Consider the following 70,973-nt stretch of genomic DNA (forward strand, 5'->3'; position numbering starts at 1 on the left):
TGTCAGTCAACTTAAATCCTAACCAGCACTTCCATACTGGTCGTTCCCAGTGTCACCTTTGGCACAGTAAACTGATTACATCGTTTTGATTAACCCAACAGAGTGCCAAAAAGTAGAAAAGAAAAAGAAATCGAGGCTGGAATATCTGGATTAATGAAGTTTTTGGGCTCATTAGTGATCACAAATATGCTTTCAAGTTGCAAAGCCTTTCCACGGCTGCCGTAATCCTCCTGTGAGAAGGAGCTCCCAAGGAGCACAGTCCATGTTGCTCCAGAGGTCAAAATGTCACTTTGGGTTGTAGGGTGAGGTAAATAGAGGCAGAATGAGCCTCCTGTCTTAGATTTAACGGCATATCTCCTTAGAATAAAAGTCCCTCTAGACAATATCTTGAGGCTGGAAAAAAAGGTCAGGATTTTATCACCTCAAACGGAGATTAAAGCCTATTTGGTGGAGGGTTGAGATGGTGGGTATAAGACCTTACTTACCATCCAACAATCCCTTTGTAGAGGGTACGTGGGCAATCAGTACATCCCCATCAACACATGTAATGCATTCCTCCAGACCACGGAGACAAACACAAGCAGAGGAATTCCTGGCCCCGGGCGATGAATAATCATAAATTCATTAGTGAATGCGGCCAGGGCTGATTTGGAAGAATAAGCGCTGCTATTGCGGCGATAAACCAGCTGACCCTGTCAACTTGGCAGCTGTCATGACCTCAACCTGTGACGGTTTTAGATGTGGGAGGGCAAGGAGGACAATATTTTTTTAAGCTGATAGCTCGGGGTTGGAGAGGCTGCACTTGTGTATGTGCATGTTTGTTTAAAGGTGCCTTTGGGGACGTGCGTACAGCTCCAGTGATTATCGATGCCAAAAGCCTACAAAATAAGCACCTGTAATGCGATTTTAAGGGAGCGAGTGTGTGGCCCAGAATGCAGCTCTGCTTTAATGGCCTGCAGCTCCAGCTCGGCGTCGTTAACATTCCAGCTGTGGAGATTTTGGCATGCACTGGAAAGCATGACAAGACAGCTACGCTCCTCTCTGCTCTCTGCACACGCTGTCAGGTTCCACCAAGAAGTATTAAACGAAAAAAACTCTGTGACAGATCATTTCTCTTCTTCACCTGTCAGTCATACACCATAACACTGATTTGTTTTCATAATTTGTCTTTATAGAGATATGTTCTCTTGCTCTTCGAGGTTATTCTCACTCCTACGCGGTGTTCCAGGTAAAAAAAAAAACGTACACTGATCCCTCCCTAACGTGCTATTTGCCCTGCAGGTAAACAAATCTCATTGCGCTTACTGGCAGGTCCTAATAGACACATTTAGAGCAATTATCTGGCTGATGTTTTAACAGGGACATGTGATGTGTTGTGATGGAGGCTCTGCAGAAACATTACTTGAAATCTTGCTGTTGGTAGGTGTTGGCACAGACAGACAGACATTCAGGCGGGCAAGCCTTGTGCTGTTGCATAAAGTGTTGACACATTGTAGCAACTGCAGACCTACGCTGGGAAATAGAAACATTGTGATGCAGAGGGAAACAGGTCTGATGTAACAGCCTGCATGAGTATGTGCACAAGTATCCTAAACTAAAACAACACGCCGTGCAGACAGATGAAAAACAAGCACGGCAACAGACTCTGCAGCCAAGGAGGAATCGGGCAGGTATTTGAAGGTTTGTGCGCTGGCACTCGCTGTGGATGCCACTGAAGCTGTTAATCATGCTTGTAATTACTGGTCTACAGCTCCAGCTTATGAGAGACACTTGATCCTGGCAGGCGACAGCAGAGAAATGTTTTATGTTTGAACCAGTGGAGACAAAGATTGAAATGTGCTCATGTTTTTCTTGCAACTTCAGCCTCACCCTTTTGTTTAGGTGGATATCAGCCTAAAGCACAGAAAAGACTAAAGTACAAACCCAACACTTTCACCCAGGGGTGGAGCCAGAGGGGGCCACCCGTTACCAACAACAGTGAAGTCAGTTACGGGGCCACACACACACACGCACACACACACACACACATCATAGAACTGTTACATCTAGAGTGTTTTTAGCGAAACATTTAGGTGAAGAGGTTTTTCTACAGGAAGAGTTTTTTCTTTTATTACTTTGAATTTTCAGAATAAAGTTGGAATGTGGAGGAAAAAAAAACATCTGGTCCATCAAATCAAAATTACTATTTTGACTCTATTCTCATCATTTCAACTTTTTTTCTTGACATTTTGACTTTATTTTTGAATTTTACCTTATGACTGGTCCCAATGCTCCTTAGCAGATTTAACAGCAACAACAAGAACAACAACAGCAACAATAGTAGTAGTAGTAATAATAATAATAATAATAATAATAATAATAATAATAAAATATATTATGAATGTTGTCATTAGGCAAAAACAGTCACACTTAAAACATGATGCAGAAAGGAAGTTAAAGTTACAAAATATTTAAGAAAACATTTTATTTTACATAAACTGTACAGATGACATTTACTGGACTAAATGTTTCTTAGACAGGAACTAAAATAGCTTTTCTTATTAAATAGAAAACTGGAACAAAAAATAGAATTAAAGATGAAAAATGAAATGTTGCTCATTGTACAAAACAGAGAATGAAAATAGAGCTAAGACAGGAGAATCAAATGTCGTACCCTGATGCGGTGGTAGGCCTTTTACAAATGATCACAAACGGTATTTTACACAGTGACTCGGCTGCCTTGCCGTCCGAGCACTACAGCTAAAATCGTGGCCTCTTTGGTTCCATTAATTAGTTAAAATACATCTGAAACAAAATTCAAATTTACTTCTATAAAAATAACTTTTCAATGGCAGTTTTTGTTTCGCTAAATCCGCAACTTTTCAGTGCAAACGTCACAACAATCATTCGCTTTGGAAAGGAAGCGAAAGATTACATTTCAAGTATTGATAAAGAGTTGAGGACTGAACAGAGAAAGAAGAAGAAGAGAAAGAGAGGGGGAGAGGATTCAGTCTAATAGCATGTTGAGTATGGGTATAGGTTACTATACATTGCATAGCTCATGTGGCACTTATTCAGCGATAGGACAGGACACTCAGTACCCCTTGGAAGGCATTTATTTATACAAGTGCTATTCAGGGTGTGCATTTCAGTTTCTGCAAGTGCTGCACTGCACTGTGGTGACCCACTGGGCCAAAACGAGAGTCTCCAAGTCTGCAGACTGGCTTCTGCTGAGCCTCAGGGGGAAGGAGAAAGCAGTTCTCTCTCTGTCAACACAAGAGTGACGGCCACAATAACGCCAGCAGTGGCGGCTGCAGAGGTGGCGGTGGGGGCCCAGTGGAGGACTTTGTTCTGCCGCTGCGCTGCTGTGAAGGCTGTAATCCTGCAAGGCATTAAGCGCTGCCAGTTTAACTCCACCAGAGAGGACAGCCAGACTGAGTCTGTCTGCGTGGCAGGGAAGTGCTGGTGTTCTGAATTGTATAAGCTGATGAACTGTCAGTGCTTTGTAAAAACACAAGTCCGTTATGTGCTCAGAGTACTTCAGAGGGTTGGAGGAGCAGGGCAGGGGGCGTGTGGGCAGTGAAGCCAATCATGTCACTTTCCTTAAGCGCTTGTTTTGTTTTGTTTTAAATCTTCATTTACGAGGAGATGACGGGCCATTATTTTTTAACTAGAAATGGCAAACTAGAGAAAAGTATCATTTGGTGATAAGCGTTCCCTTCTCGTGCCGCCGCTGACCAACGAATGGGCAGAATGCGGGCGGCAAGCGTGTCGCTCACTCTGATAAATACACACGCCTGTGCTGACACGTGCAAACACACGTGGACACAACAGTGATACTTGCTTTTGCTAGATGGTACCAGTGTGTGTTGCTTGCACATACAGTAGGTATAGATATATATGTGTACCGTACAATAACATCCTGTTTGTACAAAAGGCCTTCCTGACAGTCCAGATAATGACGGGCCAGTGTGGACTCAGGCGCAGCCACACTCGTCCACGATCATGTTGGGCACGTCCCTCTTGATGATGTTGTATTCATCGTCAAAGTAGAGCAAAGACATAGTACTGAGCTTGGTGGGGATACAGCAGGAGTTTACTGAGCCCGGGCTCATCCCCCGCATGCGGTACTGATTAACTACCGCAGTGTGGAAGGATGAAGCTGAGCCCGGCACGCCTGCCATGTAGGCCGGACAGCTGCCCTCACAGTAGTTACCGTAATAACCTGCTGGTGCAATGATCCAGTCGTTCCAGCCAATAAGCCGGAAGTCTATGTAGAACTGCTGTCGACAACACAAGCCCCCGCTGGTGCCATCACAGTCAAGCCCCCGCTTTCTAATGCGGTGCTTTCCATCCAGCTGTCGTGCACGCACCACCAGGAAGGGCCGGTGGGATGGGTCGCCGGGATCCACCAGAACAGGAGCCACTCCAGCTGTCTCACAGTCCTCACAGTGGATCTCCAGGTCCTGTCTCCGGCTGCCCTTCCCAAACACTGCCCGTACCGCCTCAGATAGCGGGAACGTATGCCAGCCACTGCGCTTCAGATCCACCCGCTTCTCCACCAGAACCCAGCGACCTGTTCCCCCTCCGCCGCCTCCACCTCCTGGGCTTCCTTCCATTCCGCTGAAGGCCGTGGCCTCCTTGTAGTGGATCTTGACCGTCACTTTCCTCCTGATGCCCTTCTGAGGACCACCTGGAAGTATACGGAAATACAGCCACATGTTGGCCTGGGACACGTACAGGTTCTGGTTTCCCTCGTTGGAGATGAGGAAGTACAGGTTGGATTTGGAGGGTGTTTGTTCATCTGTTAGCAAGAGAATAAACAGAAGAATTTATTACACAGAGGTAGAATTTTTAAGAAGGTAGACGACAGTCTCTTTTAGTCAGTTCAGTGTGCAAAAACAAAAATGTCTGACTCAAATCATAGGATCCAAAGCTGAGGACGTTTCAGCAGCATTATATTGTTTTCAGTTTGCTCAGTGCTTATGAAAATGCTTCAGCAGTTATCACACGGCTGTAGTTTGTAATTTCAGTAAGTGATATCACATCTGATCCAAGAGAGATAGGCGGACATGTGACAGCTTAATCATCTTCTCGACAATTGAGCATGGGTTGTTGAAAGCCATGACAGGCTGGGAGGTCTTTGTTGTGCTTAAACCAAGCGCACTTCTGTGGCTCCAGGAGAAAGGTTACTGACCTATAGACTGTTTTCTACGCTCACACAAACACACAAACAGAGAAAGCCCCTGAGAAGGGCACAGCTTTGTTTCCACAGATCTGTTTTCCCCTTGTTTTCTCTGTTAACTCTCAATGACTGCATCAGGTGACCTCTGTGGTAGCTCCTGATAGGCCAGCGGTAACAGGCCAGTTCTGGGATCAGGCCCAGTTGGCTTTAGGTCCATTTTTGTAAGTGACAGGACCAAAAAGAAAAGAGAGCGAAAGAAGGAAAAAGGGAGGAGGAAGATGAAGGGAAGGAGGAAGGATAGAAGTGGAAAAGTTGGGAGGGTGGCGGGCATGGCTAACGCCTGCGGGGGGTTCACTGAGTTCGCTGTTCGTGCCCAACCCGAGCCCCGCCTCCCACCCTATGCTACCCCTTTGCACCTCCTTCCAGCGGGAGCACCCTGAGAGTGACAGCACAAAGCCCTGTGTGAGGCAGTGGGAGAGCGCCGCGCTGCAGCCCGCCATTGAAACGCGTGGCGTTCCAGCAAAAAGCATGATGAGGCAAAAATAAAAGCCATTTACATGACACTGGCCACTTTCTACAGCAGCACAATGAAGAGATCCTGGGTGTCTAAAGGTGGCGCTGGGCTCTCTCTGGCACTACTGTTTTTTTCAGCCCAATGATGTCTTCCAAATTACCCTGAGGTAACTAGAAAGGTTTCTGTTTCAGGAGATTTGCCACAATGTGCTCATGCAGAGCTCTGAAAGCAGCTAAATTACTTTGTTTGCCCACTGATTAGTGTGTGTCAGTGTCAACAGGTGGCCACCAAAGACGGGCCTCCTCTTTAAAGCGCCTGGTGCCTTTTCCTCCATTAAAGTGCAGCTTTACCTCCACACAGGGGCCTGTTCAGACCAGCTCTCCACTCTCTAGTACGTCAGCTGGTTGCTCACACAAACCCACCCACCCCCACGGTAAGCAACTCTCCACACATCAGCCTGTGGCTAAAATATGACGGTGCACAACGAGCACACGCTCAAGTCGACGCAAAGCCAGCACTGTGAAGGAATCAGCTGAACAGCAGCTCATGCAAAGACCCCTCAGGGCTACAAGTAACTAACCTCGCCTCAGTCATCACCGTACGTGCCTTGACAGCTCTGAGCTCAGAGAGAGAGACGGCATCGCACAGTGACGGGCTGCAAAATAAGACGTCTGTTTGATCATGTCCCATTTTGATTCCAGGCCAACCTATTCCCAAAAGAGATGGAATTCAGGTGTAGTTAACCATCCGAGATCAAGTCATTGCTGATATTGAGAAGTAAACCTAAACCATAACCCACCAACATAAAACCTTACACCAACATAACCCTAACACTGTATTCTTATTTTCCTGTCAGACAGTATTAACCTTCCGAAATGCAAGGTAGTAACCCAAACCCCACAGTTTGGAGAAAGGTAAAAATGTGCTTTTTCTTTTTTTTAATTTGGAAAAAACAAAGCATGACTATTCTTCAGTGTGTGTAATTTGGAATTATATTTCAATTATATTTATTTTAAATAAATAAATAATTTGATTGCTGGGGTGAGAATTAGGGTTAGGGTTGGGGTCATCACTGATGATGGGTAACCCTCTGGGGTCTGAGGTCCAAGTCATCATTGGTGATAACCCTAACCCCTATGTTTTACAGAGGAATAATGAGACGTTAGAGAGACTCTTCTGGGGAAAATGTAAATAGTTTTTCGTGTGTTTGAGTTACAATTGTTTTTTTTTTCTCCCTTAACTGACAAAACTTCAGAGAACATTTGAAAATAAAACTTGTGTTTGTTATACAAGTATTGTTACAGTTTTTTTTTGAATAAATAACTTAATTACATAATCAAACCATACGGTAGTATGACTAAAGAACAACTAAACAATGGGAGAGGGAAGAGAAGGGTTATAAAGGTTTGGGACAGAGAAAGAGAAGGGATTAAAGGTTAGGATGTAAACGGGGCTAGGGACAAGTTGGGAAAAGTATGCACAGAGGGGTTTAGGTTTAGGAGTATTCAGAGGTCACATTTGAAATCTTTTGCCAAAACAGTTTGAGGAATTTATACACGCTGGATATCACTGAGCTGCTTTTATGCTGTAGCTGCTCAGGATCTGCAGTAAGGCTGTGACTAAGCTTTAATTTCATTACTCATGAATCTGTCTTTAAATTGGTTTATCAAATTTCCCAGAGTGATATGATCAAATCCCAATCTAAGACATTTTCCCAAGATTCGCCAATAATCTTCAAAACTGAGATAAACATGGTTAAGTACTAAATTATTAACGTTTTTGTGCCAGTTAGTTCGTGTTTAAATTAAATTTTGACGTTCTGCCTCAAATGGAGAAACACTAGGTAATAAAACTGATGCATAAAATCATAAATAAACCGATTTTCTGAGCACAACGGTCCTATTTTTTAACTTCTTAACTAGGGGTGGACAAGAAAATGATAAAAATAATGATAATAATGTTTCCTTAATCACAATCTGAAATATGGTTAAAATAAAATTGATAAAAAAGCAGCTAATCTTTGAGCTACTCTTGCCGTACACAGCAGTATGACAGGAGTGTGAGTGACATGAAAGAGAAAATGACAAACGTTAACAAAAACAGCGTCATCGACGCAGACATCGGGCGTTTTCCACTAGAACATCCGAGGATTTCGGTGGTGTGTGAAGATATGTTGGCCATTTCAAATCTGACAAAGAAGCAGAGCAGCATGCGCCACAAACTGTTCCCACAAAAGCAGGCAACACCATGAATCATTTATACAATCTGAAGCAGTGGCATCAGTCAAAATGCACACACAATCCAAGACTGTATACACACCAGGACTCTTTCTCTGTGTAACATGCTTTTACAGCAAAAGCCAAAGAGTGTGACACAGTGACATCACGAATGCATTACATTGTAAGACATTACGGCAGCAAGCAGAGTGGAAAATGTTGAATTTAAGCAGCGGATCCTTGTTATCTGGCTCCCTGATCATAATCATTTAATATCTATTCATTAATATGTATTAATATCTATTATATTTTATATAATAGCCTCATATCTACCCTTTGGAGTGAACAGAAACCTTTAGGCTTCACAGAAATAGTGATTTGTTTTGTATCATAATATAGATAGATTTTAACTGATATGAAAAATAAATGATCTTGATATGATTTTTTTTCCATATCCAGCCCTACTTTTAACAGCTACCTGGGTTATGGTTATATGAACTTATTTTGATCGAAGTTTCACTCATTTGCATAGTTAGAGGGAAATAAAACTCACAGAAAAACTGCAAAAAACTGCATTTTGACAGAGCTGATCTGAAAGGTCATGTCTTCTAGTTTCTGAAGTAGCTAAAATGCCACCAACCCCTAACCCTGGTTGCCCTGTGACCTTGTGGATGGTAAAAGGTTAAAATCCACAGGAAAAATCTGCAATGTCACGACAACTGGCAGGTTTAATCTGCCACTACAAAGGCATGAATGGACTTCTGCTTGATAGGAAAGGTTTTCAAGTGCTGAAATAAGCCTGAAACCACAGCGTCTAACGTAGCTTCTACCTATAGACAGGTGGCATATGTATGATTCTCTGAGTGGAGCCCTAACAATCATTCCTTCAGCGTCATGGACCATATAGATCCTCGTGTTGTAAGAGCATACATCTGAACACCGCATGACTTATTTCAGCTGAGGTTCTTTAGGAGGAATGAACTGTTCTTTTCATGCTGTGTTACAAGCAGTTCGAGCTGGCCTGGACACGCCTCGCCTGACCCCACAGTGGAAAAACGTTGTTAGTGATTATCAGCAGGCAGGACACCTGGGTGGGCTGTTTCAGCGTGTCTCCACCTGCGCTGCCGAGCCAGGGAAGAGGCTGTGGATGGAGGCAGGCAAGTAGGCAGGTAGATAGAAAGCTTCAGAGCTCATTACTCAAAGATGCTGTCGACAAGACCACACGGCATGGTTCTGACGTGACATGTGGCCGCCACCCCTCAGGCCTCAGCTCTCAAGGAATTCCACACAGACCGAGGAGGTGTGGACGTGAGACTCTGGACTCTTGAACAGAGGTTAAAGCCACAAATGTGCTGGACCTGCTGCTGTTAAAGCTTTACCACAGAGGAATTTTTAATCACTGTGCATAAATCATTTATTGGATCAGGAGCTATACAGTAGCAGCCGATCCCACTGACTGAAACACACCCCGCTGAGTGAATGTGGAAAATGGCTGGAGCAGGTCCAGGAGTGCCATGACTGACAGCTCCTCATGAAAGAGCAGTGTCCTGCAGTAAACCTGCCAACCTGATCCTGTGGAGGAACTACTTAGTGACCTCCCATAATGAAGTCTTAATTCTGAGTTTTGGACCACTTGTCACAAGTTCACTGGGTCCAAGCAGTGGCAGCGAGCAATCGAGAAGCGCCCATCTGAACTTCTCCATCCAGCGCTTTCTCTCTCGCCCTCCCGTCTTCTCTGTCCGTGTTCCCCGCTTCGCTCCTGTGGATACGGGACACCGAATCCCTCAGTGAGGGCCCACGGGAGCATGTCAGGGGAGAAGAGAGATTGGCATCCTCTCCCTCACCTGCCCGAGGCCACTTGGCAGACTCTGTACCACTGTGCTACCGGAGATAAGGCACCGCGGTTAACCCTGCGCTGACGGGACACAAGCTGACCCCACAGAAAAACAAAGCACACAAACACCTATCAGCATCCATTTACTGGCTCTCTGTTGGCTAAACAGATGCCAACTTCACCCCCCATCTCGCCTTGTTCTAAAACAACAATTCAGGCTTCCTCATCTTTGGGGAGGGACAAACTCCCCTGGCTTCAGAGCATTCTGGAGACCTCGCCTCTAAACCGTGCCCTGGCTGGCAGCATCCGATCTGGGGGGCCTCGAGCCAGCTGGCCGGGAGGCAGACGGGGTCTAGGGAGCAGGGACCCGAGCCAGCTCCATGGTACAATGCCACACAAAGGCTCAAAGGTGTGAGGAAGAATAGAGCGAGGAAAAACACAGAAGTAGAAGAAGAAGCAGCAGCAAAGGAGCCCAGCGAACCTTTAAAGCTTTGCAACGCTGCAATATGGGCACACACACAGACACACTAACAGCACCAACAGTCCCATCACCTCATCCAACCCAGCATGGACTCAGATGTCTCATACATTATTCTGAGCAATTTCTTTTGTTTTCGCTGCTGTTTTTCTTCTCCATGTTGACATGATGTGAACACACAGAGCTCTTATAATAATTGCCCGGCCTTTGTTGCCTTGTCATGAGGGCGCTCAGATCATTCCCAATGGAAGGCAGGAGCTCACAGTCCATTCAGGCTAATTGTAGCTACAGAGCCAATGGGAAACCTGTGTGTGTGTGTGTACAAAGCATCTTATTTTTGTGAGTTTAATTTTATGTTTCCTTTCTCTTAAACTAACAGTTTGTGCTGGAGACGTGGTACTCACAGCACCAAGTGATAATTATTCCATTCTGTCGATGATTTTGTTGTGTATATGTGTGTGTGTGTGTTTTTGAGGCTGTGTGTCAGGGTGTGTGCGCGCACAGGAGGGTGTGTGTGTGTCTCTTTAGACTTCTGAGAATTAGTTAGATACACATTCTTAGAGGAAGGGATAAATGGCCAATTGAGGGACTTTGTCCGTATTTAAAAGAGGGCTTTATACATTGGAGTATTGAGTGTGAGCTCAGCTTTGAGATGAAACTGGATTCAGAGGTGCTTTTTTTTTTATCCCCTAGACAACACAGGGGGGTAATTTAAGGACTCTGTCTTTGGTTTCATTTCTTCTTGATTTCCAGAACAGGAGGATTTAAATCAGCAGCCAGTGTGACGTAATAAGATGATGAAAAAATGATGGCTGCACCAGATTCCGTGTTTATGGCTGTTTGTTGTGGCTGCCTCTGCCGCTTAATATATATATATATATATATATATATATATATACACCTGCTAAGGATTGTCAGGTATTAACTCACCTGGTGCCATGCTGCCTGTTAAGACTCAAAGGGTGAAAGAGTTCAGGCAAGGGTCGAATTAGACATGTGCAGTGAATTATTGATTGTACCTGATTCTGCGAAGCTGATGATCTCAGATGTCTCCGCCTGAACCTCGTTGTTGAAGGCAGCCTGCCCGTCGAAGCTGGGGATCTCCACCCGGCCGTCCTCTCGTACTTTGCCGGCGTGCAGTCTCCTCAGCGCCGTCACCATCGCAGCCTTCGGGATGGGATGGGTGATGTTGGGTCTCTCTCTCATCTGTAGCCGGTTCAGTATGTGCCTCTTTACCGCCTCCAGGAAATCTATGTTCATGCGCTCCGACTGATCCGGCCCCCTGAAGCCGCAGGACGCGCACGACTCCTGGGGTGAGCTTTGAGTCTCTGTCCCGGTCACCAAGCTGCAGCGCACGCACAGCACGCACGCAACTAAACAAGACAGTGCCACACTATAAAAGCTCATTTTAAAAGTTTATTCTACAGTCCCAACGCTACGAAAGAAATGGTGAATCTTTTAAAAATGCACACCGAAATTTAAGCGACTTTTCATTTACTAAAGTTCCGGGAGAAATCATCCAGTGAATAAATCCACTGAGCATGTGTTTGTATTCCAGGAGACTAAACGATTCCAGTCATTGTGCTTCCAGCTCGTTATCCAACAACAAAATAAAAGTTCATCTCTGTAACTGAGAGGCGCGCACGACAGTTCTGATTGTTGATGCGCTTCTGTCAAACCACGCTGCGTTCAGACGCGTAATCTGCCAAAACAAAAGAGCACAAGTGTGAATAAAACCCCGTACAGGCGGCTCCTCTCCATTCAAGCAGCCTGCGGAGACTCCTGTCCCGCAGCTTCAAGCAGAACGCGAGCGCTCCGTGAGTCCCGAGTCTTTTTGTGTGCGCGCCGTGCGCGGGTGAGGGTGGCAAGCTCCCGTGCGTCCTGCAAGATTATGCTCAGTGAGACCCTTTCCTCTCTTTGCAATCACAACAACAGGGGCTCCGCACACCCAAAGTTTTTATACAGGAATTCGTACACCACGTGGGGATTTCCACCAACAGCGCGCAAGGGATTATTACTACGTCTAAAGATCCACGACTGTGGGACATGGTTTTATTATGGTAACACGGAGGCCCCGGAGCGGTTGCATAATTCTTTTTTCTCCCTCGGGTCTTGGCAATATTTGACTTACAGCCTTCAGTGTGGGTGATCACCTGATATCCAAATGTAGGAAATTTTATAACGGCCCCTTTAGCGGAGGTACCGCGCACAGTCAGACCCCCGAAATGAGTCATTTAAATTATTACTTTCTAAAGATTTTTAAACGTTTTAGATTTAAAGCATCAAACTTGTGTTTCCACACAGGATTCGAACTTCACACAGATTACAGCCCATACAGAACCCTTTTCAGTATCTTTAATTCGTTCACTTGTGTTTGTGAGCTATAGAAAAAATAATAGTTTTAATCAGATTCATTAGAGACTGAATTTATATTTCACTGCAACCTTTAAAAAAAGGTGGATGGAACCATAAATGAAATCAGGAACTTCGCAGGGCTGGTAACCACACAAATTATCAGACAAACAGCGCCATCTACCGACAGAAAGACCTCATTACACACTGCTGCTATACACAAACAGAAAGAGACGCTCCTAAATTTAGGACTATCTCACAATTCCCAGTAAATGAATGACAAGGAGCTCTCTGGAGAGTTCTGTGATAAAATCCATAGTTGAGTTATCTTCTCCTCGCCTTCCTTTGAGTATTTCTAGGAGAAAAGTGGACTCAGTAAGTATGACATGCCTGCTGCCAGTGTACCAGTGACCAATGAAAGTCAAGTGAGTTTAAGTATTATCGAAATGCCTGTTTGGCCCTACAGCTGTCAATGCATGTATGTAGAATAGTTCTAGTCATCTAGTCATCTGCAGCCTCAATAGCAAACTAGGGTGTCCTCTCGGCCATCATCCAGAATACCTACCCTACCATCCTAAAAGTTTATACTTCCGTTTAAATGAGGGATTCTCTAGAATTTCAATTGCATGTTACTGAGCATCACACTAATCTGTGTGATGCTTCCATATAGTCTATGATCTTTCTGGAGCCTCGGCCTCAAAATATGTGGAATTCTACTCCAACAAAACATGGCGGATACTTTGGAGCATAGAGACTGAAACCAATGAGTGACATCACAGCGGCTGTACAGTCCATGAGCAACACACAAGGAAACACACTGCCATGTCTGATGCAAGAAAAACTATACCCACTGGCAGAACTCCAGGAAAAACACCAGGCACTGCTCTTTGCTTGATACGCCCACTGTTGCAGTGATGCATGGTGGAGGCAGCATCATGCTGTGGAGGCATTCCTCAACTAGTAGATATGGTTGCTAGGGTGATTTCAGCCAAGCATATCCACAGTTTGAAGGTTAGATGTTCAACAGCGATTTCTCCAGGGACAGGAGACTCCCCATCCAGCCCAACCAAGCTTGAGATGATCTTCTAGGAAGACTGGGAAAAACTTCCCAAATCCAAGAGTCTGTACACACTCAACCAAGATGTCCACAATGTAATTGCTGTCAAACAGGCTTTGAAAAAACTAAGAGTCTGAATATCACATCTGAAATTTTAGCTTTTAATGCTGAATGCATTAAAAAAATATGTAAACTGGATTTTTAAAAATGTAATCTGTTTTTTTTTTAAATATAATGATTAAATGTAATAATCCATTTGCAAAGGGATGTTATAATACTTATAACACTTGATATTTTATACTTCACTCTTTTGGTAATAACCTCTCGATTTAACTACATAAGAAGAAAACATCAGTGTTGGATTGCTTTCATTGGGTCTTTAGAACTACAATCCCCAAAGGAAAAGGCACCTGCTGCTCTAAATGAGGGCCAGTATGTTGGACAGCAGTCAGATTAGACTGTGCAGCCTTTAAGTTCCAGTAAGAGTGCCTGTTGTAGTTTTCAGAAGCGTCTGTGTGTCATGTGTGGAGCAGCAATGTAGGTCAATAGGTCAAAAGAAATGAAGAGCAGCAGCAGCGGCGGCGATGGATTAGAGCAGCCTGGTCTGCAGCATAATAGCTGATTAAGTTACTCTCCTTTTTATTTTTTTTATTTTTTTTGCCTGTCCCATTTGGTTCTTTAGCCGTCAGAATTGTTGTCTGAAGACCAACAAGGATACCCAATGGATTTACTTTGCCAAATGGATCATCACGGCCTTGCTGTATTGGTCCATTTGATCGACCTTTGTTGTTATTGTTTATTTTATTTTATTTTCAGTTGTTACAGACGGGACAGACATGACTGAGGGATAGGAAAGGGAGAAAGAAAGAGGAAGGAAAAGAAAAACAGAAGGGGAGAGGGACAGTGAGAAAGGGCACTTAAAAAGAGAAAGAGAAAAAAATCTCCTGGATCACCTGTTGAGAGAAAAAGAAGAGAAAACAAGCAAAAAAAACAGAGCAACATACTAAACACAACACCATCACGTTAATCTAGCTAAGTGTAAACAGCAGTAAATACTAAATATTCAATGTTGTTGTGTAGCAAGCAGGACCGACAGCGCATAATGTGCTTGGAAATAGCAGCCAACAGAGGTGTAGTTTATGTCTACGAACAGTGAACACCTGTGTGCACACCTGTGTGGATCAGCGCGCTTGTATTCAAAAGGTTTCCCCATGTAATGGTCTGCTAGAGGATGTAGAGAGCCATAGCCCCGCCCCCAGGGCATGAAGCAGGCATGGAGGAGATCCAGGCTCCAGACATCCAGAGGCACCAGAGTGTGAGAGCCCAAGGAGGACCACCGGAGGGGCATCCGTGCCACCTTCATGGGAAGAGCTGAGGATCCCCAGACGAGGGGTCACCCAGTAGCCACGGAGCAGAAGCCAGAGGGGGCTGCAGTGGCGTGCCCGCCAGCTGTGCCGGCAGCCAGCTGTGCCAGAGTGAACCAAGCCGCTGGCCCAGAGGCCGGAGGCCCGAGGGCCCCCTTTGCCCCAGGAAGAGGCCTGACCGAGCAACAGGCGCCAGGCCCCGCCAAGTAGTCACCGGGAGTGAGCTGGTACATACCTGAGCGCCCAGGCCCGGACACCAAGAACCACCAACGCACCGACCCCTGAGGGCATCAGTCACTGGCAGGGAGTGTGGTGAGGGGAGATAGGCCTCCACACTTGGAGGGCCTGGGAGTTCCCAGAGAGGTGGAGTGTAAGACCCAACCTGACATATAGACACAGACAAACAGGCACACACAGACACAAACATGCATTCCCACCCTCATGCACACATATACAAATACTCAGCACTCACTCAACGCAGGGATAGACATACATGGACACTGTACACACAATCGCACTCCCCAAACAAACTCTATACCCCAGGTCCAGGTACCCTCACCCCTGGAGGGGGAAACGGCACCTAGACCAGGAGATGTTACCTTTTCCCCCGGGGTGGAGGCAAGCAGACCGCCCCAGGCTCCGCAGCAGCAGGGAGGCCCCGCATCCCAGATCCCAATCGGACGGCCAACACCTCCTCCCAGCCCCCCCGTGCTGATGGCCAGCAGAGAACAGGGGTGTGCGATCTTTTGGTAATAACCTCTCAATTTAACTACATAAGAAGAAAACATCAGTGTTGGATTGCTTTCATCGGGTCTTTAGAACTACAATCCCCAAAGGAAAAGGCCCCTGCTGCTCTATATGAGGGCCAGTATGTTGGACAGCAGTCAGATTAGACTGTGCAGCCTTTAAGTTCCAGTAAGAGTGCCTGTTGTAGTTTTCGGAAGCGTCTGTGTGTCATGTGTGGAGCAGCAATGTAGGTCAATAGGTCAAAAGAAATGAAGAGCAGCAGCAGCGGCGGCGATGGATTAGAGCAGCCTGGTCTGCAGCATAATAGCTGATTAAGTTACTCTCCTACAGGTGTACTCACGCAAAGCCAGAGTAATCCCAGAACAGATGTACTTCAGAGAGAAAATAAAAGTTGGATCAATAAAGGTCCACATAAACTCTATTTAGCATTTTATTAATGCTCAGATTCTAGGCAGACCCAGTGTTCAAATTCACTGAACTTCTCGGTAAAATCAAGTGGAAATCCAAAGTTTCTGAGGTTTACATTCTGACTTCCCTTTTTTTTTTTGGTAAACTCAGCCTGAAGTCCACAGATATTTTTCAAAAATATGTAACTTTTCATTTTTAAAGATTGGGTTTTAGCAAGCCTCAAACATGAGGATTTGTTGCACTTTACAGGGACAATTTACAGAAGTGGATTAAGAAAAATATTTGAAGCCTTGGCATTTCTAACAGGACATTCTGGGGAAAAAGAGGGTCAGCCATGAAACATGTTTAAATTTAGAAAGTCATAAAAGTCATAAAAGTTCAGTGCAATAAAGCGCCAATGGTCATATAGAGATCTTTTTAGACATCCAGTAACTCTGAGGCAGTTACATTAAAGTGTTACACATTACTCAAAAGATAAAGCACAGACAGCATACAGTACAAACTACATCAGTTACAGTGAAGGTACGGGAGCCCCTCAGTGACAATATTTGCATCTAATGGAATAAAAACTTCAGATTTTCATGACCTGCTCAATCCCCTTTAAACAGCAGTGAAATCATGATATAAATGACAGTTCTTTTTAAAAACAGACACAACTCTTTTTTTTTTTTTTTAAAGATGAAATCAAACCCATCTGTGAGTCCAAAGGGATTTTTAGTCAGAAGTGAAAACAGACATAGGTAAACAGTTCATCTCCTGGAGCTCGTTGATGGAGTCTATGGAGATGTGGCGCCCTCTTGTGTAGTGTAGCTGACATTACTGTTAGGTGAAAGCATTCGTTGATTGCACTTCAAAACGATTTAGAAGATTGTCAGGCTGGCCTGTGTTCAAATTTCTGAGCAGGTGAAAACATTTCCAAACGGTCACAGCTGTGTGGTCAGTAAGAGGAGCTGATCAGCGGGCAGGTTCAGTGTTTCGAAGTTTTATCACAATTTCCTTTTTGTTTTTGTTAAGTTTGTGTCCTGGCATAAGGACGCACTCAGCACGCTATTATTTTACAACTCACTAATATTCCTCACCGACCTTTAGATGACATTTCTATGTACTTTTGCGATACTTTTTATTTGAATTTTTTTTTTATCCTTTTAGAGAATTTGGTATGACTTTGACACTCTTCAGATATTTGAGTGATCTATAGATCTTCTGTTTCTGTCAAAACTCTTGCCGATCTTCCACATCTGCAGCCCAGATGTTCAGATTTAGTTTGAAAGTAAAGCATGGAGGTAACAAAGAGCCTGACTGTGAGGTCTCCAGTGCAATATGTTGTTCATCAAAGTATTGCACAGTCGCCATTGTCACGGCCAGGCGGATCAGCTGCACGCTGATCAGCACGCTCTATTTCTCTCTCTCTTACTCTCTCTCCTCTTCTCTCTCGCCGGGGTGGAACTCACTGTGGGTTCACGCCCTCGGCGCACGCCCTTGGGAGATGCGACACCTGGGTCTCATTAAGATGATCAGCATTTAAGCCAGGAGGTGACTGTTCGTCGCTGGATCATTGTCTACCACGCGTTAGTGAAGCCAAGCTACTGCAAGTCGAGTTAAGTGTGTTTCCTTTGTGCGTTGTATTTAACCCCGTCTCCCTGTCTACAGAGCTCCCTGAATTTCCCCCCCGTGTGATTCCCAAGTGGCAAGTGTTGGAGTGAGAGCCAGTGATCGTGTGTGTGGATGATCTGAAGAACGTGTGCTTTTCCCCTGGACTTCCCTGGAGCCCCTTTTCCCTCACGCAGCTGTACATAGCACTCCCCCTGCACCTTCTTCACCTACACCTGGTGAATTGTAAATAAATCTTTCTTGTGTGCACCTGAGCCCGGAGTCCTGCGCTTGAGTCCTCCTCCAAACCGTAACAGCCATGTTAAAATAATATAAGCATACTGTAATTCACTCAAACATACGCTCAGTTTACTTTTTGTACTTTTATTAAAACAAAGAAGTTGTTTTGTAAGAAGTTACAGATGGGAATTGTTTAAATGTCCTTTTCATAGAACAGGTAAGAATTTCTGTCATGAAGCTATATTTCTGTAAAAATATGAGAACATAAATGAAACATTTTGGTCATTTTAAAAAGAGCTGTGGGAGAAGCTCAGCTGACGAGCGAATGCAAGAGAGAGCAGATTTCTCCTGTTTTGGCTTCCCTTCATCGGCTTCCTGTTAAATCCAGAATTGAATTCAAAATCCTGCTCCTCACATACAAGGTCTTAAATAATCAGGCCCCATCTTATCTTAATGACCTTGTAGTACCATATCACCCTATTAGAGCACTTCGCTCTCGCTCTGCAGGCCTACTTGTTGTTCCTAGAGTATTTAAAAGTAGAATGGGAGGCAGAGCCTTCAGTTTTCAGGCCCCTCTTCTGTGGAACCAGCTTCCAGTTTGGATTCAGGAGACAGACACTATCTCTACTTTTAAGATTAGGCTTCAAACTTTCCTTTTTGCTAAAGCATATAGTTAGGGCTGGACCAGGTGACCCTGAATCCTCCCTTAGTTATGCTGCAATAGATGTAGGCTGCCGGGGGATTCCCATGATGCATTGAGTTTTTCCTTTCCAGTCACCTTTCTCACTCACTATGTATTAACAGACCTCTCTGTGTTGAATCATATCTGTTATTAACCTCTGTCTCTCTTCCACAGCATGTCTTTTATCCTGTCTTCCTTCTCTCACCCCAACCGGTCGCAGCAGATGGCCCCGCCCCTCCCTGAGCCTGGTTCTGCCGGAGGTTTCTTCCTGTTAAAAGGGAGTTTTTTCTTCCCACTGTCGCCAAAGTGCTGCTCATAGGGGGTCATATGATTGTTGGGTTTTTCTCTGTATCTATGAAGCGCCTTGAGGTGACTTTTGTTGAGATTTGGTGCTATATAAATAAAATTGAATTGAATTGAATTGAACACAATTTCAAACATTTTTTTACTCAAGTAGAAATATTCTTAACTCACTCAGACACACGTTCACCTTTGTTGGCACCACCTGAAGGGAGTTTGTGTATTTTAAATGAGTATTTCTTAGCAGGTTTGCTCATTACAGTTGATTTTTTTTTTTTTATTGTTTGCAAGTGTTCAGTTTTAGATTAGCTGTTCTGTCTCATGTGATGTGTGGTATTGATCGTGGACAGATTTAAGGAGGTCAGAAGAATAAAATAATTTCTCACAACACAAAGAGCTGACTCACTCTTTAGATGTCCTTGCCTCAGTAAGTACCAATGGTAAATACAGACACTCCAAAGCCTCCTGACACTGCAAATACTTATTTTAATGTTAATTAAATAATGCTTATTTTTCATTTATTTCTGTTTTGCTTTGTTTTTCCCCAGTTCATTAGATACCTGAGTATAGCTGTTGCCTATCTGTATGACCACAGTGTACCCATCTTCTGATGGCTGCTTCCAGCAGGATAACATGCTGTGCCACATATCTGGTATCTGGTATCATGAAGAGGACAATGAGTTCACTGTACAGTCACTGTGTGATGCTGTCATGCCAATGTGGAACAAAATCCCTGAGGAATGTTTGCAGAAACTTGGGTGAATCTGTGCCATGAACAATTAACTAAAGTTGGTCCACCCTGGTGGTAGCATGGTGTACATAATGAAGTGTACAATGGGAGTACAACCAAGAATAAAAATGCACTGATTCTGTCTTTATTAATACAGGAATAAACGACTACAGGACCAAAATAAATAAAACGATGACCTGCTTTGTTTGTCCTCCTTACAGCTCAGTGTGGGAGTCTTTCCTCCAGTTATTTACAGTCATGTTAGTTTCTCCTTTCTCTGCTCTCAGTCTCTGTGATGCACCTCCTCACACACAGGGTGGAGCAGACAGACACAGGAGAAGGCAAATCATATTAATGATGTGCTCTACAGCATGTTACTGTAACCGTAGCGAGAGCTTCCCAAAAAGTGTTAAACCAAGCCTTTTAGTGGAGTCGGTTCAGTTTGCAGCAGTTGCTGGGGAGTAAAAAACGTTTGCAAACATCAAAGAAAACCTGTCAGTGCAGCAGTATCCAACTTCTCCACACTGCTGACGCCTAGTTTATGAAACACAGAACACAGAGCTCAGCCCGATTCAGCTTTTTGAGTCAAATATCAGACTGCCAAATCCCTGTTTTTCTCCGATTTTGTTCCTTTGTGTACACATTTTACAAAAATGTAAAAATCAAAACACTGAAACTGTACAAAAGTATAAAAATATTTCATGTTTTCTTTTTCACAGAAAGCTTGTAACACCTATTAAAACCTGCTTCTCACGCAGAGAACAGAATCGTTTATTCAGTCAATCATCGTCACCTGCCACATGGAGATGGGGCTGGTTCTCGTACAAGGTTTTCCACCGAGCACCAGCAGCAGGTCGGGCAGATGCTGCGTGATGTCTCCATCCTTGCCCTCCAGCGCCTCCTCCTCTGAGCAGCTCCAATGTTTCATGAATGCTTTGTTCTCAAATGTCAGGCAGCTTCCAATACGCTGACCATCTATCTCTATTAAGGCCTCTCTGCTGGTCTCCAGTTCTGAAGAACTTCTGTTGGCTTCTCTGTCTGGAGTGAAAGTCTCCAGCTCTATAGCGTTATCTGGTGCTGGGAAGCACTTGTTCTTAAACGGCTTGAGTTTCCCTCCCAGTAACCTGGGCTGGAGTCCTGAGTCTGAGCAGAAGCTCTTGCTGGTGCTACTGGTTTTGTAGCTGGGACCCAGACCAGTGCAGCAGTGGTGGATCTTGTCTGGGGGGTTGGAGCCCGGGAGTGTGGTGAGCTGCATCCAGGTCTGAGTGATGAAGCTGTATCTCCACAGGCAGTTCTTTGGAGAGTCCTGGGTCTCGCCTCCACCGAAAAGGAGCATTGAATCTTTATAGGTGACAGCTGAGTGTCCTGTGAGTTTAGGAGGGCCGTACCTGAGAAAAAACAACCACAGGTGGTGTTTGCAGGAAAGAGCACACCAAATGATGCCAAATAAGTTTAGCTGTCAGTGCTAAAAACATCAGAGCTAAACTGACCGGTCAGACAGGAAGTGCTGTTTGGACCACAGTTGTGCCTGAATGGGAGAATAGCTGGGAGCACCAGGAGCTGTAGTCGATAAACTGCTGATCCATGTGTGATCGTACTCTCTGCCTTGCACAGCGTGTGTGATAATATTTCTATATGGCGTGTTGTGCCATGTTACTTTATTAAAATTACCCCTGGATATAAAACACATCATTTGCACAGTTAAACCTGGGATGATAAATCTATTTCTGACACAGATGTGTCACTCATCGTATTTAAAGGAGGCCCTGAAGGACGGACATCTCTTTTTGTTGAACACCAGCTGCCTTGATTCTTCTCCTTGTGTCTCTTCCTTGCCTCCTCTACTCTCTGTGGTAGGGAGGGGCTAAGACTAATATGCTAAGAGAGGAACTGAGGACACAAAAGAGGAGGGAGGCAAATGATCTGTGGAAAAACATCTTAAAAAAATAGATGAGTGAGGTGTTGAGTTTAATACTGACTCTTGTGTGTTTTGAGGACACCAAAAAACTGACTGCAGATACATCTGTGTGTCACAGCAGACACTACAAGCTTCCTGTCCCCTTTTTCCTTTCCTTTTGCCAAAGCCCTTTTCACACTTTGGGAATTAAAGCTGATATATCACAGATTAGAAAAAAAGTGAGTCTATTTGTGGTACGTTTGTCACCAAGAATATGCAGACAGTAAAATTTCCCTTTGATCTGGATGCAAACTTGATTTCCAAGTCTCCTTCATCAGTTTCAGAGCTCTAATGCGCAGTGATTTCTGTGACGTGCACCTCTGATAATGTCTTTGAATTAAGTTGGAAATTTCAGGAACCCTGCCATAAAACGCCTCTAAACCAACCAGAGAAAGTTTGGAGGGGAGGTGAGAAACAAACAATTACATCTGCATCTTAAGCTCTCATATTTTTCTCAGACTTTACTTAAATGTAACTGTAACGGTTTACAATCTACAAAGTCAGGTTATCACCATTAGAAATCACAAGACCTTCCAGTAACATTGTGTCATTAGGGTCACACTGTCTGTCTGGTTTTTTTCCATTTGCTGTATGATACCTGTGCCTCAGGGGGCAAAAACAAGTGACGTTAGTCCTGACTATACTGCTGACCAGCTAATCATTAGTCCTTATGGACTGCTGTTCATGTTCATAACGCCAGACGAATCAGTCCACTCTGATGATCTGTTATCCACAAGTCTTTACATGTAACATATTCAGTCATCCAGAACAAAAAAACAAAAAAACAAAAAAAAAAGTCTCCAGATGTAAATCTCAGTGATCTGAAGCTCTTTATATACATAAATTTACGTATTACTAAACTATTAAAGAGACGGTTCCTCAGGACTCTTTCTTTCCTTTTTTTTTCCACAGACACACTACAATCAGTGTTTCCACCTCACATGTCAGCCTGTCAGCACGAGACAGCAGCAGCTGAAAAAACTGGGATCACTTTTCAGCCGCTGCTGAAGGATTCTCTGTCTCATCAACTGGATCAGGTTCTTCTGCCATGTTATGTTATGTGGGAATATTCAGATGGGGAGCTGAAACAGACTGCTTGTCAAGTTTTCTTATGAATATTTTATGCTAAAAACTGCATTTGTTTTACAAGGTTTGACTCATTTCTCACCCTTTACAATTTGCCATGAACACCACGCCTCATTACTCTGCATTACACCACTCTATCTGGAATAAATCCTTTAAATCATCCATCCATTCATTCGCTTCCGCTTATCCTTTTCAGGGTCGCGGGGGGCGCTGGAGCCTATCCCAGCTGTCGTAGGGCGAGAGGCGGGGTACACCCTGGACAGGTCGCCAGTCTGTCGCAGGGCCAACACACAGGGACAGACAACCATTCACACTCACTTTCACTCGCACATTCACACCTAGTGACAATTTGGATTATCCAATTAACCTATCCCCACAAGCTGCATGTCTTTGGACGGTGGGAGGAAGCCGGAGTACCTGGAGGAAACCCACGCAAACACAGGGAGAACATGCAAACTCCACACAGAAAGACCCCGGCCTGATGGTGGAATTGAACTCAGGACCTTCTTGCTGTGCGGCAACAGTGCTAACCACCGTGCTGCCTTCCTTTAAATCATCTGAAGCAAATTAGTTTCTTGATTTGAAACACAAAGTTCTTTAAAAGCAAAACTAAAAAAATAAATAAATTACAACTAAAATATAGTTTCACAAATTATAACACAGGTAAAAAAAATGTGAATAAAGAAACGTTAGGAAGCAAAAAGTACTTTAACTTAAAAATTGAAAAGCAATGTAGCAAGCTTGTAATTTGCTAAACTGCTGGAGCGATTAGGACAATACAGCTATAAACTGGGCCTAAATTGAAAAAGCTAATGAGCAAAGTTGTGTTTTTTAGAGGCTGACCATCTGTAAGCGCCAGTGTGAGCTAATTTAAAATGACTCTGGGTCTGGGTCCATTGCTAACTGGTGCATTTAACTATAGTTTCAACAGGCGGCTTACCTACTGCTTCTAGGTTTTATTGTCAGAGTGTAGACCAAATATAATGACAGTAAAACCTCCCAGAAAGCTTAAGAGTCAGGAGCAGCAAAAACAATAACCACAGCACAGGATTAAAAAAACATAGACTGTGGGAACTTTTTGGCAGCCAGGTTAGTGAAACCCACAGAGATGAATTTATTCAAGGGGCATATGATCCAGTAGTATATTCACAGGAGTGATGTGTTACATATTCACACCTTTATATCATGGCAAAAAAGACTTATGTATACCTGCAACAAGTGTGCCTTGTGAATGGACTTTTTCCAAGGTTAGGAACGTCAGTTAATAATAATAAAAAACATCTGACTCAGCCTAAGAATAGCTGAAAAACCAAAAAGACTCAAAATGTTTTGAATAAAAATCTTTGCATTTGACAAATGTAGACAGTATTGCTTCATTTTTCTCTTATTTTATTCATTTTCCATAAGTGTAATTAGCTATATTCAGTCACAAAGAGAATAAATGATATTGGGGCCTCTACTTAACCTATTTACAAAGTGAGCCGCAGTCAAATCCACAGACCTTGTGTGGACATCATGATGAACAGAGCAGCTATTTTCAGTATACATTATTTATAAACTAGCTTGTTTTGTATTGCACTGAATTAGTAAGTAACTGAAACAGCCTCATGTACCACAGCAAAATAGTACATGCTGAAACACAGAGTTCATTGCAGTCATCGCTGTCTTTAACCATTCCAAAGTATTTCTTATTTTGTTGTAAAGGAAGTTCTCCAAAACATGTATTGATCATAATTATTGGTAGTCTGGTATAACATGTAGATTTGTCTAGAAATGTGCAATGCTTGTCTGTGTTGTTTCACAGAAGAGCCTGTTCAAGTACTGACACAAAAGCAGCCAGCAGGTGTCGCTGTGGAGATGGCTGTGAGATTGTTTTGAAACCATGATCCAGTCTGGCACAACAACTTTGTATGTCTCAGTTTGCCCATCACTACCTGTCAGTGGTTTTAATGTCGCAACTGATCTTTTTCACTGCACCCAGTTTTCAAAAATACCGACAAACTCCGCACTTACTTGAGTGAACTCCATGTCTGGCTGCTGGAATTCCACTTCCAGAAGTCTCTCTGCTCCCGTAAACCTTTTAAGCCTCCGAACAGGTACACGCAGCCCTGATAGGCTATAGCTGAGTGACTGTGTCTGGGGCCTGGGCCTAATGAGTCCTGCTGAGAGCCACTCAGCAGGGACCAAGACATGGTATCTGCCATTAACACACACGCACACAAACAAGTATCTATAATTAATGCTCATTCTGCAGCTCACATTGTGTTTGCATGTGTCACAATGCTGATGATGTTCACATGCTGCCCTCTAACTGAATATGGGGGAGATTTCACTCCTAGAAACGGTTCAGCTCCGTTTAATTGTCAATTTGTTTCTCCATCTCACAGCTATAAACTACATTCACACTGGTAAATATGAGCAGTTTATAAAATTATATTGACCAAGATGGAATCACAGCTAGAAGATGAGCTTGGCATCAAGTGGGACTAAACAGTTTACTGAAATTATGATCTATCCCATTATATTAATGCTCAAAGTTGCTTATAGAAAAATCATGCTGAACAAAAGCTACAATTAATCTTTTGATAGTAACTCTGGCAAATACCATAAAAGGTCAGCAGATTTCGAGTGCGTGAGGTGGGAATTTTAAGATTTGGTTAGATTTATATGGAAGGAGCTGACTGAATTCTCCCTTTTGTCAGTTTTAAACTCACTAAAGTCCAAACTCCAGAAATCCTGGGAGGTGCCTTTCATGTCAATGAATCCTCCGTACATGAGCATGGCAGAGCCGAGCACCACGGCGCTGTGGCCCTTCCTGTTGGTCGGCATTTGGGTCTTCACACAGAAAGAGAGAAAAATACATTTAGAATACATGGTAAGCTACTAACAAGCAGGCCAGTATTCCTACATAGATCTTCTTCTATGACCTTGATTGAACAGTCACAAAAAACGCATTAAATTTGGGCTTCTTCAACCTAACCCTAATCTTTCTCTTCCTACTTTGGTGATCCTCTTCCTACTTAGCTATATCCATTCTGTGGGGAAACACTGCAAATCCATTTATTTGACCTTTAAAGTTCTAACAAATATGTGGGTAGTGTGTGACTTCTATTCCGCTGATACAAGCTAAAACAAGCAAAGGATGGCAGGAACTGTGCACAGTGTCCACTGATGTGCTTCCAAGTGTTGTGACTGCGTGACACAAAACAAACGGCAGCACGCGAGGACTGAGCGGTTAATTATTTCTGTTATAAGCTGATAATGAGATCAAACCATCTGATTGTTTTCTATAGACAGAGAACATGTTATCATTTAGATATGAAAAACGCTCGGTACCTCAAGCAAGCTCCTCTTTCCCTGCCACTGCACCCACTTCTGCTTTGCTGAAACACAAATGACACAAGAAAATTAAACTAAAAGAGTGACGTACAATAAAATGGATCCAAGGTGTGGAACTGGGTGTGGGTCCCAATCAGCCAGAGTTTCGGGTGAGTTCATTGTGAAACCTGGCCCCACCAGACCTCTACATTGGAGAGACCAAACAGCCACTTCACAAGCGCATGGCACAACACAGAAGAGCCACCTCCACAGGACAAGACTCAGCTGTCCATCTGCATCTAAAGGTCAAAGGTCACTCTTTCGAGGATGCCAATGTTCACATTTTGGACAGAGAGGACAGATGGTTTGAAAGAGGAGTGAAAGAAGCATCTATGTCCACTGTGAGCGACCATCTTTGAACAGAGGCGGTGGTTTACGACACCAACTCTCTGCCATCTATAATCCAGTTTTGAGTTCCCTCCCCAGACGCCTTAACGCCCACTCACACCCTGGGCCATCTGACCTCAGGAAATCGTATGATAAGGCGGGGCCACGTTTCACAATGAGCTCACCCGAAACTCTGGCTGATTGGGACCCACACCCAGTTCCACACCTTGACTCAGGCGATTAGAGGATCATCAGGGGGTCCTTTTGTCCCTCTGTGGGGGGAAACTCCCACTAGGTTTATATCTGGGACTCTCCACCATTTGACCTTAGAACTGAAGAAGCTTCTCGGATGAGAGGTGAAACGTCTTCAAGTAACTTAAAGAAGTCCAGACGCTTTTCTTTGCAAGCTCCTTTGACGACCCCTGACCTTGACCTTCAACTTAATTGAGATTCGAACTTGTCCGAGATGTTTTGTTAACTACACCTATGGTAGCAATTTTATCTTGATGCAAGGTGACTTACTTGTTGAATTATAACAGTCATAAGATTTTCAGAAAACTTTGCTTCCGACCTTGACCTTTAGGTCCAGGTCACTGAAATTCAAACTAGCCTTGAGATTTTTCATATATTGTAAGAATTTGACAATGTTACATCGCTTAATTTTTGGGTTATTACATTCATAAACATGTGTCAATACCCCATCAGCCTTTCACAGCTGAGGGATAAAAATGATACAAAACCTGTGAGTCGTATAGTCTCTGGCGTGAACTGCAAAACGCTTCATGCCGCCACTAACCCCGCCTACCTCCAAATGTGGAAAAATTTTGCCTTTCAAAAAACTGCAAAATATTGAGAACAGGCTGATGCAAAGTGGTGTTCACGGACATAAAAGGTTGTGACTGTTTGATGAAACTGGGTTGACTCTGTGTGAGTGTTTGTGTGGGTGTGATGAGCTCTGGCAGCTGAATGTTAGTGTTTATAAAATGACAAGAGTGGATATCCTGTCTTATGCCAAATAATTATTTTCATAAACTGAAGGGATGACCTGCTGATCCTGAGACCGTTCTAATACTTAGAAAAACATCTTCAGGACCTTAACTTGCTTTGATCAGTGTGATCTGTCCTAACTTTCATTAAGATTGTGGTAACACCAGTGTTGTTTCATTACATGTTTCATTACATTGACCTATCCACCTATTTCACATGGGGATATTAACCTTGAAAGTTTACCCAGAATGCACTTTTTCAATGCTTGTCTCTGTTGCTCTATGTCAAAGAAATGAAACTGCTGCATTTTATGCAAGTCATGACAGATCCCATCATGCTGAACAAAAACTAGATTTTTCTTTACATTGTGACACTTGGAGTGGAACGAAAACTTCAAGAGCTTATACTTCTAAAAATATCCAAGTTCGGTAAAATGTAACAATTGTGTAAAACATTTACTTCATTAAACATATTATAGTTATTATGAAAAGCCTTCAGCTAATCCAAAATGCTGCAGCAAGAGTCCTGACAGGGACTAGAAAGAGAGAGCATATATCTCCTGTTTTGGCTTCCTGTTAAATCCAGAATTGAATTCAAAATCCTGCTCCTCACATACAAGGTCTTAAATAATCAGGCCCCATCTTATCTTAATGACCTTGTAGTACCATATCACCCTATTAGAGCACTTCGCTCTCGCTCTGCAGGCCTACTTGTTGTTCCTAGAGTATTTAAAAGTAGAATGGGAGGGAGAGCCTTCAGTTTTCAGGCCCCTCTTCTGTGGAACCAGCTTCCAGTTTGGATTCGGGAGACAGACACTATCTCTACTTTTAAGATTAGGCTTCAAACTTTCCTTTTTGCTAAAGCATATAGTTCTCGCTCACTATGTATTAATAGACCTCTCTGCATTGAATCATATCTGTTATTAACCTCTGTCTCTCTTCCACAGCATGTCTTTTATCCTGTCTTCCTTCTCTCACCCCAACCGGTCGCAGCAGATGGCCCCGCCCCTCCCTGAGCCTGGTTCTGCTGGAGGTTTCTTCCTGTTAAAAGGGAGTTTTTCCTTCCCACTGTCGCCAAAGTGCTGCTTATAGGGGGTCATATGATTGTTGGGCTTTTCTCTGTATCTATGAAGTGCCTTGAGGCGACTTTTGTTGTGATTTGGCGCTATATAAATAAAATTGAATTGAATTGAAAACAAAAGAACCAATTGATTTTGAGGGTGGGGGTTTCGGGGGCTTTTTACAGATGTGATATGATTTTATATATAATAAGTGGTGAGAATTGAAAAAAAACTGTGATTGAGATGGAATTTAGGTTATGTTGGAACAAGCAGAATAACAACTGAGCTGAAGTGAAGAACACAGGAAGTGTTAGAGCAGGAAATGAACACAGCTGCAGTTTTCCTATAAATATGTGTTGGGGTAAATCAGCTTTTCTTATGTGGTTTCTATATGTCTTTAGAGTCACCTGGACTTTGTTCACATACGTAAAACATGTTACTTCAGTAACCTGTATTGCACATGACACCGCTGTTATGAGCATGGAGACCCTCTCAGGTTTCTCTCTCAGCTTTAGTGACACAGAGGATTGAAACGTTTTACAGGGATTAGCAGGATCGACATGCAGCAACATGTTTTACCTGCTGAGCCTGAGAATTGACAACAACAGCAGTGTGACTGGCTGCCAACCCACGCTGCACTGTAGTGAAACTCACCGATGTCGAACACCCAGAGAGCACATCTGCATGTGGTGTATGCAGAGTCCAACAGGCCTCCAAACACATACAGGAAACCCTGAAGAGTTCAAAGCTGTTAAACATACTCTGCATGCCCACCGCTGTCATAAGATGGTCTCTCTGCTTTATGTCCAATGATTAAAGAAATTGAAGGTACCTTGTGAGCTACCATAGAATGTCCCTCTAGCTCCTCTGGTGCCGTTTCACTATTGCAGCTCAACTCGGTCCATTCATCAGACACTGAAATATTGAACACAGCAGTGCTGTTAACTGATGATTACAAAAAGAATATTATAGGAGGCTGTTTTATAAGAATGCAGCAAAAAAACATCAACAAATGTTACATCTTTTTTCATGAATGACAGTGTGCACATAAACTTGAACGACTTGCAACACTTTCTACATCTGCACAAAGGCACTGCCCAAATACCATGGAAATAGTTGGTGCTATCTTCTAATAAAAGACTGCATATAAAAGATGGAGATTTGAAGCATTTTAGCCTTCACCAGGGCAGAGCTAGAGGTGATCATAACCATACCTGAAAGGATAGATCTTAGTGAAGATCAAAGTGTTAAGTCGTAACATTTGTCTGTTTCTTTTGTGCTGTTTTAAGTAGTAGACTAATTGGTCATTTAAAGAGAGGGCTTTATGTAAATGAGTACCTGAACATGGTTTTTGGCTACTCTGCTTAATATGTAATTTTTAAAAAGAGGTCTTTCTAGTGGCTACTCTGCGACCAGCCACAAGGATATCGCTTCTAAGGAAGTATTCTGTCATCCGTCTTTATATAGATCTGCATCTTTATATATACATGGCTATTAATGGGTGGGGGGCCTTACCCACGTTGTATTTCCAGAAGTCCCTCAGGCATGTGTTCTCTCTGCCTCCCAGGACGTAGACGTTTGCATTGTAGCTGCAGCAGGCGTGCTTGTAGCGGTCGCACGGGGACAGGCTGCTTCTCAGGGGGAGCTGTTTCCACAAACAGGGGTTATTCTGATTCATACCTGGCAACCCTCACTCTCACTGGAACATCTTCTAAAAGAAAGTAAATGTATACGGTCGTGCGTTATATGGACCCACTATCATGGCTAAAAAGTGCCAAGAACAAATGTTACAGACTGGTCACACCTTTTTAGCTTCATTGTGCGATGATATGCGGGACTAAATATCCTTCTTTCTGTTAAAAGTTGACATTTTTTAAAATTAATTCTGCTCTCACTGCCGCTACAGATGCTAGAGCCGCTGACTGACTCCACCTGGATGCTGTAAGTTATTAAACGGTGCAAAAAGATGAGTTTCATCTCCGTCCGTGTGAACAGGCCCTGATCAAAGTGGATAAAACAAAGGCTGCAAAACAGGAGACGGGACAAAGGAAAAACCCAAGCAACAGCTGCTTCTGTATTCAGGAGGGCTGTGGCTGAAACTGACCCTGCAACCTTTTACTTTCTAAGGTAATGCGCAAACCACTCCACAATAAATGCTTTAAAAACTGTCTGTACCACCAGAACATGAGTGGATATTCACGAGTTCATATCTTAAAAGAGCAGAGGGACTACACCAAGTTTTTTGGAGCACCGCTCCTCAAACAGAGCCAGAATTGAAGTGTAATAATAATAATATAACACAATAATATAATCATAATTTACTCAACTTTCCAAAAACTCTAGTACTTATAATAATTTCAGAACCCATCAGAGCTTTTCCCTCATTTGCATCTTTTTTCCGACTGCCTGCAGAGTCCTGAGAAAGATAAAATTAACTTTTATTTACATGCACATTGTGGCATTGACGGAATTTTATGCCGTTCTTCTTCCTTCTTCCTTGTTGAACAAATGATAAATGATAATGATAAACTTCTTATCAAATGAATACATTTTTTTCTCCTGAATTAATTTACTGAAGACATTTGGTTTGAGTGCGTTTACTCATCAAATGAATCCTGTTTGTTCTGCATTTACCCGATGGCCAGTTTCTACAGCAGCCTTTGGAAAACTGTTCTGACACACAAAACAACTGGATACCTTTTTTTTTTTCCCCTGTCCCGTTTGGTTCTTTTGCCATCGGAATTTTTGTCTAAAGGCAAAGAAAGATGCCCAACGGAATTACTTGACCAAATGGACCATCTTGGCCTTGCCATATTGGTCTGTTTGCTTTTATTGTTTATTTTATTTAATTTTCACTAGCTACACACGGGACAGACATGACTGGGGGAAAGAAAAGGGAGAAGGAACGAGGGAAAGAAAAACAGCGAGGAATGGTGATAAAGGGCAAAAAACAAAAACCAACTGGATACCTTTTTAGTACCGACTGAGAGCACCCAGCATCTGAACAAGGAACAAAGCAGAAACCTTCAAACTGACACTAAAGTTTCTCATCTACAAAGAAAGCAGGCTAAATCCAGACTGAACCCCTACTGTGGGAAGCATTTATCCAGTAATTTCCTGCAGTTTTGAAATATGAAATTTCAAGCCTATAAGAAGTTTAATGTTACTCAGTTACAGTGCTGAATTTGAATCAACCAGCCGTTTGGGGCCTTACTGGTTGGAGTTTGCATGTTCCTCCAGTGGCTTGGGTACTACAGCTTCTTGCCACAGTCCAAAGCGATGCATGTGAAGTTAACTAGTGATTCAGAAGTGAATGTAGGGCTGGATGTGAGTATGAGTGGCCGTCTGTCTCTGTGTTCCCACATTTACTAGCTATTTTACTAATGAATAATCCTCCTCACTCTTATTTTGAAAGTCCAGTTGATGCTAACTAGATAGCCTCATGTTCTCCCTGACGAATGGCTTCTTCATATATTCTCTTGGAGGTGGAGTTACTCCCAGTATCCTGAAACATGCCAACACCCATAGCACTCTAGGGAAACAAAGCTTCTTTTCAAGAGTTTCACTTCCTGCTTAAATAAAAACCAATACAGCTATAGGAAACACTGCGCTCAGCATGTTCTCGCTGGCTTTAATAGATGGTGTCCTGGATGGCTGATGACACACATGATCTTTTGGCGTTTCAAAAACGTATATTTAAATACTTGTTGTGGCAGAGACAGCGAAGCTAGAGTACTAAAGAGAACCAAAACAGGCACATTTAGAACATGGAAACTCAATACAGAAAAATTGCCTAGCCAGCCTGTGAATTCTAACCCAAGGCCACCTTCAAAAAGTTGAAAATATAAAAAAGACCAAAATGTAAAACATGAACTACTGGCTCATTTTAAATGTAATTTAGTTTTACAGCATAAAAAATATTAAGGGCTGTTCTTTTTCCAATGGACAATGAAATCACTGACTTTTGTTATTGTTGTTGTTATTATTTTATCGTTCGTCAGCTAATCGATCATTCCGTGAAATGTCAGAACACAGATGGATATAAGGTCGGTTTACTGTGTAATATACGCATGAACAAGCAGTGGTGCTTTAGTTATATCAGTTATATTACTACAAGTCACTAAACAGCACCAGTGACTCATTTAAGCATGCTTTTACATCACATGTAAGCTGAGTTTTAATAGCTTTGCTCTTTCTCACTGTGAGCAGTAATTTTCCATCTCTAAGTGAGGAAGTATACTCAGTTTTACAAAGCCATTAGTTTTCCTCTGTTTGGACTTGGAGTCTGCCTTGACCGCTGTCTTATCAGGCTGTCACAAGAGCAAACAGCTCTGAGGTCACAACACTTTCATATATTGGTTAGAACATAACTGGATTATTAATGAGATTTTAATTTCAATTCAGAAAAAGAAAATATTCGGCCTAAAACAATGACTTTTTTGTTTTTAAGATCTCATTTTGTCCTCTATTACAAATCAAAGCACCTGCTCTGTTTTTAATATAGATTTTGATTTATGACGCTCTTTTTTTAAAATCTTATTTAACCTTTTCTGTGTAAATAAACTCCTTCTTGATTGTAAATTTTACCTTATTGGATTTTATTTTACTGAACTTTTCTATTTTATTTGAGCTAATCTGTGATAGGCATTCTTTAATATTTTGGATACTATAAAAAAGCAAGTTCCAGCTTTTGGCATAAATACAGTTTATTCTTAAATGTAACATTTTTACATTTTGTCTTCCAGTGATTCTAAATAAAACAGAAAAATTAGGATAAAGTGATTACTCGTTTGTTTTCTGTTACGATTCAAATGCACCTCTGTTCAAGTGTTTTCTGAAAGCCAAAACTCACTCACGGCTCAGGCTGAGATGACAGTCAGAGAATCTGTGGTTTTCGAGGTCCAATTATGGAAAGCAATCATTAGCTATAATGAAGCAGCTCTAATTAAGGCTGTGCAAATAACTGTGTATTTTGATTTCAATTACAGTTCCAACAAATATTACAAGTTACTCTAAAAAGAAACTCTACTGTTGTTTTTAAACTATTTAACCAACTCTGAGACTTCAGATTCGTCGTAGGATTTTTTTCAGTGAAGAGGTTTTCTCCTGCAGTGACTGAACCTCACTCAGTCAACAAACACTGTTATTGCAGCAGGATGTGTAATCATGTTATTACAGAAATCTGAGTCGCAGAAAACTCAGGTTGCTGCAATGCTGCCCACTGGAATTTAAATAACGTTTGAGCACCATGATTAACTCCTGTGGTGAAAACAGTACAGCAAAACTGTTCCTATGTTGTTATGTTGGTTTCTGTCTTACATAGGTTATTTAAGTCTTAAAGATTTCTCTGTGTTAATGAATTTATTCTCAATATGTGAAGATATCAGCCAAACAAATGAAACGGGATGGAGCTCTTAAAGAAACTGTAATGTTTCGAAACTGTGAGCATACTCTAACTAGCGCTAGCCCATCTGCTCCATTGACCCAATAAATCATCCAATCGCAGTCGAGTTTAACACGCACCTATTAAAGCACCAACTTATACTTCGTAAAGAACCATGTGGGGCCCAACGACAAAACACAACAGTACTGATGAGAAAAAAACTTCAAGCATGAAGAAATGTTCATGTGCAACTATGAAAAATTCAGATGACCAGAATTTGGATGGACAGCTATCAGCTGAACAGGTAAAAAAATCTGTATCCTCTTTACATTTTTACCTTAAACCTGTAGCTCCACTAACTCAGTCTGCTGCTCACCTGCATAAACTCCGCTCTTTATATAACACGCACACTTGCTGAAACAAAGTTGGAACAAGATAAAAGGAGATCTTTTTAAACTTTGCCACTTTAAGCTCCAATCTAAAATAAAAGCAAGAGAAAAAAATGTCCACCTATTGTTTTGTGGTGCTAGATCATTCAGACTGCTCCATGTACACGTGTAATGATCAGGGAAAAAGGATCTCTTCTATGCTGTAGACCATGCAGCAGTACAAACTCAATACCGAAGTCCAGTTTCAGGTGAGCACAGCTGGGTCCAGTCCAGACAGTATGTGCAGTGAGGCCTGTGAATCACCTTGCTGAACTCTCCATGGCATCTGCTCCAGATCCACTATCTCCATTAGTTTAGGAGTGTCCTCTATACCAGCGGTCCCCAACCCCCGGGCCACGGACTGGTACCAAACAACTTTGATACTTTGTTTGGTACTGGGCCACAAGAGTTGAGGCTCGGGTGTGAAATGTATGGTTTACAGGGTATTTATTGTTAACTCTGGTTTCCCTGGGTCTTTTCCCGTGTGTTATGAATAATTTTTTTTTGGGTACCGGTACTCGTTTTATTTAGTTGTATTTATCCACGACACCTTAAAGGCCAGTCCATGAAAATATTGTCCAACATAAACCGGCTCGTGGCGCAAAAAAGGTTGGGGACCACTGCTCTATACAGTATAGAACAGTGCCAAAATTGATCAAATAAATATTTTATCCTGTGTCGCCTGATACAAAATCTGAAAAGTGCTTACAAAAGTCAGGGCTAGTTTCCCACAGACTTCTGTGGGACCGGGAACTATGGAAGCAACTGCAATCAAACTGGAAACCACAGATCAGTAAAGTTAATGGCAGTTAAACTTTTCTTAGTCCTGACTGACTGAACTGACCACCAATGAGTGCAAAGGATATCATTGACTGACACACGAGGGGAGTAAATACACAAGTGTTGCCTAAGCAACCAGAGCCTGGTATCCTATCCACTACCAACTAGAGGTGGGAATCACCATACATCCCACGATACGATATTATTGCAATTTTTTAAAATATTTTGCAATATTCAGATTCTGTACATAAAGGTAAACTTTATCAATATTCTTTTTCTCTAATAACAAAGTCTCACACTCAGTCTTTCTCTCATTTCAGTTTTATTGTTGACAAACTGAACGGTTTGTATCACAGTCTAGTCCAACTTAACTGAACGCAACCATCTGGTACAATTATAGCTATTCTGAACTATGCAGTTTATGAAAACTATGCAGCCCCTTCAGCAACTGAAGAATTTGAAAGTAAATTAAAACAAAATATAATTTTACATTAAATAAATAAGTTTTAAACTTAATTAAAATAAAACATGTCTTAAATTAAAATAAGTAAACTGTCATGTTTATTGCTGCCAAAAAAAAGTTAAACACATTTGGACAGTGAAGGAATGTCAGGATTCTTGCTCAGAAAAAGGATCAACATGCTCTGAAGTCAGAGCACAAAAACCTTTTTTGTAACAAAATATCGATTTCTGCTGTCCCTGTATCGATTCATTATTAGCAAACAAAATATCACGATGCTACACAGTATCGATTTTTTCCCCCACCCCTACTACCAACCACAGCCAGTGACAATGCTATGGGAAGGAAACAACCAAATCACTTCCTGTGTGGATGCTACTGTGTGGAGGCCACTTCAGAGTAACTGTTAGCGTGTTGCAAAAAAAAAAAAGCTAATATACAACAAATAATTTGGATTTTTTTAAAAAAGGGTCAAATTAAAAAGTATTTAAAAAGAGACTGCATGGCCTCTTTTTAAATACAGTAAGCTATTACTGCTTTACAAACATTCATCAGTACAGTGGAAGTGATCTGTGGAGTTACTGGACCAACATAGTGTCAGTATTGTATTCTGGTAGCTGACTTGTTAGGGAGGATGTTAATCAGAAATTCAGTAATATATTCTTTCCAAGGAAATGCACTTTATCGATGGTATAAAATATGGGGTAAAGATTTAAATCAACCAGTCTCTGCCAATCCTCTGGGTAAATGTGTAATATATTACTTTTCCCAAGCTGGTGCAATCAGATAAAGCACACACAATGGAGCCTCTGTATTCCCATGAAGCCACATTAGTGATGTTTTCACTCCTATCGAATCTGAAATTCTCGGACAGTTACAGATATTAAGACATGAAGTTGTCTGGGTGACACCCTTTACCAGGTTATCTAAGGCTACGCTAACTGCCTTCTTTCTTTATCTTAGGTGTATACTCAAGACAAAAAGTGTTTTCTAACCGTTTAACATTAGATAAGTAGCAACAGGCGCCTTTTTGTACAAGGCGGCTGTTAACGTGAAGTTGTCTGATGTGTACAACCGTTCCTAACGTGACTTTGGACACTTCAGTTTAATCAGCGGGAATGCGACCCGTGAACCCACAACTCGCTCACATCTCCAGCAGCGACTCCCCGCGTGCTTTCAGTAGTTTATGTAATCGAAGGAAAGCCACTTGGCTAAAGTAAGATACCTTACTGGTTTCCCACATATTAAACCCCGAGGAAAATCTATCAGAGCAATGATAACGGTATCGCTCGAGAAGAGGAAATGAGATCAACTTTTTTTTTCGTCTGTTTGATCAAAACGGAACCAAAGCAGGTCCGAGCTTCAGTGCCGAAAAGCTTTTGAGCTCTAAAATAGTTATAAAAAGGTCACTTCATGTGAAAAAAACCCAGCCAGTTTTGGCGTTAAAATTATGTTTTACTTACGGACAGTCCTCCGCTGCAGTGTCTCTTCTTTTGGTCGTTGCTTTACTGCTAACGGGCTGCTGATGCGTTCGATTTCACCTCGTAAATTCCCACCGCAGGACGGCAAAAAACAAATGTACTGCGTATGATGAGGTATGAAACCTCGTTTTAGATACACATTACAATGTTATTTTCAAAAGCAACCTAATTAGGTGACTATGATGTATAAGAATAATTTAAAAAAAAAAAATCAGTTTTAATATAATACGCGTGCTCTTGCTCTCGCGTTAAAGTTGTCCCAGGGACAACATTTACACGATGTCCCAGGAACAACATTTACACGATGTCCCAGGAACAGCATTTACACGATGTCCCAGGAACAACATTTACACGATGTCCCAGGAACAGCATTTACACGATGTCCCAGGAACAGCATTTACACGATGTCCCAGGACAAATTTGTAAATTTCTGGATTACTGTTAATCTCCATAGAATCAAGAACTCATGTCCAGTTATGTGAGTTCTTGTGAGTCTTGTGAGTCACATTATGATTGTGACCTTGCACCAAGACTACGTGCAGCTGTTCACATTTTACCACACTACGGTCAAAGACAAGCTTTAGTCTTTTTTTTTTTAATAAGACAAAGGACATTGGAACAACTGCACAAAAACAATAACATGCAAATAAAGTTTATTTATAACTACGCAACTGAGAACAGAAATGTATTCATTAAAAACTGTTTGTGTTCATCATTTAAAAAAATGTCCAAGTAAATTAAATTAAACTGTAATTGTTTCATTAAACAAAGTCCCTTTGCAGTACAGCAAACTAATACATTAAAGTGTGAATATGTTGATTTCAAAGTCTGATGCTTGAGTATGGACAGAAAAACTGATCGCTGAAACCCTGGACTTTCAAAGACTGATTATATTCTTATTAACCATTTATGTATGACTATTAAATTATTATTTCAATCATTCACACTCGGCTTTTAGCTACTTCCTCACTCAACAACTAACCACAGGATTTACTAACCAATTTTAATAATAAAATAATAATTAATAATACATAACCAAAATAGTAATAATAAAAATCTGTTTAACTACTACTACTACTTTTATGGAGCTGTTACACAGTTAATTCATGCTAACAGCTTTACATTTACATGACTGGATCTCACATAGATTTCTCTTGAGCTGTAACTACATCAGTATATCACATTTTGTTCTTTATTGTCATCACTGTGTTCTTGTTGCTAATGAAATAACATTAATATGAAATAAATTATGGCTGTCACCTTACAAAAAACCCCAAACACCCTGTTTACAATCACCGAAGCACTGATTAAGACACATGTCTAACAAAGTATAGGGAACGTGGTTCTAAATATTTAGATATGAATAAAAGTAAATGACACATAATTCAGCAGTTGGTCCCCACCACGTTCCCACTTGAGTCAGTATCTAACGTTCCCCAGTTAGATACTGACTGTCCCGGGGAAGAAATTTGTGCAACCCTGTTCAGCTAAAACTTTTCCAAATGGTTTAGTGTGGTGCACATACAGCCTGCAGAGTGCAGTGTGTCTTCACAGTAGAGTCCGAATGCTGTGATCACTGATGCAGTTGTTATTGCTCATACCAACAGTCCAAAGTCTCTGGTTTTCAGAGCTGCAATATCACAGCTCAGTGCTTTTGTCAGTGCTTTTATCCTTCACATCCGTGTTGACGTTCTCATCGCCCTCAAAGCCACCATTTTCCCGTGGGCAGTGCTTTTACTCTTCTAGATCAGGATTGTGACCTTCCTAGTACGGAGCGTCACTGTTTGCAGACGAACCGCCACCACAATACCTTTTGTAAAGCTGGAAGCCTAGACAGGAAACAAACCATAGATTCAGAACCAGTGAGCAAACACCTTTGGACAAAACCTTTAAAAGTGGAATAAACAGGACTTCAGTGACAAAGCATCTATGCAAGATGCCATAACAAGAAAATTTGAAGCATCCCATGTTTTCTTTTCCTTTCAGTTTCAAGTATAAGTGAGCATCTACGATACACTGTAAACCAGTGGTTCTCAAATGTTTGGTGCCCAGGACTGATAGAATTCAAAATTTCAAGGTATTCTGCAGAAGATGCCCTCTATGTCATTTTAGACAATGTGAACTATAACTTTCATTCATTCCCTCACTGCACATTTTCACACGAAAACCTATTTTAATGCAAGCCTATTCTCACGTCTGTGACATTAAGTAGCACCATCTTCTCAAACACGCAGGAATTGCTAATTTAAGCAAATTCTGTCCTTTGGATGTGTTCTGACATGCACTGGGGTATGGCATTAGTGGGATTGTGGAAGGTCCATTTTGTCACTGGTAAATGTGCAGGAGGTTTGTTTTAACCTGAAGTGAAAGGAATAAGTAAGGGATAAAAAAAACAGCAAGCAAAAAATACCACAAAACAAAAGATCTCCTAGGTGACATAAAAACTCATAAAGATGTTGCACTTCTTAAAGTTTTTCATAGCTGTTAGAGCATCAGTGCAGTAATGCTAAAGATGTCTGCATGCATGGGGAGACACAGGAAGCAGACCCAAGAAAGCGGTGTTGTACAATACCTCTTATTGAGAGTGCATTGTTCCTGCTTCTTCTGGTTCAAATCCACCACTGTTTTACAAAAGCCAGTATTTCTCTCAGGAGAATGTTTAGTTAATTCCTGCCAACAAATGCCACAGTTGGGCTAATGACCATTGACATCTCTGATCCAACTAAAGCCATAAGGCTTTGTACCTGACAGTTGGTTGCTACTGGATATTTCAGATATCAGTTGCCTAGGCAACCCTACCCATATGGAAAAGATATATATAAATCTTATAAAGTTTGTATCTGTCTTGTGTGAAACTTGTATGAAAAGCACACAAGAGTGAAAACAGATATAAGATCCCTTGAAAAATTATATAATGAAACTTGTATGTTTTGGATACTTACTAAAACAATATATGAAAGTAATGAGAAAGTGGCCACTTTCATGAGTAAATCATATAAGTTTTTACTATTTCTTTTCCATATGGGTATAACATATATATTGTCCTCTCATGTCACTTATAATCCTCTCAACGTCTACTTGAGCTGTTATTTTACACACTGTTGCAGGAAGTTGTGAAAAGTCATTGCCATTCAGGAGTCTCAGGTTGTAAAGCTGCTGCTAGTTACTTCATGCGAGGAAGTTTCTAAAGACAGGTAGCTTTTGTAGGTGATTTTGGGGGTGCTTTTCTTCATCTTCTCCGCCATTCTCCAATGCTCTCCTCAATCACAGCTTTAAATGTGTCAGTCAATAATATAGTCAAATTCAATTTCTTACATTACTTTTATTTCTGTTACAAAATGATGTTTGGTTTACACAAAGTCCCTGGCACACCTGGACACCTCTTGGGAAACACTTGAATTAACCTTGACTGGTGCCCTTGAATTCTAAGCAGCATCCCCCTTTATGTAATTTGCTTTCACAGTTAGATAGTTTAATGGTCAAAGAAATAGTAATAAGACTGTGAGGTAAAGTCATCCATTTTCCCAATTTTCTGTTACTGGTTAAACTTGGGTTAAACATTTAATCCTTATATGGCACAACACCTGGCTCAAACTGTTGACTCGACACAGCAAAAAAACATCACAATGGAGGAAAATAAGGAAGCTGCATTCACTGACCAAGAATTGAAAAAAAGTCAAGCGATGCAGGAGAAAATGGCCAATGTATATGTCGTGTGTTTTAAGGTCTTACATCCCACAAAGGCGAGTGCTGACACCAGCTGGAAGATGCTGTAGATGAGGGGGAAGGCAAACATGATTTCCAGCTCCTCTGGGCTGAAGGACAGTTGGACGATAGTGCTGCACAAATGGCAATTCTGGAAAACTGTCTCCAGTGCAATGGTTCGACATCTGAACAAATAAAGGAACGATGACGAACCTCATCAATAAGTCAAATTTTAAATGTAGCGGTGTCAGAAACATTTTGGTGTCACCTCACCTGTACCAGGGTTGACCCACAAAGCGAGCCAGGAAGAACCCAAGGCTGCATCCAATAAAGGGGTAGATGGTGCCAATTATCCACAGGGAGGGAGCAATGGTCCAGGACGACTGGTAGAGGACTCCTCCAACCACAGCTACAATGATAATGAGAACCAAGCCAGCAATGGATCCCACCTGTTCACAACATAAACACTCCATTAAAACCCAGTCCAGGTGATTTAACTGGTTCGGCACTATAAAATGGAAATATCACATCCCCCCAGTATGTATGATGGAAATGCTATTTCTAAAAAGAAACATGTCACAGAGGCACAAGATGTTATAAGTGAAAACATTAAACCTGTAGAATTATATTCAATAAACTGTAGAGTATTCCTACCTTCAGGATCTTTTTTGCCATCTCAGGCCACCTGTGCTTTACGTACATTCCCACACCGATCGGGATGATTAGGGCTGCCAGTGTGATACCTGAGGATGCAAAAAAGGAGATTATAAAAAGGTTACCTTAGAGACAGGAACAGCATTCACAGTTACATCCTGATAATGCACATTATTGAGAGCACTTGTTTGAAATTCTTTAAGGTGTTTCAGTTCTTTGAAAGCTTTCCTTACCGATACTGTGATACGGGATGTTGATGGTGTCACTGGATGTCCATACGCTGGTGTAGATTAAAAGACAGAGAGGCATCATCCCCAAGGCCAGGAGAGAGGAGCAGGTTGTCATACTGATACTGAGGAGCGAAGGATTTGGACACCGATGAGTTTCCTGCATTTGTCCCTAGCTGTGCTTATACACACTAACACAATTTGTTTTATTTAAATAGTGCATTAACATTGAATAAATGTAAATAAAACTCTAAACCAATAAAAACTTGTAACAGATAAATTCTGTTGTGTTCTCCTGCCAGGTACCTACACAACAAGAAACTCTTCCTTAAAATAGCTTAAGAGTGTTCTGGGATCCAAACAACATGAAAATGTTCTATTTAGTTTACATACACAAGAGAAACAAATAGTTATCATAGAGTAAACATAGTGGTCCTCTAAGAGCAGCACTTGGTGATAGTGTGGAAAAAAGAAGGTTCCTTTTTTAACAGGGAGAAAAGCCGAAAAAGGCCCAGTGAAGTCTGCTCTTTAACATAAAGGGGAAAAAAAATAGCAATCAACCTGCCCAAGGTCTCACCTGAGGTCCATGTCTCCTTCCAACCAGTAGCAGATGATGTTGGAGCTGGAGCCACCTGGACAGCAGCCCATGATGATGATGACCACTGCCTGCACAGCCTGGACCCTAAAAGCCAGTGACAAGGCAAAAGCTGTGAAAGGCATAATACCAAACTGGCAGAGGAAGCCAATGATAATGCCCCATGGCTTCTTAATGTGGCCCCACAACTTTGCAGCCTCCACTGTGCAGCCCATGGCGAACATGACCATGGTGAGCAAGATGGGGAGCACCATGCTCATCACTACTCCCAGGATGGCATTGAAGTTACTGGGAGGAACAAGGCAGTCTGTGCCCGAGCAGGCTGTGGCAGCATTGTCACAGATAGCTGGCAGCATGGTGGTTGGCTTCAGCGTGGACATTGTTGTTGCAGAAGAAGAATATCAGCAGATCCTTAAAACACACTTTGGGGCTTCTTAGAGTCCTTGAGGTGAGACAAGTCCAGTTTCTCTCCCTGTCCAGGAAGATGGATGTGACAAAGAGAAGGAGTGAGCTTGGAATGCTGCCCTTTATGCCCACGGTTTCAAAGCCAAATAAAATTGGGCGGAAAGATAAAAAATTAACCAATAGTCTATGTTTTACAGTCAGCGTTCAAAACACATGCATATAAAAAAGAAAATCACAATGAAATATGAAATGCCATTACACCATGGCTCCATTTTTTACAGCCTTGTGGGTTTTAAAGTTTTAATGAACTCTCATGTCATCAAGCATCATCATGCAGGAAAAGTTTCAAAGAGGCAGCAGCCACAGAATACATGTCCTTTGCACAATTATATATGGCCCTCTTTGGTCTCTTAATCATTCTTTTAAACATGAGTAACCCAGAGCCCATAAAACAAAATAAAGGTGTACAGTGGTCCTTCGTTTATTGTAGGAGTTATGTTCTAAAAAATAACCTGAAATAGGTAAAATCTGCAAAGTATTCAGCTTTTAAATTTTTTTTATTATAGATGTTTTAAGCTGTAAAACCCCTCACTACACACTTTATACGCTTTTCTCAGACAGGCATGAACATTTTCACACTTTTCTCTCTTGTTTAAACACCCTCAAAGTTCAAACCTTTGTAGAAAAATAAGTCCAGTATTATAGAATGAAACCAAAGATCAAACCCTGTTTCAGGTGCAGAACGTGAATAGAGCAGCTGCCAGAGAATTCAGCATCAATGAATCAAGTAGAGGAAGCGAGAAGAATGAGTTAAGTTTGACTTATCTGTTTTGTTTCGCTTAACGCGCCTTATAATCCGGAAAATACGGTAACTTCTACCTTCCTTTAGCGTGTCCGGAAGTCCAACTTTTTGTGCGATGGTTAGCGTCTTCCTGTGCCTTTTGGGTGGTACCGCAGTTGCCTTTTACGGTTCAAAATGTTTTGTAGCCATTGTTGTGTTTGTTGGGGAGAAAACTTACAAACATACAGCACAGAACTGCAGAGTCACACTGTATCAATCGAAAATGTATGTGAATTTGACAAGCTGAATGCATTCTGTTCTGTACAGGAGACAAGGCACGGAGGAGAAAGCTCGTCAGGTCAAGGTGACTTAATCTTTAATTAACACCCCAAAGTCTGCATGATCAACCATTTTGAACATGAGTTAATTTTTAATCTGAAATGCTGTTAATATAAAACAGCCTCCCTAATTTAAAAAAAACAAAAAAAACAAATCCACCACGTGAGTGTGTTTAAACCCAGCAGGAGATCCCAGGGCTGTTCCCTGATTAGTGGCTTTATTTTCCATATATTTTATCTTCTTCCTGGTTTATGTAATTTATGATTCGTTCACAGGGGTTTCGTTCAAATTAATGAGAACATGTTGTAACAGTCACAATGGTGTGGTTTCTCTTTAAGACAATGTAAGGTAAGGGTTAGTAACTTCATAAGTATGCACCAATGCCCTCCCTTTGCAGTATGAGAGCAACGTGCTTGCACGTGAGCGTATGGACTGGACGGACCTTAAATCTTTCACCTCTTTAACTACTTGCAATGTTGTAGGAACACAGGTTGTGTTTCATGTATGATAAGCGGGCCTTGTAAGGTAGATGTAGAGAATGTGCACTAAAGGACAAGCACTGTGGAATTCCCAGTACCAGTGTGGTCGTTTTTCTGACTGTCCTGTTAAGTGCTTCTACCGCTTCTCTTAACCACTGAGTACAACCCTTGTTGTTTTAGTTTATTAAAGTCTTTATCTCCTTCCTAATTCACTTTATGCAACTTTGCCATTACCTATCCTTTATCATCTATCATTTATTTTTCAGACTAGTTTATGTAATTCATGATTTCTTCACAGGGTTTTCCTTCAAATTAATCAGATCACGTGTTGTTTCATTTTATTAAAGTTTTCATTTTAAGCACTTGCTATGTAGTGTACTGTACATGAGTCATCATGAGCTTAGAAACCTAAAACACATCAACGTGATACCTTTTTCTATCCTCTCTGGATGATGGGCATCCAGAGAGGATAGAAAAAGGTATCACGTTGATTGGACGATAGTGCTGCACAACTGGCAATTCTGGAAACCTGTCTCCAGTGCGATGGTTCGACATCTGAACAAATAAAGGAACGATGACGAACCTCATCAATAAGTCGAATTTTAAATGTAGCGGTGTCAGAAACATTTTGCTTCCACCTCACCTGTACCAGGGTTTACCCACAAAGCGAGCAAGGAAGAACCCAAGGCTGCATCCAATAAAGGGGTAGATGGTGCCAATTATCCACAGGGAGGGAGCAATGGTCCAGGACGACTGGTAGAGGACTCCTCCAACCACAGCTACAATGATAATGAGAACCAAGCCAGCAATGGATCCCACCTGTTCACAACATAAACACTCCATTAAAACCCAGTCCAGGTGATTTAACTGGTTCGGCACTATAAAATGGAAATATCACATCCCCCCAGTATGTATGATGGAAATGCTATTTCTAAAAAGAAACATGTCACAGAGGCACAAGATGTTATAAGTGAAAACATTAAACCTGTAGAATTATATTCAATAAACTGTAGAGTATTCCCACCTTCAGGATCTTTTTTGCCATCTCAGGTCACCTGTGCTTTACGTACATTCCCACACCGATCGGGATGATTTGGGCTGCCAGTGTGATACCTGAGGATGCAAAAAAGGAGATTATAAAAAGGTTACCTTAGAGACAGGAACAGCATTCACAGTTACATCCTGATAATGCACATTATTGAGAGCACTTGTTTGAAATTCTTTAAGGTGTTTCAGTTCTTTGAAAGCTTTCCTTACCGATACTGTGATACGGGATGTTGATGGTGTCACTGGATGTCCATACGCTGGTGTAGATTAAAAGACAGAGAGGCATCATCCCCAAGGCCAGGAGAGAGGAGCAGGTTGTCATACTGATACTGAGGAGCGAAGGATTTGGACACCGATGAGTTTTCTGCATTTGTCCCTAGCTGTACTTATACACACTAACACGATCTGTTTTATTTAAATAGTGCATTAACATTGAATAAATGTAAATAAAACTCTAAACCAATAAAAACTTGTAATACATTAATTCTATTGTGTTCTCCTGCCAGGTACCTACACAACAAGAAACTCTTCCTTAAAATAGCTTAAGAGTGTTCTGGGATCCAAGAAACATGAAAATGTTCTATTTAGTTTACATACACAAGAGAAACAAATAGTTATCATAGAGTAAACATAGTGGTCCTCTAAGAGCAGCACTTGGTGATAGTGTGGAAAAAAGAAGGTTCCTTTTTTAACAGGGAGAAAAGCCGAAAAAGGCCCAGTGAAGTCTGCTCTTTAACATAAAGGGAAAAAAAAATAGCAATCAACCTGCCCAAGGTCTCACCTGAGGTCCATGTCTCCTTCCAACCAGTAGCAGATGATGTTGGAGCTGGAGCCACCTGGACAGCAGCCCATGATGATGATGACCACTGCCTGCACAGCCTGGACCCTAAAAGCCAGTGACAAGGCAAAAGCTGTGAAAGGCATAATACCAAACTGGCAGAGGAAGCCAATGATAATGCCCCATGGCTTCTTAATGTGGCCCCACAACTTTGCAGCCTCCACTGTGCAGCCCATGGCGAACATGACCATGGCGAGCAAGACGGTGAGCACCATGCTCATCACTACTCCCAGGATGGCATTGAAGTTACTGGGAGGAACAAGGCAGCCTGTGCCCGAGCAGGCTGTGGCAGCATTGTCACAGATAGCTGGCAGCATGGTGGTGGGCTTCAGCGTGGACATTGTTGTTGCAGAAGAAGAATATCAGCAGATCCTTAAAACACACTTTGGGGCTTCTTAGAGTCCTTGAGGTGAGACAAGTCCAGTTTCTCTCCCTGTCCAGGAAGATGGATGTGACAAAGAGAAGGAGTGAGCTTGGATCACTGCCCTTTATGCCCACGGTTTCAAAGCCAAATAAAATTGGGCGGAAAGATAAAAAATTAACCAATAGTCTATGTTTTACAGTCAGCGTTCAAAACACATGCATATAAAAAAGAAAATCACAATGAAATATGAAATGCCATTACACCATGGCTCCATTTTTTACAGCCTTGTGGGTTTTAAAGTTTTAATGAACTCTCATGTCATCAAGCATCATCATGCAGGAAAAGTTTCAAAGAGGCAGCAGCCACAGAATACATGTCCTTTGCACAATTATATATGGCCCTCTTTGGTCTCTTAATCATTCTTTTAAACATGAGTAACCCAGAGCCCATAAAACAAAATAAAGGTGTACAGTGGTCCTTCGTTTATTGTAGGAGTTATGTTCTAAAAAATAACCTGAAATAGGTAAAATCTGCAAAGTATTCAGCTTTTAAATTTTTTTTATTATAGATGTTTTAAGCTGTAAAACCCCTCACTACACACTTTATACGCTTTTCTCAGACAGGCATGAACATTTTCACACTTTTCTCTCTTGTTTAAACACCCTCAAAGTTCAAACCTTTGTAGAAAAATAAGTCCAGTATTATAGAATGAAACCAAAGATCAAACCCTGTTTCAGGTGCAGAACGTGAATAGAGCAGCTGCCAGAGAATTCAGCATCAATGAATCAAGTAGAGGAAGCGAGAAGAATGAGTTAAGTTTGACTTATCTGTTTTGTTTCGCTTAACGCGCCTTGTAATCCGGAAAATACGATAACTTCTACCTTCCTTTAGCGTGTCCGGAAGTCAACTTTTTGTGCGATGGTTAGCGTCTTCCTGTGCCTTTTGGGTGGTACCGCAGTTGCCTTTTACGGTTCAAAATGTTTCGTAGCCATTGTTGTGTTTGTTGGGGAGAAAACTTACAAACATACAGCACAGCACTGCAGAGTCACACTGTATCAATCGAAAATGTATGTGAATTTGACAAGCTGAATGCATTCTGTTCTGTACAGGAGACAAGGCACGGAGGAGAAAGCTCGTCAGGTCAAGGTGACTTAATCTTTAATTAACACCCCAAAGTCTGCATGATCAACAATTTTGAACATGAGTTAATTTTTTATCTGAAATGCTGTTAATATAAAACAGCCTCCCTAATTTAAAAACAAAAAAAACAAATCCACCACGTGAGTGTGTTTAAACCCAGCAGGAGATCCCAGGGCTGTTCCCTGATTAGTGGCTTTATTTTCCATATATTTTATCTTCTTCCTGGTTTATGTAATTTATGATTCGTTCACAGGGGTTTCGTTCAAATTAATGAGAACATGTTGTAACAGTCACAATGGTGTGGTTTCTCTTTAAGACAATGTAAGGTAAGGGTTAGTAACTTCATAAGTATGCACCAATGCCCTCCCTTTGCAGTATGAGAGCAACGTGCTTGCACGTGAGCGTATGGACTGGACGGACCTTAAATCTTTCACCTCTTTAACTACTTGCAATGTTGTAGGAACACAGGTTGTGTTTCATGTATGATAAGCGGGCCTTGTAAGGTAGATGTAGAGAATGTGCACTAAAGGACAAGCACTGTGGAATTTCCAGTACCAGTGTGGTCGTTTTTCTGACTGTCCTGTTAAGTGCTTCTACCGCTTCTCTTAACCACTGAGTACAACCCGTGTTGTTTTAGTTTATTAAAGTCTTTATCTCCTTCCTAATTCACTTTATGCAACTTTGCCATTACCTATCCTTTATCATCTATCATTTATTTTTCAGACTAGTTTATGTAATTCATGATTTCTTCACAGGGTTTTCCTTCAAATTAATCAGATCACGTGTTGTTTCATTTTATTAAAGTTTTCATTTTAAGCACTTGCTATGTAGTGTACTGTACATGAGTCATCATGAGCTTAGAAACCTAAAACACATCAACGTGATACCTTTTTCTATCCTCTCTGGATGCCCATATCAGTCCATAATGGTGATACCAATATTTAACTTTCATTTGTGAACTAAATTAAATGTTTTACGTATAAACATAATACAGATTCTTGAGGAAGTAAACATTTCCATGCTAAATCTGGTGCATCTCATTTTAACACATGAAATGTCTGTCTGTGTGTTTGCTGCTTTATCCACCAACTCCCTCTGCACAATCAAGAGTTGAGCAACCAAACTTGGCACACAGGTACATTTTAGGCCTCTACAGGTTATTATCTATATGGTGGATTTACAAATCTGATTAATGTTGCCTTCACCCTCCACATCTCCTTGAGTTCTTTTCTCAGCTCTTGGTATTTCTCCACCTTCTTGTGTTCCTTCTTTCTAATGTTGCTGTCATTTAGGATAGCTACATCTATCACTACAGCCATCTAAATCTGCTTATCCACCACTTCTGTGTCCAGTTGGTTAGCCGTAATCAGTTTGTCTGTTTGTATCTGGAAGTCCAACAGGATCTTGGCTTGGTTATTCTCAACCACCCTACGGGTTATGTCCTATTTTCACCACGGGACTTCTAGGCCATATTTGGCACCGATGTTCCTGTATACTAAGCTGCACATTCGGTTACGCCGCCCCATGTGTGCCCGGCAGGGCATAAATAACATCCAACAAATATGCTTGTTTAGATAACAACAATAATAAAAATCTGTTTATCTTTATCTACTTTTATGGAGCTGTTACACAGTTAATTCATGCTAACAGCTTTATTGGTAACCATATTTTTTATATAAGAAATGTCACATTTTTCTTTAATGTTATAGCAATCTATTTACATTTTTTCTTGTATTTGTGTAACTTAAACTGATCTGTATACTTTTGGGTTTTCTTCATCCTACTTGATTTCTACTTCTTGTCCATTGCATTTATTTAACTGCCAACCCCTCTGCCAAAGCAAGCACAGTTGCACTCAGTTTTTTAAATTGGTGTTTCTTCAGATTATTTGTATGTACCACCACCTACATCTGAGTTATCCTTCTGCGGTAACTGTACCTCAGTGACACTTCATCAGGCAGGGTCGTTTCAACCACACACTTTGAAAAAAATAAAAAAAACAACTCCACAGCACCTTTTACATGACTGGATCTCACATAGATTTTTCTTACGCTGTAACTACATCAGTATATTGCATTTTGTTCTTTATTGTCATCACTATGTTCTTGTTGCTTTTGAAATAACAGTAATATTAAATAAATTATGACTGTCACATTACAAAAAAGAACAACAACAACAAAAAACCACCCTGTTTACAATCACTGAAGCACTGATTAAGAGACACTAATAATGTACAGGCAAAGTGGTTCTAAATATTTACATATGAATAAAAGTAAATGACACATAATTCAGCAGTTGGTCCCCACCACGTTCCCACTTGAAGTTAGATACTGACTGTCCCAGATAAGAAATTTGTGCAACCCTGTTCAGCTAAAACTTTTTTAAATGGTTTAGTGTGGTGCACATACAGCCTGCAGAGTGCAGTGTGTCTTCACAGTAGAGTCTGAATGGTGTATTCAGTGGTGCAGTTGTTATTGCTCATACCAACAACCCAACATCTCTGGTTTTCAGAGCTGCAATATCACAGCTCAGTGCTTTTGTCAGTGCTTTTATCCTTCACATCCCTGTTGCTCTCATCGCCCTCAAAGCCACCATTTTCCCGTGGGCAGTACTTTTGTTCTTCTAGATCAGGATTGTGACCTTCCAAGTACGGAGCGTCACTGTTTGCAGACGAACCGCCACCACAACACCTTTTGTAAAGCTGGAAGCCTAGACAGGAAACAAACCATAGATTCAGAACCAGTGAGCAAACACCTTTGGACAAAACCTTTGAAAGTGGAATAAACAGGACTTCAGTGCCAAAGCATCTATGCAAGATGCCATAACAAGAAAATTTGAAGCATCCTACGTCTTCTTTTCTGTTCAGTTTCAAAATTAGTGAGCATCTATGATAATCTGTAAACCACTGTTCTCAAATGTTTGGTGCACCGGACTGAAAGAAAAGTGAAAATTTCAAGATATTCTGCAGAAGATGGCCTCCGTATCATTTTCAACAATGTGAACTCTAACTTCCATCCATCCCCTCACTGCACATTTTCACACATTAAAACTTATGTTTATTCAAGGCTGTTCTCACCTCTGTGACATTAATTAGCACCATCTTCTCAAACACACAGGCATTGCTAATTTAAGCAAAGTCTTTCCTTCGGATGTGTTCCGATTTGAACTGGGGTATGGCATTAGTGAGATTGTGTTAGGTCCATCTCATCACTGGTAAATGTGCAGGATTACTATTTTTAGGGGGTTTGTTTTAACCCAAACCAAAGTCTTTCTCTCTAAATTACTTAAAGTACTTGTAATTACCTAAACCCAACACAGAACCTTTTGGTTTGCAAACTAAAGAGAGTAGAATTGAAAGGAAAAGTGAGGGATGAAAAATAACAGCAAATAAAACATCCCACTAAACAAAAAAACTCCTGGGTGACATAAAAACTCATGAAGATGTTGCACTTAAAATTGTTCATAGATGTTAGAGCATCAGTGCATCAGTGCTAAAGACACAGACACACAACGCCCCGCCATTGGTGCTGCAGGTCAGCCAGCTGGGTGCTCAGTTGCCTCGGTGACACGCTTGCACCTGGCTGCGTGGTTGCGTTTCATCACTGCTTCGCTCAGTTTCATCTGGGACAGAGACTGCGTTTCCAGACGATATTACATTTGTTGGGCACGATGGCATCTATGATCACTGTAGTGCCACTTGGACTGGTAAAGATGAGAGTGTTTCAATGCTGGACTCTCTCTCACCACTTGTGTGCATCGCGTCACCTCTGGAGGAGGCTGATGGTAACCGCATCGTGCATGCTAGTTCTCTATCCCTGGAGGGAGCCCAGGCTACTGCATCAGGGCTCTCAGATGGGAGGGTGTTGTTTCGCAAGGTGGTGTCCACAGATGCTTCCCTAAGGGGGTGGGGAGCGCTGTGCGAGGGTGCATCAGTGAGAGGGATCTGGTCCGCAGCCCTGCGTGAGCTTCACATCAACCACTTAGAGCTGTTAGCAGTGTTCTTAGCTCTCAAACATTTCCGTCCAGTCCTGGAGGGCCAGCATGTCTTATACAGGAAGGACAACTCAACAATAGTCTCTTACATAAACAGTCAGGGAGGGACACCCTCCCTTCCCCTATTTAAGCTGTCTCGCTCTCTGCTGTTATGGTGCAATGTTCATTTCCCCCAAGGGGGGTACTCTGGTGAAGGAATGGAGGTTGCACCCTTTGATAGTGGCTCAGATTTGGGATCTGTTTGGCAATGCACAGGTAGATCTTTTTTTGCCTCCAGGGTAAATATTCACTGCCCCCTGTTCTTCTCAATAATCGTTCACAATGCAACCTTGGGCATGGATGCGCTAGCGCACCAATGGCCAGTCATGCTCCTGTATGCATTTCCCCCAGTGGAAATGATACCTCGAATTTTAGAGAGAGTGCGTCGGCAGTCTCTCTGACTGATTGTAGTGGCCCCTTGGTGGCCCACAGGGTCTTGGTATTCAGAGATAATCAGCCTGCTAGCAGTGAGTCCTTGGCAACTTAGTCTCCGCAGGGACCTCTCTTCTCTCAGGTGGGAGGAGAAATAATTCATTCGCGCCCAGATCTGTGGCGTCTGCATGCTTACCTGCTGAGAGGTCAAACTTGATTGCTAAGGGTCTGCTACCTAGTGTGATAGCGACAATTGAGAACACTACGGCCTCATCCACTAGAGGCTTGTACTGTGAAATGGCGAGCCTTCGAGCAATGATGCCAGGACCGCCACACTGTCCCATTCCAGTGCTCTTTTGTGAATGTTTTGAAATTCCTGCAGGAGCTGCTGGATAAGGTCCTTTCATTTTCAACGATTAAGGTTTATTTAGCAGCTATATCTGCTTGTCATTTTGGCTTTGACGGGGTGACACCAGGTGCACATCCCCTCACCATACCTTTTCTGAAAGGGGTTTGTTGCCTGAGACCTGTGCTTAAGTCCAGTGTCCCTGCTTGGGACTTTTCTTTAGTGCTGGAGGCATATGTAGCCCCCCTTTTGAACCCATTGAGTCTGTGGATATGAAATTTCTCTCATATAAGACTGCATCAGTTCTCACTTTGGCTTCAGCAAAGTAAGTGGGTGACCTACATGCGTTGCAGTGCATCCCTCCTGCACAGTGTTCTCTCCTGATGGCCATAAGGTCGTATTGCGTCCGAATGCTGCCTATTTTCCCAAGGTCAAGCCTGCATCTTATAACTGAATGAAGTTTGAGTTGCTGAGCTTTTACTTCCCTCCTTTTGCATCTGAGGAGCAGAGGAGGATGCATTCTCTTTGTCCAGTGTGTGTGCTACGTACCCACATTGAGAGCACTCAGAATGTGTTTTTATGTTACCAGCTGTTTGTTTACACAGAGCTCTACCTCTGGCTGGATTGGTGAAGCAGACAGAGGCTGTCCCACTGGATTATAGAAGCAAGCTCACTGGCGTACAGCACCAAAGGTCTTGCTTTGCCCCAGGGAGTGAGAGCTCATTCCATCAGGGAATGGCAGCCCCTTTGGCCCTTTATAAAGGGGTACCTGTAGCTGATATTTGTGTGGCAGCTAGTTGGGCATCACCGCTGCTGTCATAGGTGTTATGATACTTGATCTCTGACACAGATAAACCACCAGAGAAGCATGAAGCATGCTGCAACTCTATTACTGGTTAAACTTGGGTTAAACATTTAATCCTTATATGGCACAACACCTGGCTCAAACTGTTGACTCGACACAGCAAAAAAACATCACAATGGAGGAAAATAAGGAAGCTGCATTCACTGACCAAGAACTTTAAAAAAGTCAAGCGATGCAGGAGAAAATGGCCAATGTATGTGTTGTTTGTTTTAAGGTCTTACATCCCACAAAGGCGAGTGCTGACACCAGCTGGAAGATGCTGTAGATGAGGGGGAAGGCAAACATGATTTCCAGCTCCTCTGGGCTGAAGGACAGTTGGACGATAGTGCTGCACAACTGGGAATTCTGGAAACCTGTCTCCAGTGCAATGGTTCGACATCTGAACAAATAAAGGAACGATGACGAACCTCATCAATAAGTCAAATTTTAAATGTAGCGGTGTCAGAAACATTTTGCTGTCACCTCACCTGTACCAGGGTTGACCCACAAAGCGAGCCAGGAAGAACCCAAGGCTGCATCCAATAAAGGGGTAGATGGTGCCAATTATCCACAGGGAGGGAGCAATGGTCCAGGACGACTGGTAGAGGATTCCTCCAACCACAGCTACAATGATAATGAGAACCAAGCCAGCAATGGATCCCACCTGTTCACAACATAAACACTCCATTAAAACCCAGTCCAGGTGATTTAACTGGTTGGCCACTATAGAATGGAAATATCACATCCCCCCAGTATGTATGATGGAAATGCTATTTCTAAAAAGAAACATGTCACAGAGGCACAAGATGTTATAAGTGAAAACATTAAACCTGTAGTATTATATTCAATAAACTGTAGAGCAGGGGTGTCAAACTCCAGGCCTAGAGGGCCGGTGTCCTGCAGGTTTAAGATCTCACCCTGGGTCTACACATCTGATTCAAATGATTAGTTCATTACCAGGCCTCTGGAGAACTTCAAGAAATGTTGAGGTCATTTAGCCATTTAAATCAGCTGTGTTGGATCAAGGAAACATCTAAAGCCTACAGGAGGAGTTTGACACCTGTGCTGTAGAGTATTCCTACCTTCAGGATCTTTTTTGCCATCTCAGGCCACCTGTGCTTTACGTACATTCCCACAGTAATCGGGATGATTAGGGCTGCCAGAGTGATACCTGATGATGCAAAATAGTAGATTATAAAAAGGTTACCTTAGAGCAGTGGTTCTCAAACTTATTACATCAATTCCCACATGGCAGGAAGAAATATTTTCATTTCCGATCTAAACAAAACAATGACAGAAAATCCTACCTGCAACTTTATTTAGATAATAAACTCATTCAAAATGAATCCTTCAGTAATTTGTGTTTTAAAACAACTTTCATTTCAAATTACTATTTGTAACTTTTGTCACTAGACTGCTTCATTAGTCTGCACCACTTCTTGTGGGGTGCTCCACACACTTTGAGAACCACTGCCTTAGAGGCAGGAACAGCCTTCACAGTTACATCCTGATAATACACATTCTTAAAGGCACCTGTTTGAAATTCTTACAGGTGTTTCAGTTCTGCGAGAGCTTTCCTTACCGATACTGTCATACGGGATGTTGATGGTGTCACTGGATGTCCATACGCTGGTGTAGATTAAAAGACAGAGAGGCATCATCCCCAAGGCCAGGAGAGAGGAGCAGGTTGTCATACTGATACTGAGGAGCGAAGGATTTGGACACCGATGAGTTTCCTGCATTTGTCCCTAGCTGTGCTTATACACACTAACACGATCTGTTTTATTTAAATAGTGCATTAACATTGAATAAATGTAAATAAAACTCTAAACCAATAAAAACTTATGACACATTAATTCTGTTGTGTTCTCCTGCCAGGTACCTACACAACAAGAAACTCTTCCTTAAAATAGCTTAAGAGTGTTCTGGGATCCAAAAAACAGAAAATGTTCTATTTAGTTTACATACACAGATGAAAAAAATAGCTATAGTTCCTCTAAAAGCAGCACTTGGTGATAGTGTGGAAAAAAGAGGTTCCCTTTTAAACAGGAAGAAACCTCCAGCTGAATCAGGCCCAGTGAAGTCTGCTCTTTAACATAAAGGGGAAAAAAAATAGCAATCAACCTGCCCAAGGTCTCACCTGAGGTCCATGTCTCCTTCCAACCAGTAGCAGATGATGTTGGAGTTTGAGCCACCTGGACAGCAGCCCATGATGATGATGACCACTGCCTGCACAGCCTGGACCCTAAAAGCCAGTGACAAGGCAAAAGCTGTGAAAGGCATAATACCAAATTGGCAGAGGAAGCCAATGATAATGCCCCATGGCTTCTTAATGTGGCCCCACAACTTTGCAACCTCCACTGTGCAGCCCATGGAGAACATGACCATGGCGAGCAAGACGGTGACCACCGTGCTCATCACTACTCCCAGGATGGCATTGAAGTTACTGGGAGGAACAAGGCAGTCTGTGCCCGAGCAGGCTGTGGCAGCATTGTCACAGATAGCTGGCAGCATGGTGGTGGGCTTCAGCATGGACATTGTTGTTGCAGAAGAAGAATATCAGCAGATCCTTAAAACACACTTTGGGGCTTCTTAGAGTCCTTGAGGTGAGACAAGTCCAGTTTCTCTCCCTGTCCAGGAAGATGGATGTGACAAAGAGAAGGAGTGAGCTTGGATCACTGCCCTTTATGCCCACGGTTTCAAAGCCAAATAAAATTGGGCGGAAAGATAAAAAATTAACCAATAGTCCATGTTTTATGGGGTCAGCGTTCAAAACACATGCATATAAAAAAGAAAATCCCAATGAAATATGAAATGCCATTGGACCTTGGCTCCATTTTTTATAGCCACGTGGGTTTTAAATTTTTATTGGACTCTCATGTCATCAAGCATCATCATGCAGGAAAAGCCACAGAGTACATGTTCTTTGCACAATTCCCATAACATTTCCAATATAAAGGTATGCAGCTTACACAATCATAAAAGAAAGTGTAGAAATATTTTTTGCATGCTGATAGGAAAAGAGCATATAAATTGGGGGTGGGGGGTGGGCTAGAGGTGATTTGTCTGTGGTGTCATTCATTTTTGCATTTTGATTTTACTTTTTTTTTTATGTGCCATAGGTCTAATTATATAGAGAATGAAGATGCTGTAAAACAATAAAACATGAAAGAAGGATGAAAATGTTTACGGGCACTTCATGTCAATATACCAGGTGTGGAAACAATAAAAAGTCAAAGTGTCCTGATAGAAATTTAAGGGCTATCACAAGGATAGTACCAGCATCATCAACATAAAAACAGTTTACCTAATAAAAGAAGAAAAGAAATCCACCACATGAGTGTGTTTTAACCAGAGATGGGCGTAACGCGTTACTGTAATCTGATTACTTTTTTCAAGTAACGAGTAAAGTAAGGGATTACTATTGCAAAAACGGTAATTAGATTACCGTTACTTTCCCGTAGGAACGCTGCGTTACTGCGTTACTAAAACCGTGATTTTCTTGCGATAATGTCTCATGACAGTGACGTAAGCGAGCGTGATGTTCGTGACAACAGCTGTGTGCAGATCAACAATGGATAATATATCGAGTGCGGGAGAGAGTATGAGCGTGCAGCGTTTAAAGCGTGGAAGTACTGACCTTACTTTGAGTTTGATTCCGTAAAAAGTGACAAAAACATTAGTGTCCGCTGTGCGTTGGAAGAAAACTTCGTTTTATAGCGAAAAAAACCCCTAAACTTCCAAGCAAGCACCGAGTGCGCTACGACGTAATGGGAAACTCACAGAGAAACTGCGGTATCCTTCCACTGACCGCTGTGGCACACCTGCACCAGGATAAACCTCCGCCTACTCTACTCCTGCTTTACAGGTGAAAATAGAGCAAAAGGACCGCTAGTCTTTGACTTTATTTATTTACTGCTGTGTTTTACTTGCATCTGAAAGAGTGAGTGTAAACACAAAAAAATAAATAAATTTAAAAAAAATAAAATAAAATAAATATATATATATATATATATATATATATATATATATATATATATATATATATTTAAATGTTAAACTAATTTCTTCAAGTCAGAGAATGGTGCATATAATTAAAATTTTGCTTCATGCATAAAGTTAAAAGATTAAAACTAACAAAACAAGTTTTAAAAAGAGACTTTTCCATTTGATTACATTTTGTATGATGGATTATGTAGAAAAAGTAGAACTGGGCTATCGCTTTATCACCTATTCAGGTTGTAAATCATGTTTTTAAAAAGTAACTAAGTAACTAAGTAACTAAGTAATTAACTACTTTTGAAAATAAGTAATCAGTAAAGTAACGGGATTACTTTTTTGGGGAAGTTTTTGGGGAATTACTTCTTTTAAGTAACTTGACCAACACTGGTTTTAACCCACCAGGAGATCCCTGGGCTGTTCTCTAATTGGTGGCTTTATTTTCCATATATATTTTATTGCCTTCCTAACTGACTTTATGCAACTTTGCAGTGGTTGTGTCCTTGGGCAAGACACTTCACCTACCGCCTACTGGTGATGGCTAGAGGGTCCGATGGGGCAGCATCGCTTCTGTCAGTCTGCCCCAGGGCAGCTGTGGCTACAACTGTAGCTGCCTCCACCAGTGTGTGAATGTGAGAGTGAATGAATAGTGGTATTGTAAAGCGCTTTGAGGGTGGCTATATAAATGCAATCCGTTATTATTATTTTTCATCTATCATTTATTTTTCAGACTAGTTTATGTAATTCATGATTCTTTCACATGGGTTTCCTTCAAATTAATCAGATATATTGTATAGCGCTTTTCTAGTAATTTTCTAGTAGTTTTCTAGTAGCGCTTCACACTACATTCAGTCATTCACACACACATTCACACACTGGCGATGGCAAGCTACATTGTAGCCACAGCTGCCCTGGGGCGCACTGACAGAGGCGAGGCTGCCGGACACAGGCCACCGGGCCCTCTGACCACCACCAGTAGGTGGCCAACATGGCCAGTAGGCCAACATGCAGCCAGGAGGCAGCCTGGGATCGAACCACCGACCTTCTGATTAGTGGCTGACCTGCTTTGCCACCTGAGCTACATGTACTGTACATGAGACATCATGAGGTTAGAAACCTAAAACACACCAACGCAAAACCTTTTTAAATCCTCTCTGGATGCCCATATCAGTCAATAATGGTCATGTCAATGTCTAACTTTCATTCTTGAACTGAACTGAATGTTTTACATATAAATATATTGCAGGTTATTGAGGAACTAAGCATTTCCATGCTAAATCCTGACATTAGTGCATCTCACTTTAACACATGAAGTGTCTGTCTGTCTGTGTGTTTGCTACTTTATCCACCAACTCCCTTAACACAGTTGAGCAACTGAACTTGGCACACAGGTACATTTTAGGCCCCTAAAGGCTCTTATCTACAGAGTGGATGCCACGTGGTTGCCAGGCCAAGACACTAAAATGATTTATGCACATATAACATCCTATTAAACAACAGTGGTATTTTCATTTCATGGTAGTAAAATGTAATTTATATCCACAATAACTCATTTATGCATGACAGCCAAAGGACCAAAATAGTATGTTTTTGCATTTTTGCACCACAACACCACCCCATCAGTTTAATTTAATCAAAATAAAACTATGTTTATATTTACAAATCTGATTAATAAATGTTTTGTGCTCGTTTGGCTCTCAGCGAAGGCAGTCGCACTTTTCTCCTCTCCTCTTCCTTATCTTTCCTGCTTAGCTTCTTATGTCCTTGTCTTGTCTCATGCTTTTTTCTTCCCTGGAACATTCTCTCACAGTCTGTTCTCTAAAACCTAAAAGAGGAATTATGGATTTAATCAACTGGTCCCTAAATGCAATTGACACCCCTTTCTCAACGACAAGTTTGGGCTTGGGTGAGCCTGAGTGCTGAAGATATCTACCTATTCGGAACCATGGTAACAGGGTTCTGGCTGATCGGAGCTGGCTTGGCCCTGACTTATCAAAGAATAAGCGGAACCGGCTGTTCAAACCCCCACAAGGCTGCCCGCTGGGATTGGAATGATGGAAGAGGTGTGAGTTTCTCAAAATGGGCTCATTGAGTCAGCACGGATAAGATCTTGGAGAGGCTACGGCTGCTGTGAATACTCAGAATAAGATCTCTGACTGCAGACTGGATACATCTCGGAAGGGCTAGCTTGGAATAACATCTCTGGGCGCAAATTGGATGACAACTCGGGGGGCACACTGCTGTGAGTTCTCAGAAATCGGCTCCTTGAGCACAAGAAATGACAACATCATAGAACACAAGTATGGCGAAGCTCGCGGCTCTCCAACGGGGGATTGAGAGACCAGTGTTGGACTGTAGAACTGCCTTGAAATTCATATTTCCAAACCACCATCACTTTATGCGGATACCCCTTTGGCGCCAGCGGCAAGGCTGGAGCTGAACAAAACACCCTGATAACGACTGTGCTTAGTCTGTTCCTTCCCATTCAATGCAAGGCCACCTGGGTTGGCTGGTAGACTGTTTACTTAGCCTGGCAGGGCGAAGGACACTGTCTCAGCTGAACTATGGACACGCACACACATACACTTACACTGATAAGCACACACTCATCCCCCTCCCTTTCCAAACACCTTTGACGCTTGTTTCCTGCGGGGGAACACGGCGGGTCTGTGTGCCGCGCTGGAATGGTAGCGCTGGAATGGCTGTTGTGTTCGCTTCGGATTACTCGTCACCCCCCACCCAATCCTGTTGCTTGTCATGTCCACAGCACACAATGTTGTGCTGTGGACATTTATGTGCTTTTTGTGCAGAGGAGTTTTTTTGTTTCCTGTTCTCATGCTGTCCTACCATGGAAGCACAGCATGAGTAGAGGTCTCTTTTTTTCCTCTTGTACTTTCCCATTGTAGTGTACATTTCAGTGTTTTTCTGTAACGCTACCGATCCCCGACTTGTATCCCCATGGGGAGGGGGGGTGTCCCATTTCACTGCAGGGCAACCTGCATGTGGCAAATAAAGCTTTGATTGATTGATTGATTGATTGATTGATTGATTGATTTTATTTTAATCCCATCATGTTGCCTAGAACATGAGGGCATGCAAAAAAAATCCCGTCTTGCCCCTTCGGGCATTCTATCCTTCAAGCTTGGGTTCTCTACCACAGGCTAATGATATATGTAGTGTAGCTACATCTATTGACCACCCTATGGGGAGTGTCCTATTTTGACCTCGTGACTTCCAGGCCATACAGATATTCCTGTATACTATGCCGATCAGTTGGTTATAGCCAGGGGTGGAAGTAACGAATTACAAATACTCACGTTATTGTAATTAAGTAGATTTTTTTGGTACTTGTACTTTTACGAGTAATTTTTCAAGTGTGTAATTTTACTCATACTTGAGTACAACTTATACCATGTAATCTACTTTGTTACTTATAAATTCAAAAGTCGCTACTGAGTACGCCCACAATTTGAATTAATATTCAAACCTTTCGTCTGCATTTTTGCAGCCAATAATGCCGTGCTATTGCGACTGCGCCAATTTAAGACGTAAGCAAATAATAAACTCCGCTGCAGCAGCAGGCACAGGTGTCTAGAGGTGCTAAATGGTGGGGTATAAACTACTTTATAGACGGAAGATTTGGAGACAAAGAAGCCAAATGAAGACAGAGGACAACACTGTCAACCATGAAAACGACGTAGAAAAGATGGAGGACGAGTGCCCCTCGTGGCCGTACCTGGAGGAATTTTTCATGTACAGAGGGAGAAAAGGGGACAGCGTCCAGATGCAGTGCAAACTTTGTTTGACCTCATTCGTAGGAATGTTTTAGCTTATTATTTGGACAACCACCGTCATTACAATAAATTGTAATTTGTAGTCATTTAAAAGTCACAGGCCTACAGTCAGCTGGCCTATATTAAAAAAAAAGACTGGAACATAGTGCTGAGCTGCATCTCAAATTAATCTTCCAGCTCTCAGCTGACATGTACCAGAGCCCGATTGATGGATCGGTTGATCAGTATCATTGGCCTGATATAGGTCTATCATAGTGACATGGCTCTTAATTAGTAGGGTTATATGTTTCCCAATATTATATTTTTTTTTTTAAAGAACATAATGTGGATTGTTTTTATTGTACTGTATGGGCAGCATTTTTGTGTATGTGATCCCTTTTATTAAATTAGATTTGCTAAATACACATATTTTGCTCTCTTAGTATTTTTAGGACCTGACTGATACTGAAAACTTTAGGGTGATACTGATAAAAAGGAGTTAAATATTTAGATACTGATACATTGGTCGATACTCTTTTTACAGATAGTATACAGTGCAGGGCTCTAGACTAACTTTTTGACATGGGTGCACAGGTACGCCTAACTTTAAAAATTTAGGCGTACCGGCACAAAAGTTAGGCGCAGTAAAAATTTTCAACCGCATCGCTTAACACCGCAGTTTTACATGTGCACTTTCTTTGGGGGGGAAGTCCATACAGACAATATTTATTTCTAAATTATTAACTAACAAACTTGTGCTTAAAGTGCTTTGTCAATATTGTAGAAAATGTTAAACTTAATCATCATCTCGGCCTCCTCTGACAACCTGTTTGCTGCTGTCTGTTGCTGAAAGGCAGTGGGGAGAGGGGACACTCGGGCATTTATTGCAGCATATAATGTGTTTCCTGGATACACTGTGCTTTTTCAGCATTCAGAGATTGATGGCACCGTGTCAGAGCACTGGCTATGAATTTCAGACGGATCAGGCCTTAACTTAACAAAAAAAGTTATCAATAGTTCTTTTAATCTTTTCTTATTACCCACAGCTACATCCACTTCTCTCAGGCCTAGGCTGCTCACTAGGGCTGGGTGTCATCACTGATTTCTATAATCCATTCGATTCTGGTTCTCAAAGTCCTGATTTGATTCAATTTAGCCTCAGACAGTCAGAAATATTATAATTCTGATCATTTATCAGTACTGATACACATGAGACTTCATCAGAATTGTGAACATCACAGCAGATGCCTTTGTGTGAAAATAACTGAGAATAAAACAGAAAAACATGAAGGAGATTTTCCTGGTCTGGCTTTTTATAGCAGATAACCTTAAAAATATTCTGCAATATTCTGCAATTTTTTCATAATTTTAAGAAGTTTAAATTTCTTCAGTATTGAACAGCAGAAATTAGGCTTTCTTGTCCGAGGTCATTTAAGTGAAAAAAGAAAAAGACAGCGCTGTAAACAACGGTAGACTGGTGGGTAATAAGCAAATGAACAATGCAGAAAACAGAGATTTGAGACGGGAAACTGTTCTTGAAGTACAGAGAGAAAGAGAGAGAGCTGTTTATGAAGTGTGATTTTTATCGTGGTGGAAGCAAAACAGAGGGAATTCGTGACGACATTGATCACATGTGAAGCGTAGTTTGCTGCTTCTTTTGCTGCTGACTCAGCGAATTTTGGTTGGAGAGAAACAAAACCTGCAGCTCAGAATCAGCGCAAAAAGACGTAAACACAGAGCGGACCCGACGCATCAGAATCGCTAAGCTCCGACAGCGTGTCCGTGTTCGGGCCGTCGGGTGAGAAAACCGAGAAAGACAAAGCTGATTCTGATGCGTCGGGTCCGCTCTGTGTTTACGTCTTTGTGTGGAATCCGTTAATGAATGGATATCGCTTTATTGATGTCACGGTCTGCCGGGGCAAGCCGTGTGATAGTTATTTAGGACCCAGAAGCGGCAGCTCAGGTGCAGAGGAGTATTTATTCACAAAAGGAAAATACAACAGCAATGGCGCGGGTGAAGCTGTAACAGAAAGCCTAAACTGTGCAAACTAACAAAACAAACCAGAAACGTGGAAGCAGGGAAGTCCGGGGAAAAACACACAGAGAGACGGATGGAGAGACACAGGGAGACCGAGGGGAAACAACACAGGCGAACCAGCAACGACTATGACAGAAGACACGACTTAAAAACACTCAGCGAACACAGGGAGATTACACACAGGTGGGGGACACAGCTGGGAGTAATAAACGTGACGAGACTAGGGAGGCAAACTGAAAACACTTACATAAGACGCAGACCTTCACAATAAAACAGGAAACACACACGCAAAGACACAGACTAGGAAACGTGGACTTAACACAGGAATAGATGGCAGAACAGAATACACTAAACAGGAGGAACAGAACCAAAATCACTAATAGAAAACACAAAATGCTGGGTCAAAAGGACCCAGGATCATGACAATTGAAGCTACTCACCTCCCTCTTCCACCTGCACTTTCAACTGAACCACGGCCAATCAGAGAGGTCCTGCCCCTGACTATCTCTTATTGGTTTAGTCCACGATAGGGGCATAATGTGTGTCTGTTGTTGACCACATGGAGAGTTGCAGAGATTTTTTATTTTTTTTTGTTACCCGAACAGTTGGTCGCACAGGTGCAACCAAATATTTTGTTTTAGTCGCACCACTGAAAAATTTGGTCGCATTTGCAACCAAATTGGTCGCACTCTAGAGCCCTGTACAGATTACAGAACTTACAGAACACTTGTAAATAAATACAGCAATATGTCTGCAAAATTGGACCAAATTCACCACTCTTTTATACTATGCTAAACAATCAAAGATTAGCTCAAGTCTAGTTGAATGATGTTTTAAAAATGTGTTTTCCTTTAGTGTTAATCACAGTGATGTTATGAAGTAATGTATGAGCCTGACGAATGATAATATTTATCTCTACAGAGGAAACATCCATCGAAGATTGAGCAGTACAATATCACTGTGGCATCAACATCTCGTCAGCGAAAGACCACAGCTACACCAAACAAGCTCTCAGCAAATACACAAGCCAAGTTACCAGACCTGATGTTGAGAGCTGCAAACAAACATGTTCCACAAGCAACCATTGACAAGCTTGTCATCAATTTCATATGTGAGGGTCTACAGCCATTTGCAGTGGTAGAACAGCAATCTTTCAAAGAATTGATTACCACATTACAACCTCAAGCCAAAGTCCACTTCCTTTATGGGATGGCTCCTGCCAGTAATCCAACAACTACTGTCCAAACTTAGCAGGCTGGAGACATCAAGCAAGACATGCGTGCCACTCATCAGAGCCCTGCAAAATGGCCTTCAAAAGCATTTTGGACTGATGGTGGAGGATCCAGAGTTGGCTGCAGCTGCAGTCCTCTTAGCCAAGTTCAAGACTTCCTGGACTGACAGAGCAGATGTAATAGAGGCTGGTAAGGATTCATGTGATCCCATTTTTGTGTATTTTTACATTTGAAGACATGCTTAAGTGAGTATTTCACCTAATACGTTTTAATTTATTGATGGTCTGTCCTGAATACTAAACAATCTTTTTTGAGAATTTGCCGATTTTAAATTTGTGTTCAGGAATAATCACTGAAATTTAAATAACAAAATTGTGTCATCTACTTGCAATTACAGCCTTAACATACATCAAACAACATCTTGAAACGACAGAGCATGAGAGTGAGGATCAGCAAAGAGAGTTATCTGATGAAGATTCTTCTCCAGACCAATCTCCAGAAGGCTGCAAAGTGCAGTTGAGCTTGATGGTTATCTTGCTTGTGCCACAGACACCATGGAGCTGCTGCACTCCTTCTCAGCCATCAAAAACCTCTCTCTTAAACTGAACACAGCTCTGCCTGCTTCTGCTGCGTGTGAACGACTTTTTAGCTGTGCTGGGGTACTCTTCACAGCCAAACGAAGTCGGAAAGCCTCTGTTAATTTAGAAAACCAGCTCTTGCTGAAACTGAACAAAAGGTTCAGAAAGTAAAGTGTGACAGAAATGCTAAGAGTTTAAGACACTTACCTGCCTGTTGTTCAGTGTATGGGGAAAAGTTTAAATGGTTCGACACATGTTCAGAAACATTTTTGTCATTCTTTTAACAAACAAAATTCCTTTTTTTATATCTACATTTATTTACAAAACAAGTTACCTTTCTATACCTTGTTCATCTGAGAAATGTGCTTTGAACATAAATATTTATACCAGTGAATCGAGTTGAATGCCTGCTATTGACGACGAAGTAATTAGTAGTTAATTAATTAATGAGTAGTTTTTGAGAAGAGTACTTTGTACTTTTACTCAAGTATTTTTAACACCAGTACTTTTACTTGTAATTGTGTACAATTTAACCAGTGTAACAGTACTTGTACTTGAGTACAAATTTTGAGTACTCTTTCCACCTCTGGTTATAGCACTCCATGTATGGCCTGCTGCTAGCATCTTCCACCCTGCTGTTATGTGCTGATTGTCTTAGAGGCATCTTTACACAGCCTGCACCGGGGGTCTTGCCTGGTGTGATAGACCCCAACCTCTATGGATCTTGTACTTAGAGCTTGTTCCTGTGCTGCCATGATTAGTGTCCTTCAGTCCAGCTTTGTCCAGCCACTGCTGGGATTTCTTTCTTTTTTTTCCTTCTTTTTTTTCACCTGTCCTGTTTGGTTCTTTTGCCATTGCCATCAGAATTATTGTCTAAAGGCAAAGAAAGATGCCAAACGGATTTACAGGGTGGGCCATTTATATGGATACACCGTAATAACATGGGAATGGTTGGCGATATTAAAGTTCTGTTTGTGGCACATTAGTATAGGTGAGGGGGCAAACTCCTCAAGATGGGTGGTGACCATGGTGGCCATTTAGAAGTCGGTTCTGTTTTTTCAATAGGAAGAGGGCCATGTGACACATCAAACTTATTGGTAATGTCACAAGAAAAACAATGGTGTGCTTAGTTTATACGTAACTTTATTCTTTCATGAGTTATTTACAAGTTTCTCTTTGTTCACAGCCATTGACATGTCGAAGAGGTTAACACGTGAGGAGCGGATCGAAATTGTGTTGATATCTGGTGAACGCAGTAACCGGCTCATTGCAGCAGATTTCAATGCAAGACACCCTACGAGACCCCCCATCTCCCATGCTACAGTTAGCAAACTGCTTTGCTAACTGCAAATCCAACACTGGTTCAGTGTTGGATTTGCCAAAATGTCGACGCAAGAAAACTGTCACTAATGAAGAAACATCAGTGGCTGTCCCAGCTTCATTCATGGTAAATGAACTGGTTCTTATATAGCGCTTATATAACTCATCTGAGCACTCAAAGCGCTTTACACAACCTTTGTAAGTGCTTCATAGCTAACATTCACACACATTCATACTCCGATGGATGCATTGGAGAGCAATTTGGGGTTAGTATCTTGTCCAAGGATATTTGGCACTAGGGGAAGCCAGGGGAATCCAGGAAGCCAACATAACTCTGGAATAACTCCAGGAATCAAACCACCAACCTGGCCCCTCCCTGGGACCAGCTCCCCCACTGACCCCAGTAGGCACCCCCATACTCTGCAACCCTCCAGGGGCAAGGTGGCCCAGGCCCATCCGAACCGGGAGCCAGTTCAGCCGCGCCGCCCGGCCCCACAGAGCCTGGGACAGCCCACCCGACCCCACCACAGAGAAAACTGTGCCCACCCCGTCATCCACTCATCTTCCAGACTACACAAGACAATAGACACCCAGGCTAAGTTCTTCCTCCACCTCTCCTATATCTCCCCCACCTGCAGAGTGAGTTCCTGGAGAAAGGAGACCTCCTGCAAGATGTAACAGCCTCCCCCACCAGTTGAAGAGCCCCCTCAGGTGGCTTGATGCACTGGCGGAACCCTGTGCCAGGGCTGAGCTCACATACACCCATCCACCCACAAACCTGGCGACACACCAACCAGGACCCAAGCCCCCAAGGCTCAGCCAGGGCCCCATCCCGGAGACGGAGCACCCCCAGAACCCAGGGGCAGCCAGGCTACCAGGTCAGTAACCCACGTCCGTCAGCACAGACAGCTATGCATAGGGCAGTGAAAACCATATGGGCAATATTCTTTTCAGTAGTGACATAACCTAAGCTGCCCAACAAACACACTAAAGGGGAAGTTGGAATGTTACATTTCAGACACTTCGATAAGTCTTCACATATCTCGCGCCAAAACTTCTGAACTGATCAACAGATCCAAAAAGCGTGGATATAAATGTCTGATATCCACTGCTGGGATTTCTGAATGTCAGCCAATTCCTCTGCCGGTGGTACATACCATGGAGTGGCCTGTCCTTATATGAGAATTCTTCTCTTTGCTCCTCTTCTTTCTTGGGTTTGTGCTGCCTGAGGTATTCACTAAGCACATGGTTGGTTGTGGCGATCTTCCTGATGTACTTGTGGATGTTTCCGGTCTAATCCTGGACAGTGTTTCTGACACTCACCAGTCCCTGGCCTCTTTCTTTCCGTTTAGCATACAGCCTTAGGGTGGTGGGTTTGGGGTTAAACCCTCCATGCATGGTGAGGAGCTTTGTTGTCTTGATATCGGTGGCCTCTATATGTATACGTGTGTGTGTGTATATTTATAGAAATACAACACCTTATGGTATCATCTCAGGAACTTGGAAAGAAAAGCGTCTAGACTTCTTTAAGTTTCTTGAAGCCTACAATGACCTGGATAACTGAGAAACTCACATACATATTGAGGAACACCCATCAATTAGTATGGGAGTATGTAAGGGAATTACAAAAAAAAAACGGATTATAGGAACCAGCTCTGTTTCAACATAGGATTTTCTAAGATTGGGACTTCTTCCCAAGAGTTTGCGCCTTGGATCCACGGTGAGGGCACACAGAGAAGAGTTGAATCTATGGACAGCACAAAATCAACTTCTAAGTGAAAGGATAAGACAGGTACTTCACTATAGATACACTCTGGAACAAGATTAGTCACATACTTCAGGAACTCAAACACTTCTACTCTCCTCTACTTAAGATTAAGTTTTTAAGTTTGTGGACAAGGCTCAGTGGGCCAAACACTTTGCTAACGAAAACTTGTACTTCACAGTCAAAATCTACACAATACAGACAAGAACAGGAAGACTTCACAACCAATGATGGTCAGGAAAAATGGGTGAAGACCTTTTCAGACAGAAATCTCACTGAACCTGAAAACCATTTCTCCACAACAGTTTCCCATAGTGGACCTCGTCAATACATCAATACATGATATAAGAAACTTATATCCAGACGCTCATAGTATGGTATAATTTTCATTTCACAGATAATAGCATGAACAGGCAAACAGTACTGCAGCATCAGTATGTACTAGTAAATGGCGGTAATGATCAATGGATAAATTATGTTTTGTAGTGGTGGGCTCATAAGGTGGATAAAAACCTGAGTACAAAACCACCAGCATGCTCTGGTGAACCCAGTGACTTGTGTCATTGTACTGTCGTTCAAAAAGTGAAGCTCCAGGTGGCACTTTAGTTTAATGAGTTTAATGACCAAAGTCATTAAAAATACAATGACGCATGAAACCTTTACTTCGGTTAGCCATTGTTTTTAAAGGAAGCTCTTGGAAATAGCAGGGAGAAACTGAATGTGCTGAAAGAGCAACTGCTAGTGAGAGAAGTTGTTATTGATGTGTTACATTTTTATGAGACTCCCTGGAAAATAACACATAAATTAAAACTGAGTAAACAGTTTTCAAAGTTGCCATGCATGCTCAATCATTCAGGTAAGGAAATTACAAAAAGTTTAATCTGTTCATCTGGATGTAGAATTTTCAGTGAGAGAAACAAACAAACAAAAGAAATCAAAACCTAATTTATCCTTTTCTTGATAGAGATAAACTGGCCTCACAGCCTATTATTTGTCAGCAGGTTCAGTCGTTATTCAAATGTACTGTTTATAATTTTGGGGAAACCTGCATTCAGCTGAGACTGAAAGAGTCACTTGGATTAGCGACGAAACATTTCTCCCATTGAAAACAGTACGTCCAGAGTAGAATCAACTTTTTGGGAGTCTTCAAAGCAAACACTGATAATTAAAACAAAGCAGTGTCTGATATATAATTTGTAGTTACATTTTATTTTATTTTAGTTTTATAAAATGATGATCAGTTGTCTAGGAATGGCTCCAAGAGACCTTACTAACTTGTGTGAGTCTCATCTCAATTCTCATTCTTAGACCGTCATTGAGTGCCTTGGACTTTTCCATTGTTCTCATTGGTCAATTTAGTGAGTGCTGTCAAATAAATCTGCTTTATGCTGGCCAGTTGCAGTTTCCAATATCCGCTTTTTAATGAAAACAGATTATGGAGTCTGATATGATACCCATTCTTAAACAGCTCTTTGTAATCACTTCTTCAGCAACTTTTTGTCAGGATCTAGTGAGAGAGTTATGTTGATGAGCTTTTACAAAACGTCTCTCTTAATTTATGCTTCAGTTTTCCAAATGACAAGATCACATTAGCAGCTGAAAGATTTAAATCTTTAATCATTTCTTTGGAAGCTCAAACTGTAAATGTAACTGGTGGAAAAAAAAGGTTTGCCTATCATTAACAAAAATTTAATAGTTCTTGGCCTTGCCAAAGTAAAAGACACTGTATAAATTTCAACACAACCTAATAAAATACATATCTATATATTATATCACATATGTATATATTCAAACATGTATGTATAATTTTGAGCCTGTGTGGATTAGGTAAAACCTAAATTAAATTCAAACTAACTTTTTCAGTTAATTAAACATGTATGCCGTGCAATCATTCCTCTGTGAAAAAAGAACACTTACAATAAATCACTAAAAATGCCCAAAAGTTACCATGTGAGGGAGGCTTTTTTTGCTCGCACCAGTGTTTTAATAAACTGTAATATATAGTTGAGTAATGATGTTGCTGAATATCAGTTTTTGTATAAAGTGGGTGTATGTAAATATACATAATATCTCTTCTGCTTTTTAGCCCTACTACTTTAATAGGGCACCTTTAAAGTTTTCACGGCTCATAAAGTGTAAACGTACGTGTGCAGATCAGCTATGAGGAAGGGGATCATAGTCATCCACTGCAGTGTAAAACAGTTTGTCTTCAGAGGGTGTCTTATCAGTCTTTATCTGGGTCAGCTGTTATCTTTTCTGCTCAATCTGACTTGTCCTTCATTCTGACTGCAGTAAACTTTAAGTATGGCTTCTCTCCTGATGTGAACGAGCATGTGAAGGCTTGTTGGGTCATAGCTCCACAAATCTGTCTACAGATAACAATCTAATCTGATAGGATTCACACCGTAGTTACTGCTCTACTGTTAAAAAAAAGGAAAAAAAAGACGTATGTTTTCCAAAGGACAAGATCACATCAGCAGCTAGAAGATGAGTCATTGAATAATTTCTTTAGAACGGGGAAGAAGGTTTGATTCTTTTAGATTTTTTTTTAACAATATAACAAATTTTATTCACATGTTCAACAGTTATTGGTCTGTTCTTGCACCTTTTTTCACTGTGTCAGAGTAAACAGATAAAAACCTTCATAGAAACACAGCAATAAATTTCGACATTTTAAACCCCAACGATCTAAATTTGCAAAGCTGCCAAGTCTTGCAAAAGAGATTTCAATCTAAGTGGAACGTCCTGGTAAAATAAAGGTAAATGTAAGAGGGTATAACAGAGATCAAGGCATCATGAGTTTTCTTTTTTCAACCATGTAGATTTTTATTTTTAGTTAAGAGGTTTTTATTTTTTTTTAATCAACAGAAAAAACAGGCCTGAGGTTAGGCCTATGCTTAAACTGGAAAACCTTTAACATTTTTATGTCCAGGATTATCTTAATGGCTGCCAGTCTCACTGTTTTATGGTGTTGTATAATCACTTACTTGCTATATTAAAGTTTAGCCAAGTTCTCTGAAGGATATAATTCATTATAATGTATTCAACTTGTTATATAAGGTTCCTTTTTTATTATGTTTGAATTAACAGTGAATTC

General features: G+C 41.7%; 5 protein-coding genes across 8 annotated transcripts; all 5 read right to left on the bottom strand.

Moving 5' to 3' along the window:
- Window positions 1–2,094: 2,094 nt before the first annotated feature.
- inhbb (inhibin subunit beta B) lies at window positions 2,095–12,152 on the bottom strand. The gene is made up of 2 exons (XM_006799120.3): window positions 11,226–12,152; window positions 2,095–4,783 (listed from the first exon to the last, which is right to left on the bottom strand). Exons 1-2 carry the CDS (start codon window positions 11,611–11,613, stop codon window positions 3,957–3,959), a joined length of 1,215 nt encoding a protein of 404 aa, XP_006799183.2. The 5' UTR covers window positions 11,614–12,152; the 3' UTR covers window positions 2,095–3,956.
- A 7,436-nt stretch (window positions 12,153–19,588) lies between these two features.
- Window positions 19,589–37,175, bottom strand: klhdc3l (kelch domain containing 3-like). 4 transcript variants are annotated; one of them, XM_087853212.1, is made up of 9 exons: window positions 36,986–37,175; window positions 29,987–30,116; window positions 29,304–29,386; window positions 29,126–29,204; window positions 26,056–26,102; window positions 25,434–25,554; window positions 24,733–24,916; window positions 21,167–21,349; window positions 19,589–21,064 (listed from the first exon to the last, which is right to left on the bottom strand). In XM_087853212.1, the coding sequence occupies exons 3-9, from the start codon at window positions 29,316–29,318 to the stop codon at window positions 20,452–20,454; spliced, it is 1,242 nt and encodes a 413-aa protein (XP_087709338.1). In that variant the 5' UTR covers window positions 29,319–29,386; window positions 29,987–30,116; window positions 36,986–37,175; the 3' UTR covers window positions 19,589–20,451. The 4 variants fall into 4 exon arrangements, with proteins under 4 accessions (XP_087709338.1, XP_087709336.1, XP_087709335.1 ...); XM_087853210.1 differs by having other exon boundaries at window positions 29,987–30,179; XM_087853209.1 differs by having other exon boundaries at window positions 29,987–30,182.
- Window positions 37,176–38,409: 1,234 nt separating this feature from the next.
- LOC148098321 (ileal sodium/bile acid cotransporter-like) lies at window positions 38,410–43,568 on the bottom strand. The gene is made up of 7 exons (XM_087829910.1): window positions 43,469–43,568; window positions 42,167–42,656; window positions 41,596–41,714; window positions 41,363–41,451; window positions 40,982–41,157; window positions 40,736–40,893; window positions 38,410–38,832 (listed from the first exon to the last, which is right to left on the bottom strand). Exons 2-7 carry the CDS (start codon window positions 42,562–42,564, stop codon window positions 38,768–38,770), a joined length of 1,005 nt encoding a protein of 334 aa, XP_087686036.1. The 5' UTR covers window positions 42,565–42,656; window positions 43,469–43,568; the 3' UTR covers window positions 38,410–38,767.
- A 1,102-nt stretch (window positions 43,569–44,670) lies between these two features.
- Window positions 44,671–46,414, bottom strand: LOC148098322 (ileal sodium/bile acid cotransporter-like). The gene is given in 5 exon segments (XM_087852936.1): window positions 44,671–44,743; window positions 44,832–45,007; window positions 45,213–45,301; window positions 45,446–45,564; window positions 46,017–46,414. Coding segments are annotated over 5 exon segments (855 nt in total).
- A 3,684-nt stretch (window positions 46,415–50,098) lies between these two features.
- On the bottom strand, window positions 50,099–55,709 carry slc10a2 (solute carrier family 10 member 2). The gene is made up of 6 exons (XM_087829900.1): window positions 55,312–55,709; window positions 54,754–54,872; window positions 54,254–54,342; window positions 53,660–53,835; window positions 53,414–53,571; window positions 50,099–50,286 (listed from the first exon to the last, which is right to left on the bottom strand). Exons 1-6 carry the CDS (start codon window positions 55,707–55,709, stop codon window positions 50,099–50,101), a joined length of 1,128 nt encoding a protein of 375 aa, XP_087686026.1.
- Between the last annotated feature and the right edge of the window lie 15,264 nt (window positions 55,710–70,973).

Source organism: Neolamprologus brichardi, chromosome 16, assembly GCF_056152115.1.
Source record: "Neolamprologus brichardi isolate AB-2024 chromosome 16, ASM5615211v1, whole genome shotgun sequence".
Taxonomy (NCBI): domain Eukaryota; kingdom Metazoa; phylum Chordata; class Actinopteri; order Cichliformes; family Cichlidae; genus Neolamprologus; species Neolamprologus brichardi.

Excerpts from the sequence above, each read along its gene's own strand:
- inhbb (XM_006799120.3), bottom strand. The coding sequence starts at position 11,613 with ATGAGCTTTTATAGTGTGGCACTGTCTTGTTTAGTTGCGTGCGTGCTG. Across the intron at positions 4,784-11,225 it reads CATCAGCTTCGCAGAATCAG|ATGAACAAACACCCTCCAAA; the intron begins GTACAATCAATA and ends TCTTGCTAACAG.
- klhdc3l (XM_087853210.1), bottom strand. The coding sequence starts at position 30,149 with ATGAATCAGAATAACCCCTGTTTGTGGAAACAGCTCCCCCTGAGAAGC. Across the intron at positions 29,387-29,986 it reads CTTCTGGAAATACAACGTGG|TGTCTGATGAATGGACCGAG; the intron begins GTAAGGCCCCCC and ends TCAATATTTCAG. Across the intron at positions 24,917-25,433 it reads TTTCTGGAGTTTGGACTTTA|ATACCATGTCTTGGTCCCTG; the intron begins GTGAGTTTAAAA and ends TGTTAATGGCAG.
- LOC148098321 (XM_087829910.1), bottom strand. The coding sequence starts at position 42,564 with ATGTCCACGCTGAAGCCAACCACCATGCTGCCAGCTATCTGTGACAAT. Across the intron at positions 41,715-42,166 it reads GAAGGAGACATGGACCTCAG|TATCAGTATGACAACCTGCT; the intron begins GTGAGACCTTGG and ends TTCGCTCCTCAG. Across the intron at positions 40,894-40,981 it reads GTGGGTCAACCCTGGTACAG|ATGTCGAACCATTGCACTGG; the intron begins GTGAGGTGACAC and ends TTATTTGTTCAG.
- slc10a2 (XM_087829900.1), bottom strand. The coding sequence starts at position 55,709 with ATGTCCATGCTGAAGCCCACCACCATGCTGCCAGCTATCTGTGACAAT. Across the intron at positions 54,873-55,311 it reads GAAGGAGACATGGACCTCAG|TATCAGTATGACAACCTGCT; the intron begins GTGAGACCTTGG and ends TTCGCTCCTCAG. Across the intron at positions 53,572-53,659 it reads GTGGGTCAACCCTGGTACAG|ATGTCGAACCATTGCACTGG; the intron begins GTGAGGTGACAG and ends TTATTTGTTCAG.